Source organism: Lycium barbarum, chromosome 10 (assembly GCF_019175385.1).
Source record: "Lycium barbarum isolate Lr01 chromosome 10, ASM1917538v2, whole genome shotgun sequence".
Taxonomy (NCBI): Eukaryota; Viridiplantae; Streptophyta; class Magnoliopsida; order Solanales; family Solanaceae; genus Lycium; species Lycium barbarum.
Window position 1 is genome coordinate 102,660,776 of NC_083346.1, and position 72,089 is coordinate 102,732,864.

Below are 72,089 nucleotides of genomic sequence, written 5' to 3' on the forward strand. Positions count from 1 at the left end.
AGATGCACCAGTTCAAATATCATACGAATTTGTGCAGGTGTTTTAGATGATCCACAAAGCAAACTTTAGTAGCTGCTTTCAAAACCAATCCGTTAGATAGCGTGAACGAAGAATTGCAAAATTTCTAATAAAAGTCAAGTTCATGAATAATTACACAAAGGGTAATTCAGTCAATGGTCAAACACTTGATGGCAGCAATTTTCAGTATTGTTTAGAAAAGTGGTACTAGTCTTGTGTCAGTTGTGTGCATTATTATGGTGACAATCTAGTGACATACAAGATCAGGTATTCAGTTCTTCCCCTTTTTCATATCAAATTCGGGCAAATATTTATTCGCCTTAGTTTTACTCAAAAAATTGTAATCTGTCTGAATAAAGTAATGTCCCAAATAACTGATGAAATTATCAGATTATACAAAATGGATTACCTTGAGAGTGACGGGAAGATTAGTTTTCTCGAGGAGATGACCGCACTTTAGAGCTGACTAATTTGTATGTCAGCCATCTCCATTTCTTTTTTTCTTTTTCTTTTTTTAATTATTTTTTAATAGGGGTAAGGGGAGATGGGGAAGGGGACTACACCATGGAGATTCGAACTCTCACTAATAAGGTGAAAATTCAAATAGGATCCAACTGAGCTATTAGATCCCTACCGTCATCTCCATTTCAATTTGGGGTTTGAGAGAGAGAAAAAAAAGGAATGATTTGTTGTATTTATATCAGTTGTAAATATTCTTGGATATACGAAAAGTTTAGAGGGGATAGATACGTGTTACAAGATACGTCCATTATTGTGCTATGTTAAAAGAACTCAAAAAGCACTCCGTTAACTTTCTTAATTAGTTCAAGGTGTCAAAAATATCCCAAATAGTGGATATCCAAAATATCCCAAAATATCCCAAAATATCTCATGTCCTGTTTCTCTATAAATAGGATGCACAGATGCAATGTTGAAAGAGTAGAAGTAAGATAATCTGATATCTCTCTACATATTTCTTCTGTGTATTTACTTCATAGTTTTATTTCATAACACGTTATCAGCACGAGACTCTGTCATCTCGAGCAAATACTTTACAAGCCTCGAAGGTATTGATTTCTTTGTTTTCCATTACTAATGGCAAATTTTTCTAGACGTGAATTTGTAGCCTTAGATATATCCGGCAATAGCTATATGTCTTGGATTCTTGATGCCGAGATTCACCTTAATGCAATGGGTCTGGAAGACACCATCAAAGATAAAAACGAGGCATCAAACCAAAACCGTGCTAAGGCAATGATATTCCTCCGCCATCATCTTGATGAGAATTTAAAAATGGAATATCTCACGGTTAAAGATCCTCTTACGCTGTGGAATGATCTGAAAGATAGATATGATCACCTGAAGATGGTCATACTTCCACAAGCACGTTTTGATTGGCTCCATTTAAGGTTCCAAGATTTTAAATCTGTTAAGGCATACAATTCTACTATGTTTAAAATTATTTCTCAATTGAAATTATGTGGTGAAAATATTACTGATCTTGATATGCTGGAGAAAACATTCTCCACTTTTCCTGCCTCGAGTATGCTCCTGCAGCAGCAATACCGAGAGATGAAGTTCAAAAAATATTCTGATTTAATCTCACATCTTCTAGTGGCTGAACAACATAATGAATTATTGATGAAAAATCATGAAAGCCGACCCACTGGTACTGCCCCATTCCCTGAAGTGAATGAGGCAAATTTTCGCCATTCTAGGCGTGGAAGAGGTCGTGGCCCCAGTCGTGGTCATGGTCGTGGTCGAGGAAGGGATTTTAATCATGATTCTCGTTTTGCACCATATAATACCCTTGACCACCAGCAGTGTAAAAGGAAGGATGAAAAGCATGAAGTTGTGCAAAAGAAAAATTCAGAAAATAATTGCTTCCGATGTGGAGGAAAAGGGCACTGGTCACGTACCTGTCGTACGCCAAAGCACCTTGTTGAGCTATATCAAGCCTCCCTCAAAAGGGCAGAAAAGGATGCCGAAGCAAATTTTATTTCTGAAGATAATGTTGAGCCTATGCATCTAGATGTGGCAGATTTCTTTGAATTCCCTGAAGGAAAAATAGACCATCTGATCGGTGATGGATCTGTATTAACTTAGATATTTCATACATGTCGTTTGTATTAGCTATTGTGGTTATGTTTCCATATATATGTAATAAAGTGTGTGTAATACTTTGTCTAATCAAAATATCTACTTCGGTGTTTACTTTGCCTATTCTTTTGTTTTGAAGAATATATGGAAAATCCTCAAATATTATTTGGATCAATGAACAATCATGAAGATATTTGTGTAATTGATAGTGGAACAACGCATGCTATATTCAAAGATGAGAAATACTTTTCTTACTTGCGTAGAAAAAGGGGAAATATTAATACAATTTTTGGTAATAGAAATTAATGATCAAAGGCTCCAGAAGAGCTAATTATTTATTTACAAGTATCATGACACTAGCAGTGTCCAAATAATATATGATTATGGTGAACAAATTAATGTCTCTCGAAGAGCTTATATATGATAGTAACATTCATCTCAGATCATAATTATTTCAATCGGAAAATAAATTATAGTAAACCTGAAGTTTACTAGCGAGAAAAATGGTCATCATATTGAGACTACAGATGATTGGAAGATTGAATATCTCCAACTTATTACGGGTAGGGTCGCGTGTGTAAAAGCGTTACCCGAGCATGATGAGATCGCATGTCACAATAAACCAGAAGTTTTGACATAAAATTTCATGCAACAGCAAACCAGAAGTTTATTAAAAGAAATAGCACTCGTCATAGTAAACTTGAAGTTTACAGGTACAGATAATTTTATCAGTTGACAAGACCATTTTGATCGTCCTGATTTAAATCTGATGTGCTAATTGAGTATTAAAAACATATTGAAGAGCTAGAAGATTCTTCAAGAAATTGTTTGTGTTGCTTGTTCTCATGATAAGTTGATTACACCAGCTAATGTTGGGACTGAATCCACAAAATTCTGAAAAATATAAAAGGTGAGTGTGGGCCCCTTCACCTGCAATGTGATGTCTTAAATAGATGCATCTATGAGACGGTCACATGTATGTTTATTGTCAACTGACAGTTTGACATTTACAAAGTTGCTTGCTCAAAATAATTGAGTTGGAAGCACAATTTTCAGAATATGTAATCAAGACAATCATCTTGATAATGTTGGTTTATATCTAAGTTGGTTTGGCATTGGATGCCTCCTGACCCAACTATTTCATATTTCATCTGCAAAATATGCTCTTAATGTCCCTGAAGGACAAAGTCTACAACGTGCATGGAGCATGGTAGACCAATCGGTTCCAAATATAATAATCCTTGAAAAAGGGAGGAACAAATGATCATAATAAGGAGGCAATGTGCTCTTGAAGAGCTACGACATAACACTTCATAAACCTTATGGGAGGTTCAGGTACCTGAAAATAATGAAGTGATGAGATCTCAGTAAGTTATGTCGAATTGCGAACCGATACAACATGATATCTTCTCGACAATATACAATATAGCGCGCAATATTGTATAAGGTTGTGAGGATTTGATTTCTACGTCTCTTAAAGCATGTTGACGTAGAATAATTACCAAGTAAAATGATGCATCTTGGTAGACGTAATGTTTATTGGGCTAGCAGTCCAAACAACAGAAGATGTCACATTATTTATACTGATGGATGCTGTCACGGCCTATGTGGCTTACTTGATGAAATTTATATGAAAATTCCTGAAGGATATAAAATGCCTGAAGCATTTGGTTTAAAGTCTCGGGAAATGTATTCAATCAGATTACAAAGATCATTATATGGTTTAAAACAATCAGGGCGTATGTGGTATAATCGCCTAAGTGAGTACTTGATAAATGAAGGATATATAAATGATGCCATTTGTCCATGTGTTTTTATTAAGAAAACAAAATCAGGGTTCATAATACTTGCTGTTTATGTTGATGACATAAACCTCATTGGAACTCCAGAAGAGCTCCAAAAGGCGATTGAATATTTGAAGAAAGAATTTGAGATGAAAGATCTCGGAAAGACAAAACTCTGTCTTGGTCTGCAAATTGAACATTTCGCAAAAGGGATCTTTATCCATCAATCTGCCTATACTGAGAAAGTTTTAAATCGGTTTTACATGGAAAATTCGCATCCTTTAAGTACTCCTATGATTGTTTGCTCACTTGAAGTGAGCAATGATCCGTTCCGACCTCAGGAAGAAAACGAAGAGCTACTTGGTCCTGAAGTACCATATCTTAGTACAATAGGTGCACTTATGTATCTTGCTAATGCTACAAGACCTGACATAGCATTTTCTGTTAATTTGCTAGCAAGATATAGCTCTTCTCCTACACGGAGGCATTGGAACGGGATTAAGCATATATTGCGATATCTGAAGGGAACTAGCGATATGGGTCTGTTTTATACTAACAAAGGTAGTACAGATCTTGTTGGTTATGCAGATGCAGGTTATTTATCTGATCCACATAAAGCTCGATCTCAAACGGGCTATCTGTTTACATGTGGAGGTACTGCTATATCATGGCGATCGACCAAGCAGTCCATTGTTGCTACTTCTTCAAATCATGCTGAGATAATCGCTATTCATGAAGCAAGTAGAGAATGTGTGTGGTTGAGATCAGTGATACATTTCATCAGAGAAAGATGTGGCTTGAAGTGTGATACAAAAATACCAACAGTATTATATGAAGATAATGCTACATGCATAGCTCAATTAAAAGGAGGTTTCATAAAAGGAGATAGAACAAAGCACATTTCACCAAAGTTATTTTTCACACATGATCTCCAGAAGAATGGTGATATTGATGTGCAACAAATCCGTTCAAGTGACAATCCTGCAGATTTGTTCACTAAATCTTTGCCAACTTCAACTCTTGAGAAGATGATATTCAAGATTGGAATGCGAAGACTCCGACATCTGAATCTTGGTCTTCGTCAGGGGGAGTGAAATACGTGTTGTACTCTTTTTCCCTTAACCAAGTTTTGTCCCATTGGGTTTTCTTGGTAAGGTTTTTAATGAGGCAACTCTCAAAGCGTATTATTAGATATGCGCACTCTTTTTCCTTCATTAGGACTTTTTCCCACAGGGTTTTTCCTAATAAGGTTTTAACGAGACACATCATCTATTAATGGATATCCAAGGGGGAGTGTCAAAAATATCCCAAATAGTGGATATCCAAAATATCCCAAAATATCCCAAAATATCTCATGTCCTGTTTCTCTATAAATAGGATGCACAGATGCAATGTTGAAAGAGTAGAAGTAAGATAATCTGATATCTCTCTACATATTTCTTCTGTGTATTTACTTCATAGTTTTATTTCATAACACAAGGAACATTATACTTGGTATTGTTAGTTTAGTTTTTCAATTATGCACCTTTTTTACTCCACTAATTAGTTCATGGAATATTTAATTTAGAGACCATCCAGGAGTATATTTGAGCATTGAATTGTGTGTTGGATTGTTGAATTTCGGAAGTTATTTTCGAGCAAAAATTTGTTTACCAAAACATAAACATAAATGCCTAAACTTCAGCCACATATATATGGTTGAAGTTCAAACTTGAAACATTTCAACTTTACGAAAAGTACCGGTTGTTTGATTACCAACTCGTACAAAATATGGTAAATCTTTTATTAACCTGTATTCGAAAAATTACTTTAAATAGAAACTAAAAAATAAACAAAACAGATTCTGGAATTTAGAAGAACAGTATGTTAAAAATATAAGGAATTAAATTGAGCCAACTGAATGCACAGTGTGTCCTTAAGAAAATTATTCCCCTCAATAAACCCGAGGCTGTGGAATATATTATCCCAGGATAGAACGATTTACTCACCGTTGTAGCGGTACAACAAACTCCGGTGACGGCGAACCACTCGACGGCAATATATCACATGAGAATTTGTTTTAATGCAAGAAAGAAGAGAGAAGATCAAAATTTTGCGTAAGGAAAAATCTGAGGACTGGCAAGATTTATATAGCCATTGATCAGGTTTAGTGAAAAGGTGCAATTGAAAAGTTGCAACCTTTCAGAAATGGAAGATTAACTAATTCCGCAAAAAAATAGATATTTAAATAAATTTCGCGAAAATTAAAAAGGGAAAAACGGTCAGATTTAAAAACTTTATTAATGATTAAATGATTAAAAATTAAATAAGTTTGGTTCAAAAAGATTATCAATCAATCAGATCATTTGACCAAAATCGAATCTGAATCCGAAATCCAAATCCAAATCCTAATCTGAAGCTGAATCCGAACCAAGCGACAACGACGGCGAGAGGGGAGGTCCTCTTCTCAACTCTTTATTAGCTAGAGATGTGCTTCTCTATATAAGCACAAGAATTTTCCTTTCCACTACCAATGTGGTAGAAATGCTTCATCCAAAAAACAATAAAGGAACAATTCAAAATTTTCATTTTCCCTCCATATTTTCTTCCCTCCATTTCCCATTCGTCTACACTTAAAACCCAACAATCCCCCACATGAATGGACAATAGCTATAAGATAAGGAATGCACGGACAAGTGTGTGACATATATGTAAAGATTAATTGCATCTGGATCAGTGTTTTAAAAGGCGGGGGCGTAAGGCGGGGCGTTTTACATACGCCTCGACGAGGCGTAAGCCCCATGGGTATTTAATTTATAATTCTAGATAAGTAGGTTTCTCTTTGAACTTTCCGTAGTGAACTTATATCGGATATACTCGATCAATCGCTAGATGTGATATCCTTGAACCGTTGAACTTTGTTGTATACCTAGACAACATAAGTCACACAATTAACCCTTAACTGTCTATGGTTCTCACAGTTGCGTTCATTTCAGCCATGAACACTTCCTGGTTTCATGAGTGCATAGAGAATTGGCCTTTACTATCATTCTCCTTGAAGCGGCTTACACTTCACACTCATATAGGTAATTTCTAAACGTGTAATTCCGTAGATACACTATCTGGTCATATCTTGCCAAACTTAAAAACCATTAAAAAACTTTATTGCTTTATTAACTCATTAAAAAGCCTTAATGTTTTATCGTTGTTTCTGAACATTGTCTTCATGACGAGAATGAGTTGAGTTATTTGACAATGTTGAACCGTCATTCATAACTTTGTTTGATCTCTTTGAACCTAGCTCTTGAGATCTCCAGTCTACTAGGTAGAGTTACCGTCATAATGACTTGTCCTAGGCCTTAAACCCATTCCCTTTGATGATCTTTCAACTGCCTCTCTAGATAGGCCTTTTGTTAGTGGATTCGACATGTTATCTCTTGACTTTATGTAGTCAATAGTGATAACACCACTAGAGAGTAGTTGCCTAAATGTATTGTGTCTCCATCGTATATGACTAGATTTTCCGTTATACATAACGCTCCTTGCCCTACCTATTGTCGCTTAGCTATCACAATGTATACATATAGGTGCCAATGGTTTGGGCCAAAATGGTATATCTTTTAAAAAATTCCTGCGCTATTCAGCTTCTTCACTGGCCTTATCTAAAGCTATAGATTCATATTCCATTGTAGAGCGGGCGATACATGTCTGTTTGGATGATTTCCAAGGCACTGCTCCTCCAGCAATGGTGAAAAAATATCCAATTGTGGATTTAACTTCAGATGATCCGGTGATCCAATTTGCATCACTATATACCTCAATTACAGCGGGATATTTATTATAGTGCAAGGCATAGTTTTGGGTGTCTTTTAAACACCCAGAACTCATTTCATTGCCATCCAATGAGTTTGATTGGGATTTCTTGTGAACCGACTCAGCTTACTAATAGCACATGTTATATCTGGTCGTGTACAATTCATGATATACATCAAACTTCCTAAAACCCGTGCATAGTCCAATTGCGAATCACTTTCACCTTTATTCTTTTGAAGTGCAAAACTTACATCAATTGGTGTCTTTGCAACATTGAAATTCAAATACTTGAATTTGTTATACTCTTTCAATATAATGAGACTGTGATAATGCTAGACCTTGTGGAGTTTAATGAATCTTAATTCCTAAGATCAAATCAGCAACTCCTAAGTCTTTCATGTCAAATTTGCTAGCAAGCATACACTTAGTAGCATTTACGTCGGCAATATCTCTACTCATTATCAACATGTCATCAACATATAAACAAACAATGATTTTATGATTTGGAGTGTTTTTAATGTAAACACATTTGTCGCACTCATTGATCTTAAATCCATTTGCCAAAATTGTTTGGTCAAATTTTGCATGCCATTGTTTGGGTGCTTGTTTTAGTCCATAAAGGGACTTAACAAGTTTTCACACTTTCCTCTCTTTACCAGGAACCACGAAACCTTCAGGTTATTCCATGTAAATTTCTTCCTCCAAGTCTCCATTTAAGAAAGTTTCTTAACATCCATTTGATGGATTTCAAGACCATATGCTGCCGCTAGTGCTATTAACACCCGAATGGATGTTATCCTTGTCACCGGCGAATAAGTGTCAAAATAATCAAGACCTTCTTTTTGTCTATAACCTTTAACAATAAGTCTTGCCTTATATTTGTCAATAGAACCATCAGCTTTCATTTTATTTTTAAAGATCCATTTCAAACCTAAGGGTTTATTTCCGGGAGGAAGATCAGCCAATTTTCATGTATGGTTTTTCAAGATTGATTCAACCTCACTATTGACTGCCTCTTTCCAAAATGGTGAATCTGAAGAAGACGTGGCTTCTTTAAATGTTTGAGGCTCATTTTCTAGCAAAAACGTCACAAAATCTGGTCCAAAGGAAGTAGATGTCCTTTGGTGTTTGCTACACCTTGGATCTTCTTTACTTGGTGTATTTTCTTTTGGCTCTTCCCGTGGTCGTTTAGATCTTTCAATGGAAGATTCACATTCCTTTTTATACAGCTAAATGTTTTCAAAGAATTCAACATTAACTGATTCAATTACCATATTAACATGGATGTCGGGATTTTGGATTTGTGAACCAAATATCGACATGCTTTGTTGTTGGTAGTATATCCAATGAAAACACAATCCACAGTTTTTGGTCCTATTTTGACCCTTTTGGGTATAGGAACTTGAACTTTAGCTAAGCACCACTATACTTTGAAATATTTCAAGTTGAGTTTTCTTTCTTTCCATTTTTTCATATGGAATAGATTGTGTTTTGCTATGGGACACTCTATTGAGTATTCAGTTAGCTGTAAGGATAGCTTCCCCCCACAAGTTATGCAACAAACCGGAACTTATTAAATTTAGGAGTAATAAGAAGATCTACTTCTAAACATAGATCTGCAGCATGTTGACACCCAATTTTGTCCCACTTTTTTTCTCTATTTCTTTGCGCTTCTTAGTTAATAATAATATAATATTTTACCTATTATTATATTTATTATTACTATTCTATTGATAGTACTATTATTATTGCTTATTAATATTAAAAAATTAGTGTTATTACCATAGATACACTACTCATAACTCTTACTGTATATAATTTCTATTTAGTGATGTTAGTACTATTATTGTCATTTTACTAGTTGCTGCAGTTATCCTTTATGTTAATATTATTATTACTCCACTAGTATTTTGTTTTATAGCTAGTAATATTTATATTTGGTACTCCATTAATATTTTATTTTATGGTTGATATTTTAATTTGTCTATATGATGTGAGATGATTATTATGTCATGCTTAAAGTATTAAATAGAAGAAGAAAATTCCCAACAAATGTGGCCCAATTTAATGTCACAGTAGCCCATTTCTTCCTCCCCACTGGCCCATTTAATACATCTGGAACACCCAATAAACTAGTCCAATTCAATACCTTAAACCTAATCTCATTCTAGCCAAAACAGCCACCCATTCTCTTTCCTACCCATTTGGAAAACATTTGACCTTCATTTCTCTATTGCAGAAGAAAGGGGTTTTTCACCATTTTTTTAATGCAAATTTTGTCCACTCTCTCTCATATTTTTTGAATTCTCTCACCCAAAAGCCGAAATTTTCGCCATTATATTGACCAAGTTGCCGCAATTTTGGGAAAAAAAGGACGATTTGGATAATCTTCTTTTCTGTCACATTTTGTATTAATCCAAATTGAGCCGTTTCGAATTCAAACTGGTGTTTCAAATCCCGCCCAAAATGTGAGAATTAAAACCCTAGTTCCTCAACTATAAATACCACCTTTAAGAACTGAGGAAGGGGGGGGGGGGGGGGGGGGTGGAGAATCGATGGAAGACTTTTACCTTTCTGTTTCATTTTGCTTGTAATTTTCTCAACTATACTACTATTTTTTTTTTCTCTCTTTGTTCGACAAACCTTAATAAAAAAAGGGAAGTAGATCTGAAGCCTCGAGCTCCATATTCACTGCACCGTGGAAAGGTAATATCTTCACCTTTTCTTTTCCTTCTTATTTTTACCTTTATTTTGTTGTTGTATAAAGACATGCAAAAATTATGAGTTTTAGGCGTTCTTGAAATCTAATGGTGTTATTTTAATGGCTGGAATCTATTGGGACACTTGAAGGTGATGTGTAAGCATGTTAAAATTTTGTCCGTAGGCCTCCTGTTGAAATATAGCCTTCTTTTCTTCTGTGAGGGTTAAAGATCAAAGCTTAACCATTAGTTTGTGTACAACATGATATTATTAAATTTAGTTTTCAATATATGTTCTTCATCTTATACGTATGATCTTCACCTCATGGCTACTGGGTCAAAAAAAAAAAAATGTCTGAAGTGGTGCTAAGTAAACCTATGTGTTTCAACTTTCCATTGCTTTTGTTATTAGATTCAAGACTAGTGACATCTAATAATTAGAAAAAGAATATATTTCTTTAATGTTGATTTTATAAAGGTAGTTATAATTTAATATTAAGACATTTGAATTCACTGATGGTTTTTTATTTATCAACCTTTATTACTACGTGCATCTCTTTTAATGGAGTAGTACTTATTTTCATTTTTTTTTTATTCCTTAAACTAAAATTATATATATAAAAAAAAACATATTTTGGTGCTTGATGAAATATGTTTTGATAGAAAAACACACATTAATTTCCAGATTTCTAATTCATGCGTATATGTGCCAAAAGATATTTTATTTGAGATTATAAAACGAATCCCGTTACGCCTTTTTGTTGTTCTATTTGGCTGCATACGTTGATATATTGTGATGATGAGTTTCTCCGCTAATTGTGTGCATTTCTTTCTTGTATATTCATATATATATATATATATATATATATATATATATATATGTTGTCAAATACTAACATTATGGCTCTTTAAAAGTAGTATGTGTTAAATGTTTAAATGCTTTAAGATTTGCTTTAACTCACATTTGTAGCTACCGTTATGTTAAAAGTATGTACGTGGTAATTGAAATTTTTCTAGTTCAGATTTGCCTTAAGTTTACAGTTTTCTCGCTGGTTAACAATTTAATTTTTTTCCTAATCCTTATTTTCTTTTTTTATCTTTCTTTACATGTACACGTTTGGAGCAACATGGAGTCTTGATACAAGACTCCTCATACCAACATAGAGTCATCACATCTCATCTTCTTTAATCATATTCGACGGCAAGAGACGAGCGGATTAGCTTGGGAGCGCCTATGGCGTCTTTCTTCATTTTCTCTACCATTTATTTTGTTTAACCCTTCATGTCTAATTATCGAGGGATGTTATTTGGGGTTCATTCCAATTTTTGGGATTATTAGTTGAGACTCACACTTAACATAGAATTAGTATTTTTTTTTTTTTAAATCGTTTTGAGTCTTTCCTCTATCTTTACAGTAGGAGTATTTTTTTTAAATCGCGTCAAAGAGAGTACTTTCGGTGATTTAAGAAATCAGTTTCAGACTTAATTAAGTTTCACTAACTAAGAGCTTTCTTCCTTGAAATACCTTCCTTAAAATACCCTTTTTTCTTTTTTTTTAATCTAAATCGTTCTTTGGTCCGCGTACTGATCTTCTTACCACATCGGATGCGGTCCCAACTTGTTTCATAAACTTAGATCTATTTATTTTACTTTACAAAATTTGTTTTATCACTTGTAAGTTTTGAATTTAGCTAAGTGTCTAACTTTCTTTAAAACTAATCACAGCTGACCTTTTGATTAATTAACCTAAGTTTGGTTGGATAACCGTAAGTTAACGGATTCTAAAGGATGCCTAACCCCTTCCCTTTAGGATAATATAGAGCCCTTACCTAGAATCACACTGGTTAAGTAGACTATTAACGGAGGTTTAGTTTTAACTTTACCTTAGTTAACATTTAGGTGTCCTAATTCACCGTTAAATTAATTAGGTGGCGACTCCTTAAATAAAATAAACAGGAATCACCAATACGTCATACTCCTAAAACCCATCCGGTTAAAATGGAGTGTGACACAGCATTTATGGTAAGAAATCATAGCGAAATAGTAAGAGGAAAAGCGAGAATGGTAATAAACTATAATAGACTTAATGATAATACTAGGACAGATGGATATAAGTTACCAGACAAAACAGAATTAATAAATAGAATACAAGGAAAGAAAATATTTAGTGTATATATATATATATATATATATATATATATATATATATATATATATATATATATATATATAAGGGACAAAATATGCAAATTAATGAGTAGGTAAAATTTAAAAGGATTGATTACTAAGTATTTTAATTAAAACTAAATAATCAATTAATTTAAAAACACGACTGATTTTCCCAAAATATTGGATTTACAAGTATAGCCTTAATTGAATTAAAACATGAATTTTGTTATTTCAATTATGACCCTATTTGACTAACTAATTGATTATTTCAATTGTAGCCATAATTAAACACATAATAAGAAATTTACAAATATAACCATAATTAATTATTTAAATCAATTATAATTAATTTGAGAATTGTCCATATGAATTGATTATGCAGAAATTGAAATTTTGGGGGTAAAAATGATTATTCATTTCAATTAACCAATTTCCTTGAATTAAAATGGGGTAAATATTTGCTGATTAATTTCTGATAATTTGAACAATTAAATAAATAGTTATTGTACACTATTTCCTAGTTGAAATTAGTAAAATGCATCATCAATTGCTATAAAGTAATTTCCAAATGGTTTATCATAGAAATTATTTTATCAAACAATAAAGGAAAAATATTATCTGCATAGTTTATAAAATCATTCAAGTACTTTGAGCAATTAAAATAAATTATGGGAGGTCAAAAATTAGGTGTCAACACAGCCAACTACTAAAGTTGTCGAACAACTGCTAAAATTGTTGGAACAACAAAGTCAGTTGCTGCCACAACTAAAGTAGTTGTTGGGCATAATGTAGTAACCAGATGATAGTTGAAGATAGATCGAGTGATTCTATGAATTATTACACATAAGCTAAGTGATTTAATGAAAATTGATGATCAATTAAGCTAAATTATGAATTATTAAGGATAAATGTAGTGATTCAATGACAATTGAAGATCAGTCGATCTATTCTATGAATTATTGCACACAAACTACGTGATTTAATAAAAATTGATAATCAATTGAGTCATTCGATAAATTAAGGATAAACGTAGTGATCCAATAACAATTGAAGATCAATTGAGTGCTTCTATGAATTATCACACATACATAAAGGGATTTAAGGATAATTAATGATCAATTGAGCTTTTCTATGATTAATTAAGGATAAACATGGTAACTCAATGACAATTAAAGATCGATCGAGCAATAATATGCGTTATTACACATAAACTAAATAATTTAATGACAATTGATGGTCAACGGAGTCATTTTATGGCTTATTAAGGATAAGTGTAGTGATATAATGACAATTGATGCTCAATTGAGTCATTCTATGTATTATTAAGAATACATAAGAAATAATATGAAATATTACACATAAGAAAAGTAATTTAATGAAAATTAATGATCAATTGTTCCATGCTATAAGGATAGACGTACTGATTTGATAGCAATCAAAGTCGATCGAGTGACTGTATAAATTATTACACATAAACAAAGTAATTTAATGAAAATTAATGATCAATTGAGCCATAATGCAAATTATAAAGGATAAAGGTAGTGATTCGTTAACAATTAAAGAAAGGTTGAGTGAATGTATTCAGCATTACACATAAACGAAGTAATAATAAAATTGATGATCACTCCAGCCATATTATGAATAATTTTGGATAAACATAGTGGTTCAGTAAGAATTGAAGGTCGATCCAGTGATTCTATTATTATGTTGGGCATAAACATAGTGATTCAATAACAATTGAAGATTGAGTGAATTTATGAAATATTACACATAAAGTAAGTAATATAATGACAACTAATGATCAATCAAGAGGTTCGATGAATTATCTATATATAATATAAAGCTAGGCATAAATAAGGTGATGTGACACTTCTCTATGACCAACATTCATATTTATCTTTTTTCTCATTTTTTTGGCCATTTTCTTATTTTCTGGTCAAATCTCTATTTTTCTCATTCATTTGAACGTAATGACTAACATATTCATTTAGTTAATTTGATAATTGAAAATATTTCAAACACATAATTATATGGAAGCTAAAATGGTACAGTCACCCTGTAGGGATTTAGTAGCTCAGTTGTTTGGCTATTTGAATTTTCACCTTGTTGGTGAGAATTTGAATCTCCACGTTATAATCCTCTCTCCCATTTTCCCTTCCCTGACCTCCTATGTAATTGAAAAAAAAAAAAACGTACAGTCACCTTAAATGACTTTTTGTAACTGACACTACATTAGTGCTCCATAATCAAATACATTACTACTTATAGTTTTGCATTGTAGAATCTGGAGGACATCACGCTACATTTATCTGGAGGATTATTTGCCTCAGAAGGTGAGAGGTCAGCCTCTCATGCCTTCCTATTCATTGAAATCAAGCAAAGAAAAAGTTGCAAATGAAGGAGGAAGCGGGTGGTGTATGAATGTTAAAGGGTGGAAGAGTGGTGGTTAAACATCAAAGACCTTTACAAGGTTGCGAGAAGAAGATGCAACATGTATCTGAAATTTGTAGTCCCTCCATCTCAAATTATATGACACATTTCGGATTTTGAGATTTAATATATGTTTTTTTACCGTAATTTTTTATATGCTGAGTATTTATTAAGACGATAGAATTGTGTGGATTTTTTTTTTCTTTCGCATGCAATATGTTGTGTGCCATTTTATCTCCATCACCATAGTTGTCATTATTTTGCACTGTATAAACTCCATTTAGGGTCTTGTATATTTCAAGGAAGTTTTTATGCATCATCTATCCATATTTCTTTTATTATTTCAAAATGTTCTTTCTATCGTCACAATTTTTTTATTTTTTATTATGATGCTTATCTTAGTTCTCAAGTGAAATAAACAACAGATTGTTTCATAGGTAGCAATTATATGTAGTACCGGCGTGTACACAAATAAATATTGAATGACTTGGTTGGAAAAATATATGTAGAATTGGGATATATGTAAACAATTTGAAATTTCTGGTGAAACACGAGAGAACCTGCAAATTGAATAGGTGACAACAACTTATCTTTATTCTCGTACTTGATTTTGTATATTGTGTTTTAACAGTATAGGAACATTTTTCTAAACAAAAGTTATTCATTGATTTAATCACTTTAGTTATACTTTGCGTATCATAAATGTCTTGAGCGTTTTTATAATCTTAAGAAGAATTTACACGTTCAATGTTATATGATTTTTAATTTTAAATTTTAATTTCCAGTTCAAGTATAGTTCTTCCAAGTTCTTGAGAATTGATCGACCAAAGAGAAATAACTCCACTTCGTATTACTTTTAGGAGTAACTTTAGACGTATTTTATCAAATACAGATTATGGGATAATTTGGGATTGTCAGATGATCCAGTTGGAGTGAACCGAGTATTGAAGCACAAGAAGACATAAGGTAGGAATATATTTCATCGAATATACGGAGCACGTGGATTCTAATGAAATTCCCTTATGAGAGTAAATTTTAACTTACCTCAAGCTACCAGCTCAACTTCATGTATCTTTCAAACAATTCCGAAAAGTAACTTCTCAATCTACTAGGTAATCAGAGTTCAATTTACATCAATACAAGCTCAAATAATGTAACTTTATTCACAGTTGCCCTGTGTAAAGAAAATTTCACTTGGGGTTCGATTTAAAAGCATTAACTAGTCCTTACTAACTCAACAAACTCGTTTTACATATTCAATTCCAGCAATTCAACTCATCCCATCAAACTTATCTTCTTCCCAAATTTAAACCCTAACTTTAATTTTAAATTAGAAGTAATTATCTCAGAATATAAATTATGGAACGAAGTCACATTTCCTCCAAGTCTCCAATTCAGTTTCCTCCAAAGTCTCCAATTTAGTTTTCAGTACTACAAGCAGAACTTTATCCTCTGTTCAAAGGCTTAGAGCTTGCTTTTACAAATTCCATTAATTGGGGAAATAAATTCTCAGATATTGAAAGATCTTATCATTTCACACTAATTTGATGCATTGTATTAACATATGATGAATGATTGTGCAGGTGTTAACAGTCTGTTTAGTAAAAAATCTTAACTTTATTATACGCTAAGAGTCGTGACACGCTCACTAATAGCAAGATGATCCTAGAAATTTAAATTTCAGGTGCAGAGTTCTAAAATCAAGATAATTGTATAAACAGTTTAAGAATCATAATATGATAAAATCGACTGTTACAGTTGCCCCTATCTCAATCGACTTTACAAAATTTTTGTCAACTATAATATTTGAAATAAATTGTTACAGTACTGACCTAACATATATTTTGTAAATCTAGAATTATTTTTCTAACAATATTTTGTAGACATAACACTACATTCTATTTAAAACTGTGTTGCATAGTCATTTTGTTTCATTCAAATTGCAAATGAATATATTCACTAGTAAAAAAGGAATTAGCGCGGAAAAATCTCATAGCTAAACAACAAAATCGGTCACTCATTCTATTTAGCGATACATTAACAATAATTATCACAAGATTCTGCTAGCTACGATCAAATTAACCACGAAGTTCATAGCTAATTTTATTTTTTTAGTAGTGATCCATTTCCTGAAAAAACTATGGCCCCTCTTTTAGTAAATATTCTTTAAATGGTACTCCGTAAAACGAGAAAAGGACCAAAATCATACATTATATTTGGGTTTGGATCAAAATCATACATATTCTTTCACATGGAGCACTAATAGTACATTATGTTTGCATAAGTGGTGCACTTTTAGTCAAACTCCCAAATATTTTTTTAGAAATTTAACGGAAAAGAACAAAAATGCCCCTGAACTTTTAGAAAAGGTATAAAAATACCCTTTATTCATCTATTTTGCTAAAACTACCCCTCAATTCAACTTTTTGGCTCATTTATTCCCCTTGACTAACGGACAACACTAATTCTTTTTTTTTTTTTAAAATAAATAAATTGCACATGACATTTTATTACTGAAAAATTGATTTATTCTTTTAAAAAGAAATCTGAAAAATCGTTATTTGTAGAATAAGGAAAAATAATTTTTCAACACCCGTTTCTTTAAAAAACAAATGTAGTAAGCCTTTTATATATATATATATATATATATATATATATAAAAACAGAATTGGATTTTCATTAAAACATGTGGAATTTTTTTAAATTTGGAAAACTTTTTTTTAACGAGTAAAACCTTGACTAACGGACAACACTAATTTTTTTTCTTTTCAAAATGTGAAAAATTGGATTTTTATAAAAATCTGAAAAAATTAAATTTTTTATGGAAAAACTGTGTTTAAAAAAAAACAGAAAACTATCTTTTTTTAAATCTAAAAGAAAATTATGGAGTATTAGTTTTGCACATTTTACTTAAAAAAACAATCAGTTTTTCAGATTTAAAAATTGAATTTTCTAAAAATAAAAATGGGATTTCCATCCGTTAAAAAAAAGTTTTCCAAATTTAAAAAAATTTCACATGTTTTAATGAAAATCCAATTCTGTTTTTTTTGTTTTTTATATATATAAAAGGCTTACTACATATGTTTTTTAAAGAAATGGATGTTGAAAAATTATTTTTCCTTATTCTATAAATAATGATTTTTCAGATTTCTTTTTAAAAGAATAAATCAAATTTTCAGTAATAAAATGTCATGTGCAATTTTTTTTTTTAAAAAAAAAATTAGTGTTGTCCGTTAGTCAAGGGGAATAAATGAGCCAAAAAATTGAATTGGGGGTAGTTTTAGCAAAATAGATGAATAAAGGGTATTTTTATACCTTTTCTAAAAGTTCAGGGGCATTTTTGTTCTTTTTCGTTAAATTTCTAAAAAAATATTTGGGAGTTTGACTAAAAGTGCACCACTTATGCAAACATAATATACTATTAGTGCTCCATGTGAAAGAATATGTATAATTTTGATCCAAATCCAAACATAATGTATGATTTTGATCTTTTTCTCCCGTAAAACCATAGAAGGAAAGTAAGCAAAAGACCAAATAAAAAAAAAAAGGTTCAATAAGCAAGCCAAACACGTCGTATGAACATGTAGCATGTCACATGTACCACCTATTTTTTTTTTTGCATGTCTTTCTTTCTCGAGAACCCAATCGTCTGTTAAAATTGGAACTGCAATTTGCACAATTCAGTTAAAGGAAATAAACAAACTCTCAATGGAGCTATAAAAGAATCTTGATCTTTCCATTTCTCCATCCTTTGCCGCCATCTTTCACCACTCCCAATACTAGCCTACAGTGCAATCCAATCAACTTTAACGGTAACGTATACAACAACCCAACAAAATACCAACTCATTTCACCATCTTTCTCGCTCTCCATTAAAAATATAAATACAGCCCGAAGCATTAAACATTCCCGCCTTAGCATAATTCAAGAACCGCTATGATGTAGACATATTACTCTAATGCAAGTACTAGTGACTGCTTTCACGACTTGAATTTGTGACCTAGAGGCAGAAACGGATTTAGGATTTGAAGGTGTCGGGTGCTATAATTTTCTTCAATGTACATCTTGTTAGGAACGTGTTGGGTCGGGTCCATATCTTTTTAGTTTACTCGGGTCAACTTAATAGATCTTTTTTATTTGCAAATATAAAAATTACATCTCAAAAATCAAGAAACGAACATAATCAACATCTTAAACAAGGAATCACACCCATTAGTAACAAGGTAAAATCAACATTAAAAAATACACTTGCACAAGTAAAATAACATCTTCACCAAGAGGCTTGTATCTTTTATGTATATTAAAAAATGCACTTGCACAAGTAAAATAACATCTTCAATAAGGATTACACCAATCAAAATAAGAAAAATAATAGAAACTCTTCACTAGGTAATTACAGCTCATAAATAAATGTAGAATTAGATAAACTACAAGTTCTAAAAAATAAATCATAAATTTCTTGTTTTTTCTAAGCAATGCTTGTGAAATTTCCATCACAATTTAAGTAGTAAAGTGATTTAAATTGAATTTAACAATTATAGAATAACATAATTTTTTATAATACACTCCCTCCGTCCATTTTTTATTTTTCCACCATACTAAAAATATATGTCCACTTTTCCTTGTAAGTTGTATAGTTTGAAAACCCAAAACATAATTTACCATTTTATACCTATTTGATCCTTATTATTAAGTACTCCAACTCATTTTTCATTTTATTTATTGCTTATTAAGAGTGTCTCAAGTCAAATATAGACAAGTAAACATGGATAGAGGGAGTAATAAACAAAAGAAATTATTTAAAAAAAAAAATTGATCTTAATCCAAAATTCCCATTGAGACCCAAGTTTTTCGATTTAAATACTCACAGATTTGAGATTAAGAAAAATGCTTAATTTAAGGGATTTTGAAGTTTTTATTTGTGTGTTCTCGCTGGAGATCACAAATAAAATAATAGAATAGACGAAAGACAATATAAATAATAAAAAGATAAATAGAAAATTAGGAGAGCCGAAAAGGGAATTACTGGTACAAAGGAACTAAAAAGCACAAGAAAAACGGGAGTCGAAAATGTTCAAGATAGATTCAAACTTGTGTCTACCAGCCATGACACCTTAGTCTAATTTACGACTGGGGGTGACTGGATCAAATATTTAACCTAGCTTAAGCAAATTGCAACATAGATATATAAAAACTTTATCAATCTAGGGGTACCATGCCACCCCCCACCCTAAAGGGTGGATCCGCCCCTGCTTAGAGGTCACACAGAGACAACTTTATCGTTGCTCCATAGCTCTCCATTTAAATTATACTTTGCTAAATTCAATTTGCACTGTTAAGTGTCTCACATTGGTTGAGAAAGTGAAGCTAGTATCTCCTTATATAGATTGGGCAATCTTCACCTTTTTGCGTTGATTTTTGAGATTGAATTAAGCCTAAAACCCTTTTTTATTATGATATCAGAGTCAAACTCAAACACATTTCTATTCTTGGTGTATCAAAGTAGATATTATGTTGTCCACACATGCTAATATCTAGTCCCGGGCCTACGAGGGGTATTCATAGCCTGCTTGACAATGATTCCAAAAATTGCTTATCTAAAAAGTGTTTTTTGCCGGAAGTATTCTTCAAAAATAGTATTTTTGAAGAGTAGCAATTTTGTGTTTGACTAATCAATTCAGAAAACATTTTTAGAACATTAGAGTAACAATTTTGCTTGATCAAGTATTTTTGAAGAGTAGCAATTTTGTGTTTGACTAATCAATTCGAAAAATACTTTTACAATATTATAGTAACAATTTTGCTTGACCAAGGTTCCAAAAGTGTATTACGGAAAAATTATTCTTTTCAGCTTCTGAAAAAATCGTTTTTATTGTTATTTAAAAGAACCTTGTCTTCCCTAAAAGTTTGTCCAAACACACCTAACTTTCGAAAATAAGCACTTTGACTTCCTAGAAATTTGACCAAACAATATATATTCTTGGACAATCTCACCTTTTGTGCTATCTTTTGAGATGTAAGAAAATCTTGAACCATTTCCTGGCGCCATTTTGCATCATTCCCAGTAGTCTACTCAACCAGCTTAACATTCGTGTACGCAATAATCCAAACAAATAATTCCATTATCACTTCACTCCATCAAACACCATTTCTATTACTCAATCTTGATTTCTATTCAGATAAGATTATTTTACTCAATGCAATCACAGAGTCTTCTTCCTATTTCTTAACCTCTTTAAAGCCCCATCAACAATGATCCTCACAAGCTCAACTACTTCTCACACAATGTTAGTCACATCACACGACAATAGGCCTTCCCCAATGGTTCTCGTTCCTTCTTCATTTGATGATGATTCAAAAATCGAGACCATACCCTTTATTTTTCTTAATTTGTTGCAGTATCTTGGGTAATGTTTCTCTCTCTTTTTTTTTTTTTTTTACCCTTCCACTACAAAAAAAGAAAGAAAGAAGAAGTTAACTGGAATACGAACTTTGCGGCTAATATGTCGCTAAATGGCTCATAGCAAACATAGTTTTTTAATAATTTGTAGCTAAATAGAATTAGCGACGGATTTTGTTGTTTAGCTGTAGAATGTCTGCATCATTAATTCCTTTTGCTCTTATTTTCTTCTTGTGTTGTTCATTTGAATTTGTTTCTATGGGTGTGTGTGTTGGTTTGTTTTCTTGAACATGCTAAAAGCTTGAACTTTGTTTTTTATTTCTTTGTCTTCAATATTTTTTAGTTTTAGAGAACCTCTAATTTTCCATAAGAGAAATAATTTTGAGCATTAGGATGTAATGGGATTGAAAAGAGCGGAAAATATATAGAGAATTCATATAGCCGATTCCAACTAGTTTGGGAAATGAAGTTAATTGATTGACAGTTTTCGTAATGTGATTCACGTGTTTATTATCTTATCATCAAATGCAAGTTTAGGTTTTTCTCTGAAAGTAAGAAGTTGCATTAGGAGTAATGTCTTATGACTCTTTTCTAAATGTGCCCTAGAGTAATCATGGCCAAAAGTTCCTTATACCATTTCATTTAGGGGTGTCAAATTTGACCCAAAAGACGATGACCCGTCCAAAATTTTATGAGTTGGGCTCAAGATAATTTCATACTGGGCTGATTTTAGCCCAACCCAACATAACCCATTTTAAAGTGATCTTCAACTTAGCCCAATTCTAGCCCATTTTTAAGATTTACTTAAATTTGGATTTATTGCTTGAGATTTTTTTATTTTTTTATTTTTTTATGTATACACTTTTCTTGTATCATGTATCTTATAAGTTTGTGGTATGTTTAATATGAAGGGAAATATTTTTCACGAAAAATGTGTTTTTCTTGAAAATATTTACCACGGAAAAATGTTTTCCTCAAAAATATTTTTCACAAAAAATTCGCGAAAATAATTTTCAAGAAAAATATTTTTCTAGAAAATAGACCATTAAAAAAAAACTGGGTCAAGTTGGGCGGGTCATGACCCAACCCATTTTTAGCCCATTTCAGCCCAAGTAACTTTTGGGCCAATGTTAGCCCAACCCATTTATTACCTTAGCCCATTTTAATTGGGCCAATTTCAGCTCGACCCGCCCATTTGACACCCCTAATTTCATTCAATTGGCTCATGTAATCAGTCACAGAGTCACCTTGCTCAAGGGGGGTGTCAATTGACACCCCTTTGCTGGAAAATTGCACTGTGTAGATTGGTAATTTTTTTTTTATGTATACATACAATATGGTGAATCCCTCTTATTTTTTCGTGTGGTTTACTTCTATATATTTTGACTCTCTTCCTTAGTGAAAATCTTGGCTCCTCCACTGCATGTAATAGATGACGTTCACCAACTGTTGCCCTACGATTATTGCTTGGACTTTTTGTTTGGAGTGTTTTCCTTTGTTTCCTCAAGTGAGATGTTTCATTATTGTGATTGGAATATTGTTCTGATATTGTCCTCTAGGTGTAGAATGAACTGGCTGTCTGTAATTAGTTTAGCACAGTTAAGCTAAAGATGAACTTTGAACAAAAGCAGAAATCAAGAATTTCCTAGAGACATTTTTGCCCCAAATCTTGATTTTACTACCAAGAATATGGAAGGAAAATTCTGAATAAATTTTGTTCATCTATCTTTATTCAGGGTAGGCTACCGATGGATCACCATGTTTCTTGCTCTTGGATGTTATGCTTCCCTACTTATACCTGGTTTTATTCCAGGTCTGCATTAAAGACTATATATGTTGCTTTTTGAACACCTCAATTTACACATTTTGATGATATTACATGAACAAAATCATCTCTCAGGCATCACTGTTCTTTCAAATTTTCTTGTTCTTTTCTGTTCCAACCCGCCCGTTTTTCATATTTGGCCCGTCGGCCAAAGTGAACTACTGTCGCTAGCCAAAATATACAAAACATATACCTTGATTATGTATATTGTATGTATATTTCTGTATAAAATATGTATATTATATGAATAATTATACCTAATATACAAAACATGTACATTTTCCGGCTATTAGTTTTTTGGATGGTCCAAAAAGGTAATTATCCCATTTATGTTTATAGTATAATTTCAGTAATAAATCATGTCGAAGGCATGTCCTTCTTTGTTGCAGTTGGATGTCACTATTTTTCTTCTAGTCAAGTACTTAGAGATATTGCTTATGGTGATCAACCGAGAAATAGGTACACTATAACTCTCATTTTCTTTTATTGGCTGTCCACTGCTTGTATTTGTCTTCATGAATTTATAACTAGTGAATATCTCATGGTGCAGGCTTGATCTATACCTACTGAAAAATAAGAACGGGCCAAAGCCAGTTGTTGCATTTATAACAGGTGGAGCTTGGATCATTGGGTGCGTGTAAATCCATTTTCTTCGATAGTTGTCCTCCAATGAAACTACTAATTTAAGTTGCCATATCTAGAAAAAGATTCACCATTTCAAACACACACACACACACACAAAAAAAAAAAAAAAAAAAAAAATCCAGATAATAGTAAATATGTTGTTGTTGATCTGTTTTTTGTTAATTGTGGAAACTGTTGATTCTTCTTAGATCATTGACATAATAAACATTAGAAGCAGAAAACTTTTGCGATGAGTTTTTGTGACTCTTTTCTTCAGGACTATTATTCCTTCAGGTTACAATTTTGGAGAATATACATGCATAGAAAGTTTGCACTCTTTATGTCTCATATAGTTGAAATAGTTATCCACTTGTACTTTTTGTTTGAGTGACTGTTTCCTATGATATTTCTTCTTGGTTTTCCTTTTTCGTTTGGTTTACAGTAACAAAGCTTGGGGTTCTCTTCTAGGTCAACAGTTAACAGAAAGAGACATTATAGTGGCATGCATTGACTACAGGTGATCTCATGTTTCATATATTATACGAGAGGATATGTGCTTCACTTGCACTTCTATCCATCAACAAGTCATTGTCCTACCTCTTAAGTGTTCTAACTGCAAGGTGTTAACTGTTCTCAGAAATTTCCCTCAGGGAACTATCGGCTACATGGTTAAGGATGTTTCTCAAGGAATCTCTTTCGTGTGCAACAACATAGCTGAATATGGAGGTGATCCTAGAAGGTAGTCCAGTTCTCTTTCCACTTGCATTTTCTCATGAATAATTCACTTTTGTTGAATGTTTCTGCTTTCGTTCTGGTTGTAGAATTTACTTAATGGGACAATCAGCTGGTGCACATATCGCTGCTTGTGCTCTTTTTTTTTTTTTTGATTAAGCACCGGGTGTCCGGGTCTCTTTGAGCCCCGACTAATCCCGGGGGTGCACAGGCCCTCGGCAAGGAGTTTCCCGCAAGTGCACCACGGGTAATTCAGGGTTTTACCCCAGTCCGATGGCCCTCAGAAATTGTTTGCACCCAGTGGGTTTCGAACTTGAGACCTTGAAAGGGAGCACCCCAAGGCTCAAGCCAATTACCACCAGGAGCAAGCAATCAAGAAGGTTAGCGAGAACGAGAGAGATTCTTGGAGTGTCTCTCAAATAAAGGCTTATTTTGGTGTATCTGGCGGGTGAGCTCTTGTTCAATGTCCCCATTACTACAAGGCCCGAGTCCTGAACACTTCTTTGTTCAGTTCTTGTCAAAGATTGAACTTTTATGCCATTGATGTTGAACTAAGACATTGTGATGGATTCTAATAGATATTAGTTATGAATTTGTTTTTCTAGTATATATTTATTGTCTCCTTTTAAGCTCAAATATTTTTTTGTCGTTGGTTCAGACAAAACTAAGAAAATGGTTGTTGATATAGGCCTAGAAGTGTAATTTACTCAGGGGATTGCTGGCAAAACATTCGACGAAATGTGCTTTCTTATTTGTGCATATAGAATTGATAGAACTACTAATCTTTTTCAACATTTGTGGACAGGTATAATTGGTTTGACCTGGTTGATCACTTCCATAGTCGAGGTCTATACCGTTCAATTTTTCTAAGGTATATTTGCTGTCTTATGGTATTACATGTACTGCTATCATTCAACAGTTATGGCTTTTTTAAAACACTCTCCATTCAGAGACGAATCCAAAATTTAGATTCATATATTATACATATACATTTTAAATTTTTTGAGCAAATTAATATATACATAGTTCAAGCCGAAAGTAACTAATTGGTTCAGTTGAACCTGCTGGATTACTCTAAATCCGCCTCTGAATTGCTCTCATTACATACCAGTGACGTTTTCTCTTTGTACGTGTGCAGCATAATAGAAGGGGATCAAGGTCTAAAACAATATTCACCTGAAGTAATGGTACAAGATCCAACCATTAGGAATGCCGTTTCTCTCCTACCTCCTACTATCCTTTTTCACGGAACCGCAGATTATTCTATTCCTTGTCACTCCAGGTGTGAACCTCCACTGTATGCAAATTGAATTTCTCAGCAGAGTAGTATAACTGTTGTTTGCATGTACTATGAAATGAAGATCTGAATATTCTCTATGCAGACTGCTATTTGCTAACAAAGATTTTCTTATTCCAGCAAAAGTTATGCTAACACTCTTAGAGCCCTGGGCACCAAAGCTGAATGTATCTTATTAGAAGGAGAAACACATACAGATTTGTTTCTTCAGCTAAGTGACTTTTTCTTATTGAAGCCTCTTTTTGTTCCATCTCATGCACTAAAGTAGTAAAAAGACGTATAGATTTGGCCGCTTGGTCAAAATATTTACAGCCGCTAGCTAATATACATAAATTATAACTAAATATACACTGCTGCACACATATACATATACTATACATTGCTATTTTTTTGGATGACGGCTATACCGTGTAAAATCCCTAAAATTTAAATGTTTTCTTTCCTTGGTTTGTGGCCATTGTCAAGTATTTTTTTTATATGGTCCCATTCTATTCTACCATCTTCCTGTGAAATATATAGTTTCATTGAATGGAGCATAATTACAAGGAGCCAAAAAGTAGCAGATCAACTAGCTAAATATGGTAGGAGGATAAAGGAGTCCACTAGTATTTTACATTTTGTAGTTTTTTTAGAGATTTTGTAGGCAGACATACAGTGGTAGAGTCAAGATTTTAATCAAGAAGAGTTAAAATATAAAGAAATATATAAATAAGTGTCAAGGGGATTCAACATATAGTGTGTCTATATATAAAAAAAATTGACCAGTGTAATTTTTCGACGAAGGGATATCAATTTACTCTCCTTAGACAAGGGTAGCTCTGCCCCCGCGGACAGAACAAGTAGTAAATACTCAAGAAGCACCATGCTATGTACTAATGTTACTTATTTAATATATACAAGTATCACTCTTTTGTACCAAAATAAAAAGTTTCATCTGAATTTTGTGATAAAGGGATTTGCCTATGCTGTTGTAAATCTTGTTTTATAGTTGCAGCAGTTAATCTTATCTTTGGGATGGTTACCTTTTTGGACCTCTCTAAAAAATAATAGCCTGCAAACGTATACTAAGTAAAAATATACATACTGTATAAAAAATATACAAATCATATACATAATCAGTGTATATGTTATGTATATTTTGGCTAGCGCCATAATTAATTTTGGCCAACGGGTCAAAAATGAAAAAAGACCTTAATCTTTCTTATTGCGACTTTTCCTTCTGTAGGATCCAATGAGAGGCGGTATAGATGATATGTTAGAAGATATAATTTCAACAATTCACGGTGAAGATTCTGAAACCATCAAAACAAATGCACCCCCAAGGAAACACCTTGTGCCTGAATTCATCTTGAAGTTGGCTTGTACTGTGAGTCCTTTTTAGTTATAATTGCCTTATCATTTTTTGTATACTAGATGGATAATTCCTCTCTTTAGTTCATTGTAACATGCAATAAGAAGAACAAGAGCAAGTGAGCTACTGTTACCTTTGAAGTAGTTATTGTTTCTATATTTCATCAGTTTAGAGTGGATGATTTGATTAATATATAATTTCATATTCTTTACAGGTGTGACGATATTTATGGGTGCAACGAGATTTTTAGAGGATATGAGCAACATATCTACTAAGTTACTAGATTAATTTTCTAAGTGCTTAGCTTAATCACTTCTATCTAATGCGAGACAATTCATCATCCTCAGGAAACAGCTTTCACAGTCTTGTAAATACAACGTTTGGTGTAAGAAAACTTCATGACCTAAACAAGTCTGCCGACCAATGTGTATATATAGCAGGTAATTAAAGAAGTGCTTTTAATTTGTTAGTAGGCGTTTGGCCATAGAAACGAAAAAACTTTTTCGCTATTTCTTGGAATGTTGGAGTTGGAGTTGTGTTTGGCCATAGTTTTTGCAAATAGTATTTTTTTGTTGAAATGTACTTGTTTTGATTGTGAAAGGTGAAAAACTTTCTAGTTTTTCAAATTCCAAATACAACTTGAAGTTGTAGTTGGAATTTTCATGGCCAAACACTAATTTTTGAAAAAAGTGAAAAAAAATTCCGGAAAAAAGTGAATAATTCTTATGGCCAAACGGGTCCCAATAGGTACTCCTGCCGGTCACTTTTACTTGTCACGTTTCGCATCTCAAGAGTCAATTTGACTAATCTTTGGAGCTAAATTGGATTAGATTAATTTAATATTTTAAAATTAAAATTTAGATGTTCGAAAACTATACAAAAAACTATAAGTTAGAATTCATCTCATATTAATATGATGAAGAAATACATCTTAAAATGTTGGTCAAAGTCCATATAGTTTGACTCTCGAGAAGCGAAACATGATAAGTAAAAGTGAACGGAGGGAGTACTCTCATTGCCTCAAATTATGTGATACCATGCATATTTCAATAGTCAAACTTTTTAATTTTGACCATGAATTCGGACATGAAATTTCAAATTTTTTAAAATAAAATAACTATGTAAAGTATTATAGGCCACAATAATTAACCATTCGAAATATTTTAAAGGCATGCATATGATAAAATTACTGTAAAAAAATTGATTCGCAAAACCCTAATGGGACATGTCACGTAAATTGAGATGGATTGAATACCTGAACTTGTTAGAGAAGGAAGGAATTGCTATTTGAGAGTCTTTAGAGTGCGCTTCTTGTTATAATTTAATGAGTGCTCAAAGGATTCAATTTTACAAACACGAGTAGGAGATTATTTCATTAAGAGGAAACCAAAGAGAAGAAAATACAAGCCAGTACTAATTATATTACATCACTCAGATTTAAATAGCAGCCATGCATTTTATGCTTAGTAAGGTGCCATATATTCTTCATCATACTATCCTAATTACTCTTCCTTCTTCTCAGACGCGGATCTAGGAATTTGAGATTCCGGGTGTCACACTATTTTGGGCTTCGATTCTGGTTATTCAGCTTTCTAATTTAATAGACTGACCAATTATCACACTATTTTGGCCTTTGACTTGATTTTTTTTGAGCTTCGGTTCGGGTTATTCATCTTAGCTACAAGTATTTCTATTGTTACAATTTTTAACTCGTGGAAAGGCAGAAGCGTCGTCTTTCTCGACGCGTTCCATAGCCCAGTTCCGTAAACAAGGGAATGACCCAATGCATTAGTTGACTAAAAACGAGTTGGGGAGCGTAGCAACTTCCGTCCGTTTATATAGACAAACCGATTGTCACACTATTTTGGATTTCAACTTGATTTATTTTTTCTACTGCCGCACTTTGGGTTATTCATCTTTTCGATTTATATAGACATCGATTAAACGAAATAATTTAATAATTATGATAATTTTAAACAAAGCATAAAAATTCAATAGTATTACTAATATCAACAAAAATATATTATTCATTTATAATTGAGAGTTATGTTTTGAAGCTATCAGCTAACTCAAGACTAATCAACTAGAACTAGAACTCAACTTAGATGCACATTTAGATATCAAAATAAAAAAAATTAATGAACACTATTAACTAAAGAGAAGCAAGGATATATAAAATTTTAAAAAGTCAATGTGACTCATTAGGAAAACAAAAAAAAACCAGCAGCAAGTAAATAAAAAGAAAAGAAGAAACAAGGAAAATAAAGTAAAGAAGAAGCAAAATAGAAAAAGAAAATAAGAAAAAAGGAGAACGAATCTTCTGTAAGCTTCTTAGAAAAGAGAAGTCTTTATTAAAAGAATTGGTGCAAGTTGGACTCGATCCCCGGTGTTGTGGGCACAACTTTCGACCCTTCACCAGTGGCACCAAACAATCATTTGTTAGTCAAGGTGCCATTTACATATTTATACTATTTCCCATATATACTCACATATATATATATACAAGGTTTTGCTCGAGGTGTGCGGGCGACGTGGCATCCCCACCTGCCTTACTAGATCCGCCCCCGCTTCTTCTTACTTCTTTGCAGCTGACTTGCTACCTGATGCCTAAAAGAACAGAAGTAATAATCAGATTATTTACAGGAAACAATAATATCCAAAAATATAATTATAATTTTTTTGATAATATTAAATGATAACCCCGGTAACTGTTCACAAGAAGTAAGACTACATATACTTTGTCCATCCCAATAAATGTGGTACATTTGACTGGACATAGACTTGAAGAAAGAAACGGAAGGCTTTTGAGACTAAGACTTAACATTTGTGTGGCTATGAATCATCTTGTCAGGGTTAAAATGGTAAGTTTAACTTATTTCAAAACATAAACACGTGACATTCTTTTCGAACAAACTAAAAATAAAAGTATGCTGCATAATTGGGAAGAAAGAGTAACATGTAAAATAAGGCAGGTTAATTACCCGTTATAACACGTTAAAATAAATTGATTGTCTAAAAATTATTTACACTATCTGCATATAAAAAAAAAGGACAGCTCCGTCCACAAAAAATCTTGCATTAGCAGGATAGGGGGAAGGGCTGCACCCCAGCCTACCCTAATGCAAGCATTAGCGGTTGCTTCCACAGCCGAACCCATGACCTATAGATCACACGGAGACAACTTTACGGTTGCTCTAAGACCTCCCTATACACTTTCAACATATATATATATATATATATATATATATATATATATATATATATATATATATATATATATATATATTGAACCCAAAAAATTAAATATGTTGATAATTAACCTTCTTCTTAGGCTGACTAGGCTTTTTCATTGCGGACTTGGAAGAAGCAGTAGCCTTGGCAGATGCTTTCTTGGCTGCAGGGGCAGATGGTTGAGTACCAACTGGTTTCTCAGCTCTCAGTGATGCCATTTCTCTCTCTATTTCAATTGAGAAGAACAAGATTTTTTTTTTTTTGCTCTGAGTTTCCAGTTGCTTCAAAGCACTCATATTTGTAGTGTCGTTTCAAACAAGTGGCACGGGAACAACATGAATTAGTAAGAAAATATCATCCTGTGAAATGGGAATAATAATATCATGAATATGTCAGAAGCCCAATTTGAGAATTTCAGCATCAGATGCTTAGATACAAGGCATATATTTTCACCATTCACCAACATGAGTTGTGTTGGAGTGGTATGTATTCCTTCATCTTTAACTAGAAATTCCTGATTCAAGCTCTAGGTATGAAATCGCCTTTGTTAGGAACCATTTTACCCTGCAATGTGGGGCTTCCCGATGTGAATTCAGATTTAATTGGACCCTAATATGAATACCAGACACTGGAATGAGAAATAATAAAAAAGAAAGACATATAATTTTCTTCATTTTTCATTATTTATGGACAAATACTAAAGAATCAATGTTGTTCTTTTGGATATGTTGGTATGAAATTCGAGGTATAATATACACTTCTGTCGCTAAGCAATTGGAAGCTAGTGGGACTTAGAAAAATTCTTTGTTCAGTTTCAAGTAGTAGGAGTATTTGGAATATGAGAAACAATAAAAAAGAAAGACATATAATTTTCTTCATTTTTCATTATTTATGGACAAATGCTAAAGAATCAATGTTGTTCTTTTGGATATGTTGGTATGAAATTCGAGGTATAATATACACTTCTGTCGCTAAGCAATTGGAAGCTAGTGGGACTTAGAAAAATTCTTTGTTCAGTTTCAAGTAGTACGAGTATTTGGAATATATCAGTTGGCAAACAGATGCTATTTAATTTACTCTCATTGGTATAATCCTTGACTATATATAGTATGAAATTACCTAAGCCATGCAAGTTGGCAAAACATCTTGACCGATAGCTATTCATTTAAGTTTCCTGGTCACCTTACTAGATTTTTGACGAGAGGTTATTAAAATGTTGATTCAAGTCTAATATTGGAGCCCAAGACTTTTGTAACCCCAAAATAATTTTTTGGAACCAAAATAACCCATTAAAAAAAAAAAAAAAAAACCTAAATAGGCTTCACGCACAGATTATGTGCGAAAAAGGATCAAAGTGTAGTTTTTACACTAAAGTTCTTTTACGCACATAATCTGTGCGTAAAAGAGGCAAATATATCGGGCCAGTCGTCTTCCCCACTGGTCCCCCCAAATTCGAAAAAAAAAAAAAATCGAAAATCAGCCATTAAAGGTCCCTTTCCGAGGTCCCACGCGATAAAAAAACATCGTTTTCTTGTTGATTTCCAATCCAAAAGTGGTATATTGAAGTCTAGGAATAAGTTTCTTCGCAATAAAGCGGCGTATAATTCAATTCAAAAACTCAAAATCAAAGCTTCAATCTAGGTATTTTCACTACGATTTTTCTATTACATTATTAACCTAAGCATTATTATGTGGACGAAAAAAATACTTTTACGCACTTTTTTTGTGCGTAAAAGGGCTGTTTTCAGCCCATTTTCCCTTTTTTTTTTTCTTCATTTGTTGTTAATTGTTAATTTATTAACCTAAGCATTACTATTGTGTGAATATGGACAAAAAAATAAATTTTACGCACTTTTTTTGTGCACAAATGGGCTGTTTTCAGCCCGTTTATTTATTTATTTATTTGTTTAGCTGTTGTTAATTTGTTAATTGTTTATTAGTTACTTATTTAATATTTGGTAATTGTTAGATTAGTTATTTCAATTGTTAGACTAGCTAATTATTTATTTAGTTTTTGTTAAGCCAATTGTTTACTTGTTAATAATTTGTTAATTATTTGATTAGTTAGTTTCTCGCTTTATTTAATAATTATATGCTAATTAATTTTTTATTATTTGATTAGTTAGTTAATTGTTTATTTATTTATTTGCTAATTAGAAATTGAAAATCCTTAGTTTAGGATTCAATCCTTTGTATAATTTCTCGGTAAAAGATTACATAACTAATACTACGTATTAGAGATTAATTAAAAAAATAATGATTAATTTAAAATGCGTAAAAAATATACCACTTTAATCCTTACTTCATTTATTAATGATTAATTTAAAATGCCTAAAATAGATAGGACACCATCATGGAGCCGGGACCCTTCGACAACAGAGAGGTACTTTATCTACAACATGAGCATAGGTCCCAGTATGTATGGGATGCACCGATATCCTCTAGTAGAGTGGTCCGTACCCGTTTGGGGGAGTCAGCATGGGATATTCTAGAGGTTGTTCCCCCACATCCCCGTGTCAGAGATATACTACGTTGGGGTGGTATCTACCGGTGCATCGAGGTTGGTCGGCTAGTACACGATAGGGCTCTAGTGGCAGCTATGATTGAGCGCTGGCGACCGGAGACCCATACATTTCATCTCCGCATTGGCAAGGCTACCATCACCCTGCAGGATGTCGGGGTGATTTATCATCTACAGATTGATGGACAGGCATTGTATAGAGTGGAGCCTCCGGAACATGCTCGCTTATATCTTCTCATCATATTCGGGTGCGGATATGAGCATTAGCTATCTGCTCTTTATGGAGGACCTACAACAGCTGGGACGTTATAGTTGGGGCATCGCTGTCCTGGCTTACATGTACAGAGGATTTGATCGAGCCTCTATGGGCGAGAGGGTTGAGGTCGCTGCATTTAACTCTCTTCTTCAGGTAATATATTTAAGCGTGTATAGATAAAACACTAAATATATTTTTTCGAAATGACGACTGATAAATAATTTTTTTGATGACTATGACAGATATGGGTATGGACTAGGTTGAGACCTTTTCAGCCCATAGCTGCTCACCCTCCAAATGACTATGTTGCTGAGGATATTCCATAAGCGCGGAGATGGTCGCGAGGCCATACCAGAGGTGTGGAGACGCACCATGTCATTCTCCCGTTTAGGGATCAGTTAGACCGCATGACGACCCCCGAGGTAAGTTTTTTTGATTTAGCATTAGTTTGTTATTTTTGTTAGTCTTTTATTGTTAACTAGTTGAATTCCTCTTATAGGATTTCATATGGACGCCGTATGATAAGATTTTGGGTCAGCTGCCGGCGTTTTGTAGGGCTGGTGAGCACATGTGGACTGCACGGTGTCCATTGATCCATATGGACATCGTTGAGCATCACACACCCGACCGTGTATTACGGCAGTTTGGGCATGTGCAGAACATACGTGCGGCTACACATTGGGAGCCCTACCACTACACCAGGGACGAGCATTCGATCAACAGTGTGGCATGGCGGGCGCGTATGCACCAGGAAGTCAATACATGGAATGAGAGGATGACGACTCTAGCGGCGGTCGGACATGACACTCCGGTCCATGAGTACATGACTTGGTACATGCATATCACTCGCTCCTTGGTTGCCAACCCCTCGACGTCGCGTCCTGATGGCCGAGGATATGCATCACTCTCAGGAGCGTACGAGGCGCTGGTAAGTTTATTCAATCGTCGTCTTATTATGTATTACTTTATGAATTTATTCAATTCTTAAAATTTTCAAATATATGCAGCTACGGATTACTCTGATGATACGCCATGAGAACATTCCCCTTACGGAGTCCACCGACCCCGGGATAGCAACATATGCGGCACGGATAGTTCATCTTATTGACACTGGTATGACACAGGCACAGGAGTGGCATCGTGTCGATGAGGATGTACCAGAGGGTGTTCCTGAGGGTGGTAGGGCTGATAGAGGTGGGCGGGCTGGCGGAGGTGGTCGGGCTGGCAGAGGTGGTCGGGCTGGCAGAGGTCTAGTAGATGAGCCTGACGATATGTCCCGTCAGGCTCCGTCGGCTACAGATACCCCTTCTTCTTCCAGGCCTTCGACTTCACAGAGACCTGGATATACGCCAGAGATGTTCCCACATTATGATCCTTAGTCATTATTTCCGTAGGTGCCAGTTGGTGATCTACATATGGGAGGCGGAGATGAGGACTTGGATATTATTTTCGATGACTACTTTCTCCGTTCTACAGCCGGGCCTTCGGCACCATCTGCATCTCCGGCTCCACGGGCCGCTCAGGAGCCCTCTCACATGCCATCTTAGGAGCCCGTCGACACACAGGTTTGTTTTTTTACAATAAAATAATGTATTAATTAATTATTTTATTAATCTAAACTAAATTATTTACATGTATTATAGGTTCATTCTTCTGCACATGTGGACCCGTCTCCGCCTGTCCAGATTGACCCGTCTCCACCTCCAGCTACAGCTCTGGGTAGCGCTCAGGAGACAGTTAAGGAGCCCTCTGACCAGCCATCTCAGGAGGCCGTCGACACACAGGTTTGTTATTTTACAAAGAAATAATTTATTAAATAATTGTTTATATGTTATTTCATGTTTAATTTATGAAAAATTAAATTGTTTATATGTTATTTCAGGTTCATTCTTCTGCTCCTGTGGTCCAGTCTCTTCCGATTGAGTCATCTCCTGAGGCATCCACAGAGGCTACTTAGGTGGAGACCGCCGCCGTCTCCCACAGGAAGCATATTTTCACTCAGGGCCTGAAGAAGGGAAGAAAGGATGATCATGGCATAAATCATCCTGTCATTAAGAGGAGGATAGAGGGTCCTGATGATAGTGAGGGTGGTGGGGTTGGCCTTAGGCGTTAGGAGATTGTGTATTTGTAAATAAAATGTACATTTTATTTTAATATTATATATATTTTTGTGTTTTTTTTAATGATAATTAGTTATTTTAGTATTTATTGTCGATTATTAATAACTCATGCAACGTCCAAGATTAATTAAAACACTATAAAATATGACAATTAAACTTAAAGATTAACAAGTTTCCAAAATTACTTCGGAGCACTTTACAACCCCTAAAACGACGATCCAAACATATATGTATACCTGATGTAATGAGACGACATTATTGTACGCTAAAAAAAATATTAAGTTCTATATAAAATATTTATATTCCGGCTTTTTGAAACGTGACTAATCTTCGGTCAAAGTATCAAAAAAAACTTAAAGATACCAAGTTTCCAAACTTACTTCGGAGCACTTTACAACCCCTAAAACGACGATCCAAACATATATGTATACCTGATGTAATGAGCCGACATTATTTTACGCTAGAAAAGATATTAAGTTCTATATAAAATATTTATATTCCGATGTTTTTAAACGTGACTAATTTTCAGTCAAAGTATGGAAAAAAGCTTAATTTTCAGTTTGATTACCAAAGAAAAAAGGTTGGGGTGGGGGACCCGACCTCTTTTACGCACAGATTATGTGCGTAAAAGAACTTTAGTGTAAAAACTACATTTTGGTCCTTTTACGCACATAATCTGTGCGTGAAGCCTATTTAGGTTCTTTTTTGTAACATCTCGTAAATCCGAATTAGGTATGAATGTATGAATCTAGTATAAAGGTGATATTTTAGCTATACGAATCTATTTGGGATGAACTCGGGTGATAAACAGTCGTTTTGAAGTCAAACCAAAAAGTGAAGTTCTTAAGGCCTTCTAAATTTGTCTAAGTCTAGGACAGTCTGTACTTATGGCCTGTTTTCGGGTACTTGAATTAGGAATTTGGGAAAACTTCCTAAATTAAAGTTGTATCCCTTTGAAATACCTTTCCAACGATATATTATGGGGGTCAAGGGGACATCTGTACAAAAGGTTATGGCCATTTTACTGAAGGATTACAGTGCAGTCCGTTCACTGATCATGTTATACGAACTTGTTATACGGCCCATATAATTTTATACGGACCGTATAACTCGTCCGCACGTCATGAAACTTCAAATCGACGTTCCGGTTTCAGCCATGATAAAATATGGTCATATTATACGGACCGTATAATAAGTCCATATAACTTCCGCCTCACTTTTGTATAAATTCAAGCCTTGAGTTCTTTTATTTCATTATTCACAATTCCAAGCCCTAGCAACAATCCAAAACATCAAGGTAAGTCAATCCAAACCCTTCCAACTCAATTCTAACATATACTCTAATAATCTAAGCAAGAAATCATTGTTCATAAACTAGGGTTTTCAAGAAAACCCATCTCAAGGTTCAAGAATTCAAGATTTTGGAAATCTTCTTCAAATTTAAAATCATTAATTCAAGTTTGGAGCATTACCAAGTATGTAGAGTTACCATCTACGTGTGAGAACATCGTTGTTCTTCCCCACGCCTCAAAATCCATAAATTATGATTCTCTACTAAAACTAGGGTTTCTATACCATGCTCATGATAACCCTAGGCCCATGTGTTATACCCTATTTTAACCGGAGTCAGAATAGTTTATAACATCCCGGTAATTCCGGGGTTAATTAGAGTTATGGAGTCGCCACCTAATTACTTATGGTGACTTAGGATACCTAAGGTTAATTAAAGTAATTATCTAAAGTTAACTCCGTTTTAATGCCTACGAAACCAAAAGATCTAGGTAAGGGTCCAAACTAATCTAAAGGGAAGGTATTAGGCACCCTTTAAAATCCATTAATAATGGTTAACCGACCGGACTTATGTTAATTAATTAAGGCTAATAATGCTTTTTTTTTTTTTTTAAATAAGACTTGTAGAAAATATAATAATTTTCATAAAAAGGGCTTTAGTTATAAGCAAAATAATAACGTCCATTTCCCGAAGCAAGAAAAAAGCTGAATTTGTTATTAGGCTAGATAACGACATTTACATACAGAAAGGTTTGGACTTTTTGAAAATTTGATTTTTTCATGAAAGCATTTGGATAAAGTATCCTCACGAATTAAGCTAGATTAGAGAAATATAAAATCTTTCCGAAATTTAGGATAACAGAAATGAAGCTATGTATATTCCTACTCTAATTTAATCATAGATTCAAAGTTCTTATAGCTAGATACTATTTTCATGTGATAAAATGAATAACTATTATCTAGAAGTGATGATCCTACATGCCAAATAACTTGATTAATAACTAGGTGTTCTCTAGATATCAAAACCTGATTTCGGTTAATTTCTAATGCCTCGAGTTCGGCCAGATCACTGAAAAACAAAGCAGCAAGTATCTATGATAACCACTGAAGAGGAAAAATAAAAATTATCGAGTATAGTAATCAAATGGAAGAACATATTTGATTGCTCGCCATTTCCTTTCATTCTTCGCTTCCTTCAGTTTGGATAAGTTTCGAAAAGGATGAGAGATATGAGTGGCACAGTGGATGCATATTTCAAGCCTTCGCGGGGTGACATCGAGTCTTAAAGTAAGACTCTTCGACTCCGGTGTATCATGCAAAACAAAAGAAAAGAAAAAGTAGGATTAGAGCACGGCATAATTTTATAGTATACGCGATCATCATACATGGAAAACTTAAAGATAATGATCATATGCGAAGGAAATATCCAGCCCAAACAAAAGCTCACAGCCTAACTGATGGCATAGAAAAATAGATAAAATGGACCGTAAGGCCCAATACCAACAAAGCAGTTAAAGGAAAACAAGTGCAGACCCAATAACGTGTCCAAGTAACAAAAGAAACGAATAAAGTAGGCCCAAAATCAGTGGAGCAGTTTCAGTTTGGTCACGGGCAGAGATGACTTAAAACAATATGAAGCAAGAAGAGATAAGATGTGATCTAAGGAAATCAGGTTTCAGATCTGAGGACAGTGTAATGCAAGCAGTGCAAGATCAACATTTTGGTTCATGATAAACATTTCATTCACAACTATAAAGAAGGCATAAATGGACATAATTCATAAGCACATTTTAGGCTAAGGTGACATTTAGACATGGGAATGCAAAAGCTGAATTTTCATCACACACTGTTTCAGTTTGGCGGTAAGACAACTCTTTAAAACTTGAACAAATTAGCTCCTTAACTAAGCATATATTAAGACTTAGGAAAAAACCATTTGGTAGCACCCTATCTTCAACATATAGCTTATTTTTGGTTTAACAACTCAACATTTAAGAATTCAGTCAGAATCATATATAGATTAAATGCTATCAAACTTCAAGATTTTAATTACCGACTTAAGGACCTGATTAAGTTAGCCCCTTTTAGATTAAGTTATACTAAACTACCTTATGAGCTAATACTATATAACTCATACATGATATAGGCAGAATGTCAGTTCACTTAACCAATGGCAGTACTTAAAAACCCTTAAGCATTGAAACTGATCAAACTTAGCACATTAATGATCCATATATCAACAACCAAACAAGAGATCATACTAACCATCATTAACTAACAAATGAGCAGAAAACAAGCCAAGTGAAAACACATAACTAAACTAAAAGTGAGCTATGCTAGCACTTCTACTACTTAACAACAAAACAAAATAAATAGGTTTGCCTACATAAACAGATGACCAAATTAGCTAATTTTAGACTAAGATAACAATCAAATATGTACGAACTATCATAAACTAAGCACAAACAGGATATTACTTAGATCTTAATATCATGATTACATGAAAATGACTCGGAACCAGAACTTCGGCATAATATTTTGACATAAGCGACTGGCTAAACAAAACAGAGAACCAAACAAACCTAAACATGATGAAACAAAATCCTAAACCATGGCTTCCAACAAGTCAAATAAGCATTACTACTATATATTTCAGGAACTAAAAATGCAATGGTCTCAGATATTACCTTTTGTTGGTGCAGTGAACTGGGCGTCGATGCCTGATCTACACTCGATTTTAAAGTAACAGCAGAAAGGATAAACGACTTAATCCTTCAAACTGAGTATTCCTAGGTATAGTGAAAAAAGTGTAAATATTTTTAGGGGGGGTTCAGGCGGCTGAAAAGAACTCCCCTTGTTGGATCAAAACGTGAGTATTTATAGGATGATTTAGGGTTTGCCAGGTTCAAAATTGGGCGGGACTTTAATATCTAGGGTTTCAAAAAAAAATGAATCAAAATGGATCCGTTGAAATCTCAACAGATCTTCACGTGATTCAGCTTCGATATTTCCGAAAATGGTTCGACCACTCTCGTTTTTTGAAGATCTGTCGCGTTTGAAGCGAGAAAAGTGAGTGTCTTTCCCTGTCAACGACAGAAGGCTCAGACGAAGCAGGTGTAGTGACAATTTTTTGTGTGGAAATGGTGTGGACAGGACGGTTTAGGGCTAAAGGTGATTAGGGTTTAACCCTAAATGGAGAGGGGAGAGGAAGAATAGAGAGAGAGCGAGAGGCGCGTGAAAGAGAACCGATCGGTTCATTAGGTTTTAGGGGATGAAAAGAGAAGATTGGGCCAGGTCGGGTAGAAGCGGGTGATGGGCTGGTCGGTTCGGGTAGGAGGGGTAATGGGCTGGTACCGAATTAAACGTGTAGGCTGGACTATTTGGGCCATTAATTGGCTGAAAATCCTCTTCCGTATAAACTCATTGGGTTTCTAATTTAATAGCAAGTGCAACATATTATTATGTGATGGCAATCGACGATCAATACGTAGAAAATGGAATACTAATATTATAACCCCACCATGTATATAGATACTAATAAAATATGAATTTATAATTAATTTAACAAGTCGAATCTTGATATGAAATAACTACAATCTATTAAAATGGTGATAAAATAATACTATTGTTGTTGATAATAAAATAGTCAAGATGACAATAAAAAGAATAATAGTATTAATAGTAGTAGCGTTAAAATAGTGATGAAAATAAGGTATTTAGCTCGTTAATAAATTTAGAAACCCAAGGGAATAAATAGGAATAAAGGAGGGACGAAATTGGGTGTCAACACCATATCCATGATTATATTATGTATGAATTGCTATTATTCTATCATTGTGTTCTTAATAACTCCATATGATTATTGAGAATCAGTCCGTAATCCATGAAAACCTATATCTTGTATTCCATGGGTTCTTGCATGCATGTTTTAGCTAAAATGATTATTTCATGAATATCCTACATGTCTACAAGTTTTCATGCAACTATATTATATAATTACTTTCATGCTATGATACAAGATACATAAATGCTAAATACAAGTTATTTCATGAAACCACGTTTACAAGTTATTTCATGATATCCATGTACAAGCAAGTTATATTCATGAAAACTATGGGCAGCAAGTGCCACTTATTTTACATGTTCATGTTTTTGGGAGTTGCATTAATTACCTAGAAGACTTCAAACAGCCTGAAACTACGTAGCCACCATAGGATGAGGATTGCTCCACCCATGCTTAGGACGATCTCTCATACTGACTGGATCCTTTCATAATATTATTAAATCTCATGTCCCTGGCAAGGTATGAGTGTTCTGCTTGTAGGACGCAAGTACCAGACCATGTTGTCGGTTATATTTACTGCTCTCCCTACTCACGATACTTTACACATGTTATATATGTATATGTATTCATGTTCATGATCATGTTTCAGCTCAGTCTCTGTTATGTTATTTTCATGTCCCATGTTATTTCTTTCAGTTGCTTTACATACCAGTACATTCAATGTGCTGACGTCCCCTTTTATTTCCCGGGGACCTGCATTTCACGATGCAGGTACTAATTTACAGGATGACGCATCTAGTCAGTAGGACATCATTCGTATTAGCTTATTGGTGAGCCCATCTCATTCGGGGTTTAGTCAACTCTTTATTTTATGATTAGCTATGCATCTAAGGTATGCTGGGGACCTTGTCCCAGCGAGTATGTTTTCCATGTTCAGACTTATGTTAGAGGTTTCATAGACTAGACAAGTCAGTTATGTCATGTCACACTTTCGGAGTCGTATAGCCATTTTGGCTCATTCATGTTATTTCCGCACTCATGTTTAAACAAGTATTTTGATTAAGTATTATGACTTATTGCATTTTGTAAAGGCTCATCATGCATTCATTTTAAATTCCGCTCATGTTATGCCTCATGATGATTCAGCAAGCCATGTGGTTCGCTCGGTCACATGCAGTAAGGCACCGAGTGCCGTGTTTCGCCCAGGCCATGGTTCGGGGCGTGACATTTTTTTTTAATGGGTTATTTTGATTCCAAAAATTTATTTTTGGGTTACAAAAGTCTTGGGCTCCTAATATTGCCGAACATGTCATATCATAAGGCCGAGGGCACTCTTCCATTTTATGATTTTACCAGTATATAGTGGTAAAAATAATTCTTTGGACAAAAGCACTTTTAGCAAAATGTAAGGGCAAATGGGAGGATGTACGTTATATTATTGTTAATGTAATTGACATATAAGGAGAAAACAGCCCATTCCTCGTATTAGTTTTTAAGCGCTTTTATATTAGTGAAGGATTCTCGATAACAATGACGATATTGAGTCCCACATCGGCCTACTTAGGGAGGGGAGGTTTTTTTATATGGTTTTGGGCAATTCTCCTTTACAGTTGAGTTAGACTCAAGATCCATTAATTAAAGTGTGTCTTAGCAGCTCTTCCAGATTTGTGTATATGATTTGCAACAAGTTGTTCTTTTCGCTTCTTTTAATTTAATGTGTCGTTAATTGTTTATGTTTAAAATGTAGGTGATGACAATGTTAGTTTTTTCTCATGTGGCATGTACACAATGACAAAATGATAATTTCGCAATGACATGTCATTGTTTGATGATTTGTATTTTTGGGAAATTAACACATACTAGTTTAGTAACTTATGTTACGAAAACTAGTTTCGTGACTTTAGTATTACAAATAGTGAGTTTAGTAACTTTATTGTTACAAAAACTAGCTTCGTGACTTTAGTATTACAAATAGTTAGTCCTTAATTTATTGTTACAAAAGATAGTTTTGTAACTTTATTGTTACAAAGAAGAAGTTGAGTCACCATCAGTGAAATTAACCCTCAAACAGAAGAATGTACTTTAAATAGTTAACTGAACTGACCATATAAGGAAAAAACAACTCCTTTTCTGATCAGGTTTAAGCATTTTTCTTATTTTGCAGTTGGAACCTCTAACAAGTAAAATCTTTGAATTTTCTTCTTAATCTTCATATGGTCCATTTAGAAAATTGTCCAAAACTTTTATGGAATTTTTACTTGATGTAGCTTTTTCTAAGAGGTAATTATTGATAATAACTACCTTTTAATTTATTTGTATTTAGTAACTACAGTGATTTTGTAAATTACCATTCGTAGCTACACCAAAATACATAAAGTTGGAGGGGCTGAACTGGTTATTGGGAGAGGCTCTCACCCTGCCCGCCCAGATTCGAACCCAGCTAACAACATTTCTTTTCTTACATATTTTTCCTAGCTTCTTCTTCTTGTATTTGAGTGTATTCTTAAATACATATGACGAAAAATCACTCAACCTGGGCGGACAAGGGGAGAGTCTCGCCCAAATGCACGAGAAATACACCGCAAGTTTGCCAACTTTTATAATGCCAAATGCCAAAACACAAAGCCACAAAGCCTAAGCTTGGTATGAAGAAGAGGCCCAATTTTCGGGGAGGACATGGCCAACCCCAGCTCCACTCTGCATCCCATATGGACTAAGTAGAGAAGCAAGTCAAGCAACCAAGACTTCAAGTTTGAATTTGTTGAACTTTCTTCTCTTCTTGCTCTCCTTGTTTATTTCTTTGTTAAACTTAATGGTGGAGGTCACAATAGGGGTCGCAAATTCAGCACAAGCTCATTTGATTCGTTCAATGAGTTGGGCATGAAATGTATTGATGAGGTGCTAAGTTTGGGCACAACTCAACTAAGAGAATCAATGTTACATCCACGTATGAAAAAAAGACTCTTAATTTCTTATTTAATGGTCTCACTATCCTAATCTTGTTTCTGAGAGTTCAAGGGTAATATGGTTACTGTAATTAATTGGGAAAATATCTTCAAAACTCTTTTTCTTTTCTTTTCTTTTTTCATTCACGATGAATTGTTAAAAAGATATTACTACACGACAGACACCCTATTTGGTCAAGCATAAACATAAGAGCACTTTTAAATATCGTGAATATCACAATAACAATAATTATGTTTCAATTTCTGACTAACTAGTTAGAATCGACTATATGAAGCATCAATATCATTTTATTCCATTTCGTCTCATGTCATTCTAACATTCAATAGTTTTTTAAGACATTAGGAAGTTGAAAAAGAGTACTACTTGATGCACTGTATTGCACTAATGCAAACTGAAGATATTGTTAAAAACACCCTTATCTTCCAGGATCTGTAACATTCCATGATAAAGCTAATTAGCCTGCTGGAAAAATAAAAATTTGGGGCAATAATTGCTCGATGTGAAAGGATGTATACTAATTAAAGAAATTGGGTATTGTGCTTCTTCCTTTTTCTCAACTTTCTATCATCAAGACATGAAAGTTAGGTTCTACTCATGTCATTCAAGAATAAGATACTTTGACAACTGTTTAATTTCTATCACATCAATTAGGGACATAATAACACCATTGACATTATTTTTTTAAATCACTAAAGCATAATAGCAAGAAAGACCTTTCTTGACAATAAAAGTTTGTATTACATTAAGCAGATAGTACAATGTACATTTCACAACAAATTTTCTTGTCAAGGTTACTTCCTAATTAATATCTGAATATATAAATCAACTTATTTAATTAACTTCAAGAAATCAATACAAATCTTGTCTAAACACTACAAAAAAAAAAAAAAAAAAAAACTAAAATTAGCCACGAACTTCGTTGCTAATCTGTTGCTAAATCGCTCATAGCTATCTGAATTTTTTTGATAATTTGTCACCAAATAGGATTAGCGTCAGAATTTGCTATTTAGCTAGAGATTTTGTCCATTGCTAATTCCCGTTTTTCAGTAGTATAAATCACACTCCTATAGTTATTGATGCCACAACCTCAAAGCAACATATGCCAAAAGCCTATACGCCACCAACATAACAACCAAAGCCACCACATCAAGTACCAAATTGTCAATGCCAAGAACCTTAATAGCTGGGAATTCCAACACTTCACAATATTTCCCAATTCCACATTCATAAACCTCATTCCTTGAATACTGAACTCCAAGTAGAAGTTTGTAGCAATAGTGGCTGAATGAAATGTACTTGAGCCAATTGATGAAAAATGGAATGTGTTGAATGTAGTATCCACTGGCTAGTAAAAATACAAGCATCAAGACTGAGGACAATGTTGTGGCTTGTTTCACATCCATTAGTATTGCACCAAGTGCTAGGCCAAGTCCTTGAGAAACTAGCACATTCAAGAGTATGATCAAAAGGGTCAGCATAAATGTGAGAAATGAAGGCTTTAGGCCACCCATCCAATATGTTACTGTCACAAATATTGTTGGAAGTACAAGTTCCATTGGTAAATCGCCTACAGTTCGCGCGAAGTAGTAAGACGAAAGGCGATACATGCCGGAGGAACGCTCCCTTATAAGCATCGGACGCTCTTGTGGGAATGCAAATATGGCAGTGAACAGTGGAAAGAATCCCCAGAATATTGAGAAGAAAAATAGTAATCCCACCTGTTGGACACAATTACATTGTTAGGAATTTATGTTATAGGGAAAAATTAGAATAAGTAGTCCAATTTTTATGTCACCAAAGGTATAATTTTGAGAAAACTCTTACTTAAATTTTCTATATAGAAGTTGAAGACATAATTAAGTAAATAAAACTGTGTAATTTAAGTTTTTAGATTAGACGACGTACACCATTCAACAACATCTAAGCAGGTATAAGTCTTGAATTCAAGTTTCACCGTCACTCATTATCAATAAGACTTTACAAGTGTCTGGCCCATAAAAAGAAAGAAAGAAGGGATAATTAACTCTTTGGGCCGCCAAAAATAATATCAAGCAAATGTATATGTTTTGTATATTAAATATAGATATTTTAAACATAAATATACTTCTAATATACATATTATATACATGATCAATGCATATGTTTTGTGTCCATAATTAATTTTGGCTAGTGTCCATAATTAATTTCGGCCGGTGGGCCAAAGATGAAAAAGCCCTAAAAGGACACCGGGTTCTTACTGAGGGGCTGCGTTGAAGACATGATTAAGTAAATAAAATGTGTTCTCTTTAACAGATTAAGCTTTTAAATGAAATGATCACGCAATTTATAACGTATAAAACAGGTTTAGAGGCTACATGAGGAATTTTGAATATCACCTGATCCATTATATGGTTAGTATCACAATGCCACCAGAGTAGACCAGACAGAAATGAAACAGACATGACTTGGAAAATTCTTAGACCAGAGTAGGCCTCATGTTTTCTTTCTTTAAGTCCTCTACCAAGTAAAACCTTAAATTGCAACCACCAACTTGTGGTCCATTGATCTTCAGGACCTGACAAAAATTATATTATTCTAGTTACTTTTATGCACTGAAAAAATATTCTAACAACCCGCCACAATAGGTTAAATGACACTGATAATATAAAAGTTTCACGTACATCTTGATGATGTTCGTCCTCCTGAACGAATTGGGGGCCTGCAACTTTGATTGAGCTCCTCTTTCAATGATGGATAAATATTCTTTCTATAAGAGTTTATTAAGGACTGTTTGGTTGCATTTTGATTGTCAGATTGATCTGGTTTCACTAGAACTTCATGTTGATCATCGTGCCTTGTATCAGGTGTAATACCTGCAACATTTTTTAAGTCACAGTCAAACCTCTCTATAATAGTCATCCTTTATAATAATATTTCACTATAACGACCCAGTTTTCTTTATTCACTATAATAACATCTCGCAATAACAGCTAATAAAGGACGTCGTTATAAGGAGGTTTAATGGTAATTTATAGTAGGATAACCATTAATAGAACTTGCATTTGACAAATCATAAAAGGACAATTAATATTGTACTGTTAATTTCTATTATTATGCACACATGATAAACAAGTATCGCACTGGCAACCTGTCCGAATATTTAATTTTTGATTTTTTATGTGGAAGATGTGTTTCACTCAATAATAAAAGGACAATGGGACCGAACGAAAAGGTAAAAAGAAAATGATACGACAACTTTAATTAAAGGGCTTGAGGAGGGGGCAAACTAAAGTCTTTATTATGATAAACAATTATGATTAGGTACTAATTGTTTCACTTTTGGCTAAATAATTAGCTAAACTATTATAACTCTTGAAATTTAAGAACCAAAGGATGGGAAGAAAGATAATCCTGAATTGGCAAATAATTATTTAAAAGAGAATAATATGATCCGTCAAGTCAAATCTCAGCGAATGTTGCCAATTATATATCCAAATAGCATGCTTGAATTTGTCTTATTTAAATTTATTTCTTTTCTTTTTCATGGGATTATTTGACCTAAAAATCCAAATGGAAAGGACAAATGTTTGATAAAGAAGAAGACAATTAGAGAAAAGAAACATATTCTTAAAAATGAAAGTACGCAGTGATAATATTTGACAGAGAAGAAGTCACTGAAAACAAAGGTACCATTGGAAAAGATTCACCATATATAGACAATTTTCAGTCAATTTCCTGACTTTATCTAGTGTTGACTCAGCATTCTTTTTTTCGACAGCATCAAATCGCTTCTGGTACTTAAGACATATATGAGCTTGAATCTTGATTTACACTCAATAAGGAAAATCTCACATGTAAAACAAATTGTACTTATAGATTAGCAATCCTGCTTAATATAGGCTAAATATCATTAAAAGACGTTATATGACTTCTATGCACTTTTAAGTAGTACTCCCTTTGATTTGTCCTTCTAAAATGGCACAACAGTCCTTTTTAGTTCGCTTGAGAAAAACAATGTCACATTCTTATAATTAAAATAGTTTAACTTTAAAATTTTAATTTTACTCTTAATAAGATAATTTATGACTACACAAATATTTATGATTTGTTTTAGATCACCAATTTCAAAAGTCTTCTTTTCTTTTTTACATTTTGTGCCCAATGAAAGGGTGTCACGTAAAATCGAGTAGAGGAAGTAGCAGTTTTTATATACCAATAAGAAAAGTGGAATATTCAAAAGACATATACATAACAAGAAGAAAAATTACATACCATTAGCAAGATCAAGCAGAAAATCAGCAGGGTTCATGAAATTGAATCCAGGAGCATAACCATTCGCTGCAAAATACTCCATAACAAGGCTACTTTTCCCACTATAAATCGGACAACCTTCGGTTAACACAATAATCTTATCGAACATCCAGAACAACCTACTCGAAGGTTGATGTATGGTGGTGATCACTGTCCGACCACCACGAGCCAACCAACGTAACGTTGCCACGATACGTTGAGCCGTGGTTGAGTCGAGACCAGAAGTGGGCTCATCAAGCAATAATAAACTAGGGTTCACTAACATTTCTTGTCCAATACTGACTCGTTTTCTTTCTCCACCCGAAATACCCCTAAATAGTTGTCCGCCAATCATACTGTTTTTACATCTTGTTAATCCTAATTCCATAATAACCAACTCGGCTTGCTCGATTTTTTCTTGATTTGTTAGCTTATTAGGCAACCTTAATAAAGCAGCATATGTTAGCGTCTCGAGGACTGTTAAATGAGGATATAGCACATCATCTTGTGTAACGAAACCAATTTTTCGTTTCATTGAGCTCGAAAATTGTTGTCCGTTGTACGTTATGGTACCCGAGAATTTCCCGGGTAATCTACCGGCTAAGGCTGTTAGGAGAGTTGTTTTGCCACTTCCTGAGGGACCTAACATGGCTAAAAGTTCACCAGGTTTAACTGTTCCTGTGACACCTTGGAGTAACATGCGAGTTTGTTTTTGTTGATGTGAAGAAAAACACCCTCCTTTATTGTCGCTTTCCAATTTGATAGTGTATGAAACATCTTCAAACTGCGAATATAAAATCAAAATAAACACCCTTAAATTAAACTTTTAGGTCAATTGGACCAAAGACAATTAAATTAAGTTCGTTATACAAGTAAACTGCAACAATATACGGTAACAATATACAGTCTACAGTAACAGTGTACTATAATTTCAGTGAAGCTATATTCATCAATGGTGAAATAATTGAAATAGTGATTTCTTCTCCAAATTCATCGGTGTTTTTTAAGAATATTTGTTGTACCTTATACAATTTACTGCAATATTATATTGCTACCATATACAACTCTGCAATAGTATATTTCAACTGCATGCAATATTTTCAGTGAAGCTGTGTTGTCAGTGTAGAGAAGTTTAAGTACCTTAAGTGTCACGGGGCGTAAAGATTCACGAAGAACTGATAATTTGGCATGGTGTGATTGTTGATGATCTGTGATTTCATCGTTCACACGAGGACTAACATTACATGTTGGACCAGTTGGTTCGATTTGAAGTGAAATGCTCTCCATTCGGGTAAGTACAAGAACGTTACTCGAACCACCATTGATGCTACTATTCTCTTGATCATGAGGCAACATTTTTAACTCTTATCTTAAAGCTAAAAAAACTATCAAACTGTTCGAGGCTTTGAATGGAGATGAGGAGGAGGAGGAAAAAGGGACGTGCACGAAAGTAGTACCAAATCAAGATAAACTCTAAATACTAAATATGACCTCAAAATAATTGGGAGGGCACGGCCGACTAGTGAGACGGGATAAGCTAGAAACAAAAAGGGTAATGAGTGAGAAAAAAGAGGTAAATGGATTTGTTACGGAGAAGAGAAATTAAAGAGGGAAAGGAAAATAAATCACATGCAAATGAAGAAAAGAGAATGGAGCTTTAAAGTGAGAAATGCACGAGAAGAAGCACTGTGTGTTCGAGACATGATATAGGAGTTAATAATAGAGACCCACAAAAGGAGTTGTCAATTTGGAAGTGATCTAGGGGTGATGTATTTAATTTTGCCGTATTATAATGGATGCCTCTTTCAAGTTTTCCACTTTGTTTAATGTATAGGTGTATGTGATTCCTTATATATATGCATGAGATAAAGCTTAGGACTCCCTCCGTCCCTATTTGTGTGATGCACGTACTTTAATTCGGTATGATGTTTAAAAAAGAAAATTTTAAAATTGTGATCTAAAAAATCATAAATATTTTTATAAATAAAATTTAAAATATAAAGTTAAACTATTTCTACGTATAAAAAATGTATTCTTTTGAGGTGGATTTAAAAAAAAAAAAAGTGATAACATAAATTTAGGAGAGAGGGAGTATAGATGCTAAGAGCATTATTATTATTATTATTATTATTATTATTATTATTATTATTATTATTATTATTATTATTATTATTATTATTATTATTATTATTATTATTATGACTGTGGTTCTGGGGCAATTTGTGCGCACGACTAATACCACGAGATACCGACTACCTCCCACCAGCAAATGGAAAGAAACCACCTACTATTTTTTTTTTATCTCCGCTAATATAAATCAGCAAATGGAAAGAAACCACCTACTATTGTTGGTTATTGGTGAATCAACACTTAAATATTTATTTTACATCTACCTGAATGCATGGAAGGAACTAGAATATTGTTTTATCTCAAGAAAAATGGGACTGTCTTCATGTAATCTAAGAATTTTTTTTTTATATATTATTTGAAGAAGGGTCATTCTTCTTGTATCATATGTAATTAATCATACGAATCAACATCATCATGTTCAGCTTTGTTAACAATATATATAGCTAAAAGGGTTGTGCAATTTGTAGCAGCGAGAACCGTCTCTTTGATTTTGTCCGAATATTCACTTAAGAGGGCAATAGCAAATTTGAGGATAGCCAGCCTGGGGAAAAAATGGAAATTAAAGTGCATATTTGTGTGGCTGGAGAGCAGATGTTCCAAAAGAGTTTAACTTCTAGCATGAGAATATTTACATAAGCAAATCATCTATAGAATTATTAAAAATTAAAAATATTTTTTTTTATGATAAGGATTACATTTGCTAATCTGATAAAAGTAAGTACTTCGTTTATCTCAATTTATGTGCATCATTTAGATTTTGAGGATAAAATTTCTTAATTTAGATCATGAATTCAGACATAGAAGCTTTAAATTTTTTATAATAAATTTATATATTCGAAAACTACGTAAAAAATATCATAAATTATAAAAATTAACAACTAAAATATCTAAAAGACATAAAAAGAAGTTACGGTTGAAGAATTACTCGATTAACTTTCAAAAACTGAAAATTATCGCATAAATTGAGACGGCAGGAGTAATTAATCTGCCATCGCACGTTAAAATACTAATAGTAAAGTCTAACCCTCCTTACTTGTACTTATTCTTTTGAGGTTCTTTTATTATTAATAAAAGGACACTTTTAATAAATATATGAGTGGTCTAATATTCGCTAAAAAAAAACTGATAGTAAAGTCTTGCAAAATTCGGTATAATTGTTCCAAAAACTTATTGACCGTTTAACCTTGAAGAACAAAATATATTTAGGTAGGCCACACAAATAGATATGTTAATGGGGCCACATAATCCTCAAACCAGTTACAGTAAGCCAGCTCCCTGACCTCAGCAATTTATTTTTTTAGCAAAAACGAGGAAAAGAGAAAGAAAAAGAAAAAGAAAAGGTCAAAAGAAGATTTGTTACTCATCAAATGATAAAAGAAGATTTGTTACTCATCAAATGATTTCTGCTTTAGGTCTTTTTTAAATTTAGAAAATGTCATCGTCCGCTAGAAGTTTGGGCTTTCTTTTTCTCTTTTTAAGTAGGAATTTTTACACATTATAACTACTTCTAATACATAATTAGTGGCAATAACTATCTTTTATTTTAATTACTAATAATAATTAAATACTTTTCTAATTTAACTATTATAGCTACACAGTAACTTTCAATTATCATTTCACAAATACACCTAAAAATTAGCACTCCCAATCTCATATCCCCTTTTAATGGTAACAATATTAATCACTTAATATACATTACCATTCTCTCTCTTTTATCATAAACTCTTACCTTTTTAAAAAGGAAAGAATCTGTGAATGCCCAGTTAAATAGTCATCTTCTTACTCTCTTCACCTTTCTGCAAAAATTTCACTTTCATTCTCACGAGTCAAGAAGATTCATCGAATTCTTTTTTTTTTTTTCAAACAAAAAAAAAAAAGCCTTAAGGTACTCTTCTTTCTTCTTTTAAAGTTCCGGTATATCAGTCGTCACCTCATATTCTATTGCCTTGTGAATTATTAAAAATCACAATAATTCGATTTTCCATTTTGGGATATTGCAATCCGAAACGGTATTTTCAGTATGGTTATTTCGATTCAAGGCATGTGTGGTCAAAGTGGGCCTCTTTCACGTTCTATCCCATCTCCTTTGTTTCGTGAAATTTTCGCTATTTGTGTTGTTATTCTTCCACAAAATCAACTTGGTGGAAGTGATTGTTTTTGCTCCAGGCGGTGGTGCTGGTTATGGCGGCGTACACGAGAGAAGGGGAGAGAAAAAGTTTTTTAGGGTTTTGAGAAGATAAAAAATATATGTATTTGTGTATGTTCTATGATATAACTACCAATTGTTGTGGTTGGTGGTATATTTTTGTAAGTTTTTCTATATATTTGTGTATTTTGTTAAAATTAATTCCATCAGTTCATCTAGTTTCAAATACACGGGTGACGCAAATACATGGTAAGTTTTCTATATATTTATGTATTTTGTTCAAATTAATCCTATCAAATACATGGGTGATGCAAATTGTTACTTACACAAATACATGAAATTTAATATAAAATACATGGGGTTTGATTGGAAACTTCAAATACATGGGTAAGTAAAAAACGAAATCAATATTGAAAACTTCAAATACATTACCACTAAATACACGGCTGATGCAAATTGTTACTCACACAAATACATGAAATTTAATATAAAATACATGGAGTTTGATTGGAAACTTCAAATACATTAGTTATGCTATCAAATACATGGGTAAATAAAAAAACAAAATCAATATTGAAAACTTCAAATACATTGGCTGTTGAATGTTTTCAAATTTTGAATTTTTGATTTTTTACGTTTGAATGTTGAAGATTGGATGAAGGAATAGAAAACGGTTATAGAAAAGAAATCTAAAATCTGATTTTGTTGAAGAGTATGGTAAAAAATACCAATTAATAACTAATTAAATGATCCCACCGTTATGGCCTAAAATCAAGGGATATGTTTTCTTTTTTTACTGTGTTTCTATGAATTTACAAGCATCAAATATATCCGAAAGAATACCTTAATTTGGGAAAATATAGCTACAAATGGTAATATTTAAAAGGGTAGCTATAAATTATAGGAAACTACCGTAAGGTAGTCATTTGCTTTAAAGCAAAAAGTTAGATAAATGAGACACAAATTACAGATTGCCTCGTTACAAGGAGAAATACAATCAAAATCTATCGAGTCTAAGTTCTCCACGTTGACATTATACTATCATGTTAAGTTATATTATACTATCGTGTTATCTTTTAATTGTTTATAACAAATATTATCTGATAACCTGAAAGATAGAGAGTAATCTGCTACAATTCTTATAAAGAACTTCTATAATTCATACAATATAATATTAATGTATATAATTCTTAGGGACATAATCTGTATTTTCGGAATTGTTGCACCGGAAAATTCAGCAATTGTAAATTTTAATTTTAGCATCCGAAACTCATTCGGAATCTCCGGACACAAACCATATATGCATTTTAATTAATTCATATATTAAACTGAGCTCGAGAAATTAACTAGAATCAACCCCATGCATTTTTTTTTTAATTGTTCCTTCAATTTTCTGTTTGACGAGAGGAGGGTAATTTTTTTTATTTTTTTTTCATTCGGTGTTTGATATCCGTATTGGGGTCCGATTAACTCTAAATTCACATAGGAAAGTTTCACATCGAGGGATAAAACATTTTTTAACAAAAGTGACTTCATACTCAGCAGGGCTCGAACCCGAAGTGGGTAGCTTTTGGTATCTCCTTTAGAGTTATTAAGGGAAAAAGCCAATGTGGGTTCTTTGATACCTTTCTATGTGGCAATTTTCCATTCAATAGGGAAGGTAGTGGATGAGATTGCAGTGTCGCGCTTTTTGTACAAAGAACCCTTACTTTGTTTCACTTTGCTTTTTTCCAATATGGGAATCTCAATCGAGTTTGCTGTTTCTTGATCCCATTTCATTTTTACACAGTAAATTTACCAGACTTTGCCAGACAATAAAGGTTAGGGTTAAAGGTTTTTAGAAAGGGAAATCAAGAAAAGATATGAGAAATAACATATATGTGATTTGTTTTATTTTTCTGGTGTCAAGGAAGAGAATTAAATTATACTACAACATTATTGTAGAAGTGCACAGAGTGTGATATTGACTAAAGCATAATGTTTTAAGTTCAGATTCCACCCATAAATATTCGTGTTGATGATAGATTAAAGCATTTAGGATTTTTACATAAAAGAGTAGCGCTCATAAAACCCATAAAATAAAAAATAACTCTAATCTTTATTCTTTATAAATTTTGTATATGTTTAGAATATACACAGAGTATACGTTAGTGACGACTACAAACTATATATTACGACTAAGGGGGTGGGGAAAAAATTGTCGCGGCTTGCCGAAAATGTTTAAGATTCAAAATTTATCAAACATTTATTTGAGAGTACACTTATTCTTTATTGATTGCATAAGAATTTTTAAAGAGATATATAATATCTAGCTGGACCATTTCATCTACCGTCTTAACGATTTCGGCTTGGATGCTTATAGTCTTTCGTATCATTTGTTTAGTTTTTATGCTTGGTATTTTCTTTAATTATTATTGGTTCCACTAATAAAATTATAATAAATTTAGAGCCCGTTTGGATTGGCTTATAAGTTTGTCAAATCAGTTTATAAGTCATTTTTAACTTATTTGGGTATTTGGTAAAATACAAAACAACTTAAATTAAGTTAAAAAGTGTTTAAAATAAGCCAAAATCAAGAAGTTGCTCAACCCCAATTTTTTTTTTTTTTGCTTAAAAGCCATTTTGGTTTGACCAACAACTTTACCCTTTTATCTTTTATATTTTCTGTTAATTCCAGTATTACCCTTACTTCTAAAAACCCTTTAAGCACTTTTATCCAAACACGTAACTGCTTATTTATAAAATAACTTTCAGCATTTAAAAAATACTTTAAACATTTATGCTTAAAAGCCACTTTTTTTCAGCTAATCCAAACGGGCTCTTAGACTTCCGCTAGGTTTCTTGATTTCTTCTCCTTCTTCATTCTTCGTTGTGCCTTCTTCTCCATTTTCTTCTTCTCCTTCTTCCAATAAAATCAACCTATTGCTTATTTGTAATTGGAGTTATTTAATTGGAGAAAATTGTATAACATCATTGTTGGATTGAGTTTGACAAAGGCGATATATTTATTTTGAAGATTTTGGTTGAAAAATTATTGAGTTGATGAGCTTCAAAAAGTGGGTATATCTAATTTGGAGTCATTTACAGTTAATTTGGAGTAAATTTTGAAGCAAAAAGATGTAGATGAATTCCTAAACAATAAATTATGGTGATCATCAGAATTTTAACCACATATCCCAACAGTTCATCAGGATTTCAGCCACAAATGATGGAAACATCCTCGCGATCCGTCAAAGATTTAACCAGAAATTGTTTACCCCGAATTCGAATAATCAATTAAATTTGTGAGTGGGTATATAAGATACGTGGTTAAGCCTCAATCTATTTGATAGAGAAAGGAAATATATGAATATACTATGAAGGGGCAGCCGATAATCAGTGGTTTGCTATAGGCTTGTATATTTACTAATGTATGAGTGTTATTTGATTGAAGAAATGTAAGAGTGATGACCACAATGAATTCGGATTGCAACGCGATAATGAGAGCTTTTTATATATTTCTAGTACAAAGTGTGTTTTATATGAAGGAGCCAACCCTTTAAAAGGAGGACAATGCCCCTTATTTATAGTATTGCCCCATGGGCTTCATACAACATGAAAAATAAAATAATAAAGAAAAAGCTCTGAGTTGGATTAGGTTGGGTTAGGTTGACCGTACGATCTGACACCCGTACGACTGACAGTTGAACATGGCAGGACGTTATCGACGCATGGCAACTGCGCAACGGATCTCCCGGACCAACGACCACGAATAAATGGCCTAAAGGCCACGACCAACTCGGCCATGAAGAAACCGGACCAAATGATGCCCTTCCTTGGCCTCGGCCCAAGCGTTCCTCTGGTTCAGAATGAAAGTCTTCATGCATGTTCTTGTCCCCTTCTTCCTTCAGTTCCTGGTCTCCCCGGTTTAACGCATATCCGATTTTTACCGTATACAGATAGTCCCCACACTTCCCGGACCGTAGATTTATCGGAGTAACGGGAAGTGGATGAATCAAGAAATCGGCGACTCCGTTGTTATCTTCTCATTTTGGCGGGAACAGTTGCGTCACGTCCCTTTTTCATCGGCCACGTGTCTTATTCTGGACGGTCAGCTCTGCAACCGCCGTAACGCACGTCGCTTCAGGTCATTCCTCATTAATTATGGGACACGTGGCTCCCCCTGGTTGGCTGGCATCGGTAACCGTTCCGCTCCCATGCCTATATAGGGCTCTTCACCTCTCCATTCAAACATTTTCGACTCTTCCATCCATTTTCTCTCTTCTGAAGTTCTTCACTTCTCATCTTTCAACTCTCACAACTCTCATTCATTTGTTGATTCGCTGTTGTACTACGCAAAAAAGGAAACGATTTTACCAACTTCTTCAATAGTTGCTCTTCTGCGTTGCTGCTTCTTCCTCTCGTTCTTCACCCCTCTTTTGGAATTCTCTAACTGTTTCTTTTACCCCTTTTAGCTTCCTTTTCGCAGTCTCCCAATCTCTCTACCCCATATTTTCAAATGTCTGCCAATACTGAAACTACTTCCCATGATGTTCCCTTGGTTTCATCTCAAGGAACCGAGCCTGCATCTCCAACCAAAGCAAAGAGCACCTTCGAGCCCACTGCCTCGGACATTATACCGGCTAAGCCTAACTTCAACAAAGATTTGGAGGTCGAAAAACCTTCTTCGGTATCCGATAAGGGGTTTGATGTGAGGCGATATCCTCCATCCATTACTGAGAAAAAACTCGACTTAGTCCGGGCTGATTACGGGTGGGACACCCGTCCGGTTCATGTTTTTGCCCCCGGGCCAAGTGAATCTGTCACTAACCACCGGGAGGGTTTTTTATATGTGTATACTTATCCTTTCACTCTCAAGCTCGACCCTCCGGTCGATCCGGTCATCTTGGATATGTGTCGGACCTATGACGTGACTTTGGCACAGATTGGTACGATCGTTTGGAGGGTCGTGGCATGCCTCCGGTTGTTGGCCAACAATGCCGGGAAGGAGCTCACGCTGGCCCACTTGATACACTTATATTCCCCGAGGTTGTTTCGGGGTGGCGTAATAAAACTCACAAAGAGTAGCCGGAATCCATTTTTCTCAAAAATGGACGAAGATAGAGACAAGGGCTGGTTGGAGCGATATGTCCGAGTGAGGACCTCGGACATCATTACGGACGATTACATGCCTTTTCCGGAAACGTGGAACAACAAGCGTAAGCCTGAACTCTAAGCAATTGCTTTTGTATGTTTTATCGAACTTTGGTTTCACTTCCTCACCGCTTTTCTTATTTATATTAGCCAATGGATGGATTCCCCCGGTCGTTCGGAATCTGAACGAATGGGTTACTGCACTCCTTAGCCCTCATGTCCACGACGACCGGACGTGGGGCCACCTGTCACGCGGCCGATGGGTCGCCCAGAATCACGGTAATACTTTGTTTCTACCCGTGTTCAATGCATCTTCTACTACCTGTATTCATTGTGTCTTTGATTTTCAGGTCTGCCCAAGGGCTCGGTGGATCCCAGGCCGGAGTCGGCAGCCGAACCCATAACGTCGGCACTGGAGTTCGACTCAGCAGGTGCATCTCGTATCCTTGCTGCTGCTGCTGCCAAGAGAAAAAGGCCCTCGGACAAAAGGCAGAAACCAAAGAAACGGGCGAGGAGCTTCATTAGGACCTTAAGGGACGAAACAGAGCCCGAGCTCCTCGTTCGGATGATCAGTGAAGCCCCTTCCGTGGCCCCTATTCCGGAAGGGATTGTCACTGTTTCACCCCTTCCTTCAGCCGGGGAAGGGCCATTGGCTCCCGTATTATACACAGGTGAGGAAGAAATTCATTTCCCAACTCCTCTAAGGTCGATTGAATTCATCGATATTTCAGGCAACGCTTCTTCCGAGGAGACCCCCCTTCAAAGGACAAGAAGATCCAGGGAGGCGGCTGCTGCCAAAACCGGTCAAAGGATCGAACCGGCCCCGGAGGACGAAGTCCCCATTGACGTTCATCCGGTGCCCGAGCACGAGCCTGCTGTGTCTTCGGAGGTCCCCGCCTTTGCTGAAGCTGCTGAGGTCCATCCGAGTTCTCCAACTCTAGCTTCAAGATTGGATGAGTTCGAGGACATGTTCTCGGGTTCTCTTACTGCAACCGGCGAAGCTGCTGGTTTTGGACACCTCCAGATCCCTCGAGCTACGAGGGCGGTCGGTCGGGCCACCGAGTCCGGTGCCAGAGATGTCTTGGTCCGCACCTTTCCGGCCCCAAGTGTGGAACCGAGGAGGACGAGGTCGGCTGTGATCACTGTTCCCGAGGATTGCAGCTTTCTTTCCCACCGGGTGGGCGTAGCGAGCTACTTGAGGCCCCTTATCTCAGACTCGGATAAACGAAAGATGAACGGGGTCTCTTGGCAGTACCTCATCAATGAGGGCATGCACGCGGGCAATCGGGTAAGCTTTGTCAACTGTCCCTGCATACTTTCCTTTGAGAATTTTTTGTCTCGTTTTATGAAAAATGTTTGACCTGCTTCTTTTTGCAGAGTGTGGTGCTTGTTAACGAAGCCTTCGTCCGTGCCCAACAAGTGGTGGACGACCTCAAGGGCCAACTGGATGCCCAAGGTCGGGAAACGGAGAAATATCTGCACCTTCTTCGGGAGAAGGAGGATGAGTTGAACCGGGCGGCTAGTTTTTCACGCCTCCAACCCGAGTTTGACGCAACAAAGGCCGAGAATCATCAATTAAAGGGTGAGCTATCCGAGATGGTTGAATACAACCGGCGTCTCGAAGAGGACAAGATCGGCCTTAGCCGAGAAAACACGCATTTATCCTCAAGGTTCGGTGAGCTTGAAACCACCGTTACTCAGCTCCGAGAGGAGCTAGACTCTGTCAAGGCCGATGCCTCGAGCATGTCCGATAGGCACAAGCTGCTCGAATCTGAGAATGCCCGGCATATAGAGCGTATAAGGGTGCTCGAGGAGAAGGCGGAGAAAAGGGCCCAGATGTGTGCTGATCTAAAATCCGAGCTCGAAAATACAATCGGTGCAAATGACACTCTCAAGGCCGAGCTCGAGTCGGCCATTCAGATGCAAAATGTCCTCGGAGAGTCTCGGGATGTTCTGGCGGCAAAGTTATCCCGGGCCGAGGCCGATTTGGAAGAAGCTCTGAAGAGCGTGGAGGCCGCCGAGGCTCATGCCACTATTGCTGCTGAGTACGAAAAATGGAAGTCTCGGAGGATCACCCTTGAGCAAGCCAAGCATGGCTTTACGGATCTTCCGGCCCTTATTCTCGAGGCTAAAAGAATCGAGAAAGAGGCTAAGGGTGCCCTCGGGGATGACTCCGACGACTCTGAGCGGACAGTGTCCGAACACTCCGGCTCCAGCCATTCCGGATAGACTAGGGCCTGTACTTAGCCTTTTTGTTTTTTTGCCTTTGTAATGGTCTCCGATGTAAAATCCTTTGTATAAATAGAAGATATATTTCCCTTGATTCTTTTCTTCGAATGGATGTTTGTTACGATTTCCGCCCGAATTGTCGGTTCGTTTTTAAGGAGTCATTATTTCTGACTGTGCCTATATATCGGCTTTTCTCCTCCTCCGGTGTGTGTTGTCCGGGAATTTTATGGAGTTTTTGCCCATGGGACTTATCTTACGCTTTTGTGAATTTGGACGTCTCCAAATCACGACGGGTGTTGTTATGGCCGGTACTTTTGGCTACTTTTAGGGCCGGTATATTTCGGACACCTGAGTCTCAGCCTTAGTTGGATTTTGATGTAAAAGTCCCCGTTTGTAGGGATAATGATTTTGGCTCGGTTCGCTATGACCTTGTTGCCTTTGTCGAATTTCGACCGTGGTGCCCGGTATAAGGTGTATAAATGAAATAGTGCCGAAATATGGCGGTTATCATCGGGGTGAACTGTTTTAACAGGGAGGCATCCGACATGTCGTTTATCCAAAAATTCGATAGTTTTTGCATTGCAAGTGTTCGTGTACATAAGAATGAATTTTCCCTTCCGTCTTTGCCGTAGCAAATACTAAATGGACACGATTCATTCTGATCGTTTGGTCCTTACATCGGAACCTAATGCAGAAGATTCGGTTCTTGGTTTTGCCGTAGCAAATATTATAGGGATACGATTCGTTCTGATCGTTTGGTCCTTACATCAGAACCTAGTATCGAAGGTCCGGTTTTGTTTTGTTGAGGGCGGCCTCCGGTTTCATCTAACCGGGGTAAACTTCGGAGTGGGTGTGATAGTCCCCTAGCTCTTATCCGAGCTGTAAGATCGGGTGAGTGCTATTAAGTCCCCACTCGCTGGGCGTGACCCCGAGTTTCCGGGCGTCTATCTTCGTCTTTGTCGGGTAACACGTTATACTTGTTGTCTCGTTAAAAACCTTGCCGGAAAACCCATTTTGGGACAAAACCGTACTAAGGAAAAGAGTGCAACACGTGTTTTCAGGCCTAAATTCTAATTTTATCCGGTTCTCGATTTCCTGCAAAAGAGAAAGGTTAAGTAAAGCAAATACGGAGAGTCCATACCTTAGCAGTAGTATTTTTTCATATGAGCCACATTCCAGTTATTGCGCAACTGTTGCCCGTCCATGGACTCTAACTGGTATGATCCTTTGCTCGTTATCCCGGTTATCTTATATGGACCTTCCCAATTCGGGCCCAGTTTTTCGTCGTTGGGATTTTTGGTGTTCAAGGTAACTTTTCGAAGCACCAAGTCCCCAACTTGGAAATGACGGAAATTGGCTCTCCGATTGTAGTACCTTTCCACTCTTTGTTTCTGGGCTGCAATACGGACCAACGCGTTTTCGCGAAGTTCATCTGTGAGGTCGAGTTTTACGGCCATGGCCTCCTCGTTTGACTCCTCGGTCGTATATCTGAACCGGAGGGTCGGTTCACCAACTTCCACGGGAATAAGGGCTTCAGCCCCGTAGACTAACGAGAAGGGAGTTTCCCCCGTGCTTGATTTCGATGTGGTTCTGTAAGCCCATAACACCTCCGGTAATATTTCTCTCCAATGATGCTTCAAGTCTTTTCCTCAGATTTTGGATTATTGTCTTGTTCGTGGATTCCGCCTGTCCGTTTGAACACGGGTGATACGGGGTTGATACAATTTTCTTGATCCTCAATCCCTCGAGAAAATCGTTGACTTTTCCACCCACGAACTGAGGACCATTATCACAAGTTATCTCGGCAGGGATGCCGAAACGACAGATGATGTGATCGCATATGAAGTCAATGACTTCCTTTTCTCTGATTTTTTCAAAGGCCTGCGCTTCAACCCACTTAGAGAAATAATCAATCATAAACAGAATGAAACGGGCTTTACCTGGTGCCCATGGTAATGGACTCACAATGTCCATTCCCCACTTCATGAAAGGCCAAGGTGAAACCACCGAATGCAGCAACTCTCCGGGCTGGTGAATCATCGGAGCATGTCTCTGACACCCGTCACATTTTCGGACAAAATTTTTCGAGTCTTCGTCCATCCAATTCCAGTAATAACCGGCCCTGATGATCTTTCGGACCAGAGCTTCAGCACCGGAGTGGTTGCCACAGGTTCCCTCGTGCACCTCTCTCATCACATACTCCGTTTCTCCGGGGCCCAAACACTTAGCCAGGGGGCCGAAGAAAGATCGCCGATACAATTGGTTGTCTACCAAGCAGAAACGCACAGCTTTGGTCCTTAATGACCGTGATTCTTTCGGGTCATTCGGGAGCTTTCCATCACGCAAGTAGTCGATGCACTTGTTGCGCCAATCCCAAGTTAAACCCATCGTGTTTATTTCGGCATGTCCGTTTTCTATCGCCGTGTTCAACAAGTGCACCGTAGTCCGGGGGTTGATTTCTTCCCCTTCGACCGAGGATCCCAAATTTGCCAATGCATCGGCTTCGCTGTTCTGCTCCCTCGGTATATGTTGCATGGTCCATTCTTTAAACCGATGTAGTATCACTTGAATTCTTTTAAGATACCTCTGCATTCGTTCGTCCTTGACCTCGAAGACGCCGTTCACCTGGTTTACGACCAAGAGCGAATCGCACTTTGCCTCGATTATTTCGGCCCCCATACTTCGGGCCAATTCCAAACCTGCAATCATATCCTCATACTCGGCTTTATTGTTAGTCAATTAGCAGTTCTAATAGTCTGCCGAACGGCATCCCCGGCCGGGATTCTAAGGACGATTCCTAGCCCGGAACCTTTGAGGTTCAAGGCTCCGTCCGTATATAGCGACCAAACACTCGAGGCTTTCCCCGAGGTCAGCAGAAGCTCTTTTTCAACCTCGGGGACCATAGCCGGGGTGAAATCCGCCACAAAATCGGCCAAGATCTGGGACTTGATGGCCGTTCGAGGTTTGTGTTCGATATCATATCTGCTAATTTCTACGGCCCATTTGGTAAGTCTGCCCGATAATTCCGGTTTGTGCATGATGTGTTTTAGGGGGTAAGTAGTTACTACACATATCGGGTGGCATTGAAAGTAGGGCTTGAGTTTTCTAGAAGCACTCACTAATGCCAATACCAATTTTTCCAAGTGGGGATAACGGGTCTCCGCATCCCCCAAAGTTCTACTTACATAATAAATAGGGAATTGCGTACCTGATTCTTCTCGGACCAAAACGCCACTTACCGCTATCTCGGAGACAGCAAGGTAGAGAAAAACCCGCTCGTCTGTTTTTGGTATATGCAGCAGCGGTGGGCTGAACATGTTTCTTTTTAATTCTTGTAAAGCTTTTTGACACTCCGGTGTCCAAACGAAATCATTCTTCTTCCTCAGTAAGGAGAAGAAGCGGTGACTCTTATCCGAGGATCTCGATATGAAACGACTTAGCGCCGCTATCCTTCCGGTGAGCCTCTGCACTCCCTTTACATTATTCACTACCTCGATATCCTCGATGGCCTTGATTTTATCCGGGTTGATTTCAATACCCCGGTTTGACACCATGAAACCCAAAAATTTACCGGACCGGACGCCGAAGGCGCATTTTTCCGGGTTGAGCTTCATTTTGTACTTGCGGAGTACATCGAAAGTTTCCTGCAAATGCTTTAAATGGTCTTCTGTTTCCAGGGACTTAACAACCATGTCGTCAATATAAACTTCTATTGTTTTCCCTATTTGTTCTTCGAACATTCCGTTAACTAGTCGTTGGTAAGTTGCACCCGCATTTTTTAGTCCAAAAGGCATGACATTATAACAGTAAGTCCCATATTGGGTAATAAAGGATGTTTTCTCCTGATCCTCCGGGTGCATCCGAATTGGGTTATACCCGGAGTAAGCATCGAGAAAACTTAACATCTCATGCCTGGCCGTCACATCTATCATTCTATCGATGTGAGGCAAAGGAAATGAATCCTTCGGGTATGCCTTGTTTAAATCCTTGTAATCAACATACATCCGAAATTTATTACCTTTCTTTGGCACCACTACTACGTTAGCTAGCAAGTCCGGGTACTTTACCTCCCGGATAGAGCCTATTTTTAAAAGCTTCGTTACCTCGTCTTTTACGAAGGCGTGTTTTGCTTCAGCCATGGGCCTTCTCTTCTGCTTCACCGGGGGAAACTTCCCGTCTAAGCTGAGCTTGTGAGTTGCTACTTCCGGTGGTATACCTGTCATATCTATATGGGACCATGCGAAGCAATCTGCGTTAGCTTGAAGAAATTCAATTAACTTGCTCCTGAGCTCCGGGCTTAACCCCGTGCCCAGGTATACCTTTCTGTCCGGTAGATATTCGAACAAGATGATCTGCTCCAGCTCCTCTACTGTCAACTTGGTTGCATCCGAGTCATCTGGGATGACGAATGATCTGGGTACGTCGAAACCATCATCTTCATACTTCGGGTCCAATCTCGAGTGATTTGATTGCTATTTGGTGTTCGGTTCCCCGGTTGGATCTTCTTCCTTGTGATCCAATTTTTCGAGCTTCGGTGTCGCCTCCTCGAACGCGAACATCTCCCTTGCGGCGGGTTGTTCACCTCAGATTGTTTTTACTCCCTCCGGGGTCAGAAATTTCAGCAGCTGATGTAAGGTTGAAGGCATGGCCCTCATGCTATGTATCCAAGGTCTACCCAGTAACGCATTGTACTTCATGTCCCCTTCGATTACATAGAACACTGTATGCTGGATAGTGCCGTCGATGTTCACCGGCAACGAGATCTCCCCCTTTGTGGTTTCGCTCGCCATGTTGAACCCGCTGAGTACCCGGGATACCGGTACGATCTGATCGAGTAGCCCTAGCTGTTCGACCATTCTCCACCGGATGATGTTAGCGGAGCTACCTAGGTCAATCAAAATACGTTTAACCTGAGTTTTTAAGATAAGTACAGAAATTACCAATGCATCATTATGCGGTTGAATGATGCCTTCGGCATCCTCGTTGCTGAAAGAGATAGGACCCTCGGATAAATAACCCCGGCTGCGTTTTTCACGAACAGCAGAAACCTTGGCCTGTTTCATCACCGGCCCTCGAGGGGCATCGTTACCCCCAAATATCATGTTGATTATATGCTGAGGTTCTACTGGCTCAGCCCTTTTATGAGTTTCCCTTTCCTTGTAGTGACTTTTGGCTCGTTCACTCAGCAATTCTCGGAGATGACCATTCTTCAGTAACCGGGCTACCTCTTCTCTCAGCTGGCGACAATCCTCGGTTCTATGACCATGGGTTCCGTGGTATTCACACACCATGCTCGGGTCCCGTTGGCCCGGATCCGGCCTCAGGGGTCTTGGCCATCTTACATTCGGGACACGGCCGATAGCCAAGACAAGGCCCGAGGTACTGATGTTGAAGTTGTACTCCGATATCTTTGGAAAATCCTTGTTGCCGGCAGAGCTTCCGGCATCGCTCCTGAATGAGAGACCCCGACTGTTCGACGGACGCTCGACCCGTTTATTACCCCGACCGGAGAAATGGCTTAGGCTACCGCTTGATTTCTCCGACCTGAAGCTTGGATTCTCCGAATGGGAGTATGGTCGATACCTTTCCCTCGACGATTCGGCCTTCGTTTCGTAACCTTTCCTTGGTCTCTCAAAACTCTTGTTCACATTTATTGGCCCCGAGGGAAGCTCGAATTGATCATCCTCCACCCGAATCTTCGACTCGTATCTGTTATGGACATCAGCCCATGTCACAGCCTCGTACTCCAGCAGGCTTTCCTTCAATTTGAACGAAGCTGTCGAGCTCCGAACATTGTGCCCCTTCGTGAAAGCTTGTGCGGCCCATTCTTCGGGAACCGGAGGGAGCTCCATTCGTTCCCTTTGGAACCGGTTGACAAATTCACGGAGCAACTCATCGTCTCTTTGGGCTATACGGAAGATGTCCGTCTTGCGGGTCTGCACCTTTTTGGCACCGGCGTGAGCTTTTACGAAGGCGTCGGCGAGCATTTCGAAAGAAGTGATCGAATGCTCAGGCAGATGATCGTACCACGTCAATGCTCCTTTTGACAAAGTCTCCCTGAACTTTTTCAGCAATACTGATTCAGTTTCATCCTCCTCCATATCATTGCCTTTTATAGCGCTGGTGTATGAGGTCACGTGCTCGTGCGGGTCCGTTGTGCCGTCATATTTCTGGATATCCGGCATTTTAAACCTCTTTGGGATTAATTTCGGAGCTGCACTCGGAGGAAAAGGCCTTTGGATGTACCTCTTCGAATCCGGCTCCTTCAGTAAAAGTAGAGCCCCCGGGATTTGATCCACCCGAGAGTTGTGTGTTTCCACCCTCTTTTCGGTTGAATCTGCCCGCTTTGCCAAAGTTTTGAGCACTTTCAGAACCTCGGTGGAGGAACCAGCTCCGGACCCATTGCTCTCAACCATCCGTGCTTCATCCCTTCTGGTTTCAGAAACACCCTTCGTCTTCTCCGGGGTCGTTTTATCTTTCCCACTTTGCAACTGGGCAATTGCGATCCCTTGCTCGGCAATCGCTTCCCTCTGTTCCTGCAACATTTCAAAAATCAAACGTAAGTCAATATTATCATTCGGAGTATCCGGTTCTTTCCGGCCTTGTGTCGGGGACAAAGTAATTGAAACGTGGGTATTTAAAGGGTCAGTGGCCGGTTGGGCGGCATTCTCCTGATCCACGTTGTTTTGATGGTTGAGGCCCTCCCTCGAATTAACGGGGTTAGGGTCAGTGGGGTTTGGTAATCCTCGTGGGCCGCTGCCTTCATTTTCGGCCACGATCTCATTGTTGTTGACGTGACCAGATTGCCCACTGTTAGCCATTTAGCCCGTTTTCTCAGAGACGAACAGAAGATGTTTTTAATTTTGATGAGTCTAGTGGAGATCAAGATCAAAGACCACTATTATCCTAGCCCCACGGTGGGCGCCAAACTGCTTACCCCGTATTCGGATAATCAATTAAATTTGTGAGTGGGTATAGGATACGTGGTTAAGCCTCAATCTATTTGATAGAGAAAGGAAATATATGAATATACTATGAAGGGGCAGCCGATAATCAGTGGTTTGCTATAGGCTTGTATATTTACTAATGTATGAGTGCTACTTGATTGAAGAAATGTAAGAGTGATGAACACAATGAATTCGGATTGCAACGCGATAATGAGAGCTTTTTATATATTTCTAGTACAAAGTGTGTTTTATATAAGGAGCCAACCCTTTAAAAGGAGGACAATGCCCCTTATTTATAGTATTGCCCCATGGGCTTCATACAACATGAAAAATAAAATAATAAAGAAAAAGCTCTGAATTGGATTATGTTGGGTTAGGTTGACCGTACGATATGACACCCGTACGACTGACAATTGAACATGGCAGGACGTTATCGACGCGTGGCAACTGCGCAACGGATCTCCCCGACCAACGGCCACGACCAACTCGGCCATGAAGAAACCGGACCAAATGATGCCCTTCCTTGGCCTCGGCCCAAGCGTTTCTCCGGTTCAGAATGAAAGTCTTCATGCATGTTCTTATCCCCTTCTTCCTTCGGTTCCTGGTCTCCCCGGTTTAACGCATATCCGATTTTTACCGTATACAGAAATCCTACCAATCACCATAACTTGTTGTTAAGGTACGTCTTGCCTAATATCAAATAAGAAATCCTAACTATCGCTAGAATTTTACTCCAAATTCTAGCAAAAAGGTTATGTTGCACCTTATCTTTTTAACAAGATCAAAAGTAAATAATGGCACTAAAAAATTCTATAGGTGCAAATCACCCGTTAGCTTTCATCCAGTTGAGCCACTATAACGTGTTGAGCCTATATTAGATTCACCCTTCAATCATCTCAAAAATATATGTCCATAATCCACGTGTGTAAAGATGCTCAAAGTCTTTCACACTCTTTATTTCTTTATTTAAAAAGAAAAACAAAAGTAGAAATTACTCAATATTCTTTCCTAGTTTTTTTTTTTTTTGTTTTATTCTTGTTCTTTTTCAACTGTGATACTACAGTGGTATGTCACTACCTCAATCTTTCAAGCTATAGTAAGTAATTTATAAAATTCCATTTTTTGTTTTTGCCAGAGTTTTGTTAGCGATTGAGGATATACAACCCAAATACTTGGTAAGGTTTTACTGTTGTATTGTATTTAATAAGAGGCCGTTTGGTTTAACGGATTAGAAGGGTATACTTATGTCCCAATTTAAATTTTGGGATTAAATTTATTTTATGTTTGTTGGAGGTAGTAGGTAAAATCATTATTAAAATGAGGACTATAATTTGGATAACTTATCCCATAATTAAGGTTATAGTCCCGATTTTAATTCTAACGGCCCCTTACATGTATAGATAGTGTGTATCAGTCAGTGCCTTTAATCCTGTTGTTGTAGCAGAAAAATTGGCTCTTAAAAAAAATATGAATTCACTTATTATTATTAATGGTTATTTGTATATTTTTAAGTAATCTAATAATGTAAAATAAAATGCAGTATCATCAGTGAATAGAAGTCAAACTTTTTTAAAAATATTTTGCCTCAAATGAGAATCCAACCACTGAACTCTCTTGTTAATAAATAATGCTAACAACTACTAAACCTTAAAGCTCAAATTAATTAGGAAAGAATATGTTTTGTCCTAATAGCACTAAGAGCCTGTTTGGATGGGCTTATGCCTATAAGCTGTTTGCAGCTTATAAGCTAAAAAAAATAAGTTGGGGTAGTTTAACTTATTTTTTTTGGCTTATAAGCTGTTTTCAGCTTATAAGCTGTTTTAAATAAGCTAAGTCAAATGGGCCCAATTATTTTTTTATACTTATTTTAAGCACAAAATGACTTTAAGCTGGTCAGTCAAACACTCAAAAAAGTTGAAAACAGCTTATAAGTAACTTATAAGCAACTTATAAGTCAATCCAAACAGACTCTAAGTATTGGCCTTTTACTAGCTTTAAGCATATCTCTCAATGCCGTGTTTTATGCCAAGTGTTAAAATGCTTTGTTTCTAAGCTTTTTTTCCACACATGATGCTTTTTTTTTTCTCTATTTGGTCAGACTCTCTACTCAGGGTGCTTTTGACAAATAAATTAAAAAAGCATTATAATATCTTCTTTCCGTGTCACATTTTGATGTGATTGGCATTAATTGATTCCGTACTTAATTTAGAGTAAGCTTTGTTCTTAGAATATGATTCTTATTTCTTTACGAAAAAAATATCAAATTCACTAATTATTGAATAATATGTGTATAGTTTATTAATATCTCATCCTTTTTGGCGACAGCACAGGATTCAAGGTATAGTATGGCAATAATATATTGGTCCGAAAGCTTGATTATATTTCTCAATTTGGAGAAATTCAACCTCTGATTACGTAAATGTAGAAAAAAGGCTATGCACTATATGTTTGTTTTTGCCTATTGAATCAAGGAAGATTAAACTAAAGTTTACACGTAATTGTGGATTTGTGGTAGATATTTATAACAAAATAAAAAATGTTTGGTGGAAAAAGTGTCATAATTTGGAGCTAGATACCTTTAAGGGTGGAATCAATTATTCGTTCAAATGGCATCACTTAATTCAGTCTTGCAATTCATTTTACTTTGTGAATTTTGTGACAAATTCTCTGTATTTTTCTGTGTGATTTATTCTGTTAGAATTGCATAAAATACTTCCTTATGTGAGTTATGTCCTCCTAGCGTGCACGATAGAGGAAGCAATATTTAACTACAAATGTTATAGTTTGAAATTAGTTTTTAATTAATAAGATATGTCTTGAGTGAAAGTAACACAATAATCAGTATAAAATCGAAAATCTTGTTAATATTCATCCTATGGATCAAATCAGAAAACCCAACATAATCATCATTCAACCCCACAATTCCACATAAAATGAACAACCTTGGAATTAGAATAGTAAAACAATTAGATTTATCACAAAAAAAGAAATTAAATCTTAACAATCTAAGGGATACTGACAATCTAAATTTGAAGAATATCATCTTTGACAGTGCTGATCATATTAATTCTCAGTAATGCTACAAAGGTACACTGCTTCAGAGAAGCTAATCAAGTGGCTGACTACTTAGCTAAATTGACATCTTTTAATGAAAATGACATTTTTTACTTATCTCTACAACTCTAAAAAGAGGTAGAGGAACTAATTGAATTGAATAGACGGCAATTACCCTCTTTAAGAAGAAGATATGAAAAATGAAACTTTTTTGCTAATTAAGTTGGGTTTTGCATTATTGTAATCTCTACACACACACTTCGTATGCAATTAGATTTATTTAAAAAATTCTTGCGTAGGGAGATCGGGAAAGGCTGGAGAAGAGGGAGCTAAGAACCCGTAAGAATTGAACCTAATTAAACTTATAATATAGAAATTTTCACCGATATCATTAGAATGTTAGCTCTAGACACCACATTATGGGATTTTATTGGGTATGTTGTTTATCATTAGACTGTTAGCCCATCGAAGTTCCTTTCCACGATTAGCTTTCGACAACCGCAACATTTCAGGGAGGTACAACAAAATAAAGACCACACCTTATAAGTTATATAAGTCCCACAAACATGCAATTACATGCTTTCACCGGACAATACGAGGGAACATGTGGGGAAACTTTAAAAGTTATGGAAAACGAAAATTCATATATACCCTAGGCTGTTTTTTAGCAGAAAAGGGTATATTTGCACCATTTTGTAACGATAGGAGTATATATACACCATTTTGTAACGAGAAGTATATTTGTTCTAAATCGCAAAGTTGAGGGGTATATTTGTACTTTGCCCTTTAAACAAACTAAAGAAGAAATGCTACAGCATAAACCGAAGCTAAGTATCACGTTTAAAAAGTTTAAATGTACACAAATTCGTATACAAGAAAAGTCATCCTTAATTAATTGAAGTCTTTGTTTAATTATAATAATTCTAGTAGTTAATAAGGTGTCAATTGTCTTATAAATAGTTAATGATAGTATAGCTAGCTAGTATTTGATATCGTGGGATTTATAGCTTATATAAAAAGAATATATATATATATATATATATATATATATATATATATATATATATATATATATATATATATATATATATATATATATATATATATCGGTCCGTTGTTACTTAGACAACTAATAATTAATTAATCAATTTTTTATGTATCATCAAAATCAATTTTCACGCATCTAAGGTCGAGTTTTAAATGCTTGTAGAAAAGCAAATTAAAGCACGATGCATGTGATATCCATGAACATCCTTTTTGAAGTTTTAAAACGAAAAAGTTATACTGTACATGTCATCCTGTCTGTGGCGTTGCTTATCCTAAAATTTTCAAGGAAGTCTAATTAAAGCCCATCCTCTACTAAGATATCACTCTTTTATTAATCCTAAATATTAATCTTTTGGTAAATTAAATTTATGGCAAAAGACATAGATTGACCTCTAAACTATATCTGAAATCTCGATATCACACTCAAACTATTGAGGCGACCTATTACACACCTAAACATTTAAAAAGTGAACTTTTTTACCCCCTGAGAGCTAATGTGGCATAAAAAAGAATTTTAATTAAATAATTGGAGAGTAAGGTTAAAATTAAAGTAAAAATAAATTTTAATTTTAATAAAAAGCTTATTCACCCCCCCCCCCCTTTCCTCCACCTCCACGTCACCCCACTCCCTCTTCTCCTCCACCTTCACGCCACCCCCGCCCCGACGCCCCACACCCTTCTTCTTCTTCATTTCAAATTCTAAAAATTAGAAATTCAAAAAAAAAAAAAAAGTAGTGAACACCCCAATTTCTCTTCGTTCTGTCCCCCACCCCGCACCCCTACCACAACAACACATTCAAACCCCAAAGCAAGAAAAAACCTATTTCTTTCGTTTTGGATTCCAAAAGGAAAGAAAAAGCAAACTTGTTTGGTTCTTCATAGGGAAAAAGTAAGACTAAAAAGATGAAATGGTGAGATGGTGGTGGTGGCGGCGGATATGGTGTTTCCAGTGACATGTGGTGGTGGGATGGTTTATTGATGAAGAACATATAAATATTGGAGAATTTTAATAGTTAATTAGGAATTATTTAGTATAAATATAATTAATAAAAGAAAAATCAAATGAATAATAAGGAAAAGAATATAAAAATAATTAAAATTTAAAAGATTTCTGACGTGGAGCTGACGTGGCGGGGGAGTGTGTTACACTACCCCTTGTGCAACTGGTTATATGTGTATCGGGGGATAAAAAAATTCACTTTTTAAATGTTTAGGTGTATAATAGGTCGCCTTAATAGTTTGAGTGTGATATCGAGATTTGGGGTATAGTTTAGGGGTCAATCTATGTCTTTTGCCTTAAATTTATTTAAAATATTTAGCATTTTATTTTAGAAAATGAGAAATAGTTTTTCTTTCCGGATATGTTATTATTGTTTAATTAATAAAATATTGATTAAGTGGGACATTTAAGAAGATGAATAAGATTTTAAAGAAATACTTTTGAGATTAGATATTTATTTAAAAAAATAGTAAGGTAATTTTAATCCACTAAAATTGGGGGTCGCCGACAACCCATCTCCCAAAACTGCCATTAAATTTGAGGGAAAAAAAGTTTGTGAGATAAGTAATAATTAATGCAACTTCTTTCTTATTTTGTGTTTTCCCTTGCTTTTGGGGTTTTCCATTTTCTAGGGTAATTAAACAGAAATGTGAAACAAAAAAGTTTAAAGATTTAGATCAAAGTAAGCCAAGCGATGATTGAATAGACAAACTTGAAAAAGAAAAGAACAAGAAAGGTGATCTT

The 72,089-nt window shown here is 35.5% G+C and overlaps 2 protein-coding genes across 5 annotated transcripts; one reads left to right on the top strand and one right to left on the bottom strand.

Annotated features, from left to right (window-relative positions):
* Window positions 1-20,986: 20,986 nt before the first annotated feature.
* LOC132615452 (probable isoprenylcysteine alpha-carbonyl methylesterase ICMEL1) lies at window positions 20,987-29,287 on the top strand. Of its 4 annotated transcripts, XM_060330061.1 has the most exons (11): window positions 20,988-21,399; window positions 23,129-23,205; window positions 23,607-23,676; window positions 23,768-23,848; window positions 24,284-24,358; window positions 24,479-24,580; window positions 25,379-25,444; window positions 25,712-25,855; window positions 25,991-27,236; window positions 27,436-27,661; window positions 28,744-29,287. In XM_060330061.1, exons 1-9 carry the CDS (start codon window positions 21,245-21,247, stop codon window positions 26,136-26,138), a joined length of 918 nt encoding a protein of 305 aa, XP_060186044.1. In that variant the 5' UTR covers window positions 20,988-21,244; the 3' UTR covers window positions 26,139-27,236; window positions 27,436-27,661; window positions 28,744-29,287. The 4 variants fall into 4 exon arrangements, with proteins under 4 accessions (XP_060186045.1, XP_060186044.1, XP_060186043.1 ...); XM_060330062.1 differs by lacking the exon at window positions 28,744-29,287 and having other exon boundaries at window positions 20,987-21,399; window positions 27,096-27,236; window positions 27,436-28,036; XM_060330060.1 differs by lacking the exon at window positions 28,744-29,287 and having other exon boundaries at window positions 27,436-28,036.
* Window positions 29,288-44,206: 14,919 nt separating this feature from the next.
* Window positions 44,207-49,467, bottom strand: LOC132615697 (ABC transporter G family member 21). The gene is made up of 5 exons (XM_060330307.1): window positions 48,800-49,467; window positions 47,642-48,443; window positions 46,051-46,242; window positions 45,766-45,944; window positions 44,207-45,108 (listed from the first exon to the last, which is right to left on the bottom strand). Exons 1-5 carry the CDS (start codon window positions 49,013-49,015, stop codon window positions 44,461-44,463), a joined length of 2,037 nt encoding a protein of 678 aa, XP_060186290.1. The 5' UTR covers window positions 49,016-49,467; the 3' UTR covers window positions 44,207-44,460.
* Window positions 49,468-72,089: the final 22,622 nt, after the last annotated feature.

What these genes read in the sequence shown, in the direction of transcription:
- LOC132615452 (XM_060330061.1), top strand. Translation starts at nt 21,245, where the DNA reads ATGATCCTCACAAGCTCAACTACTTCTCACACAATGTTAGTCACATCA. An exon ending in TATACCTGGTTTTATTCCAG is followed by an intron (nt 23,206 to 23,606) that starts GTCTGCATTAAA and finishes TCTTTGTTGCAG; the next exon opens with TTGGATGTCACTATTTTTCT. An exon ending in TACCGTTCAATTTTTCTAAG is followed by an intron (nt 25,445 to 25,711) that starts GTATATTTGCTG and finishes GTACGTGTGCAG; the next exon opens with CATAATAGAAGGGGATCAAG.
- LOC132615697 (XM_060330307.1), bottom strand. Translation starts at nt 49,015, where the DNA reads ATGTTGCCTCATGATCAAGAGAATAGTAGCATCAATGGTGGTTCGAGT. An exon ending in TCTGCTTGATCTTGCTAATG is followed by an intron (nt 46,243 to 47,641) that starts GTATGTAATTTT and finishes AAAATGTTGCAG; the next exon opens with GTATTACACCTGATACAAGG. An exon ending in CTAACCATATAATGGATCAG is followed by an intron (nt 45,109 to 45,765) that starts GTGATATTCAAA and finishes TGTGTCCAACAG; the next exon opens with GTGGGATTACTATTTTTCTT.